This window comes from Electrona antarctica (genome assembly GCF_951216825.1).
Source record: "Electrona antarctica genome assembly, chromosome: 13".
NCBI lineage: Eukaryota > Metazoa > Chordata > Actinopteri > Myctophiformes > Myctophidae > Electrona > Electrona antarctica.
Window position 1 is genome coordinate 18958808 of NC_136794.1, and position 61692 is coordinate 19020499.

The window sequence follows — 61692 nt, forward strand, 5'->3', positions numbered from 1 at the left end:
ATGTCTGAAATAAATGTCAGAGCTGAAATTGACATGTAAATATGAAATACATGCTTAAACATGTAGCTAGGTGTAATGTTAGAGTCCACAGAAGTGAACCTTTCAAGCCTGTTTTCTCAACTCGCAATAAGCCATATCTCCAAAACTGGTGGGTCAAACTGAACAACCAATATGTCAATTTGAAGCTATGATCCCCTGCTTTCATATGACATGAAAAAAACTAAAATTCAAAAAAATCCAATGGCAGCCCCTCAGTCAAATTTTGTCACATCCTGCCTGTATTTATTATTTTAGTTCTCACCTCACACCGCTTTTGTCTCTGTGCTGTGCTGTTCTCCTTAAAGCTCCTGCAGTTGTTTGTCCTTATGTGAGTTCCTCCAGTCCTTACGAATAAGGTTGGGAACGGGTGTGTCGTAACTCTGGAACACAATGTCAGCAGCCAGCATGTTGAGTTGTTGACAACGTTGTGCCTACACCCTATGTGCTTGCCACCTGGGGTGTATGCCTACTTTAAACCTGCATGTTTTAGTGTTGAACAATGTTACTTAGATAATCAAAGCAGAAGTAAACTCACAAGACCATTACTCATGTAAATTCATATGGGTTGGCCCTCATAAACCATTGACAGCCAAATATGGGGGAAATGCAGTCATATGATGTCTATATGCCAGCAACTCACAACTTATGACAAAACCTAAATATAGGTTGAATCAACACAATATGTTTTTCTCTGGATATGTGGACTGGAGTGTCTGCCATGCCAAGCACTCTAGGCTCCTCAATGAGAATGACAGTTACAAAATCCTTAAAGATATAGATATATATTTTAGAATCTATAAGACCTCTGCCTTAAGCTAAAGTGCAGTAACTATAACTACGTTTTTGGACTTTGATTGATTGATTGAATTGGCAGAAATGTAAATAGTACAGGGTAGTCCAAAAGGATAACACCGACAAAAGTCCTTGCGGTCTTGTTTCCATCACACCGATTTATGTACTAGGCTATCCCAAAGGTCAAATTAGATTTCAATATTTTCGGGGATAAACTAACAATTAATAAACCAAATAGGCCTAATCAGCCACAAGGCAGGATCGGTAATATAATTGCTGTAAGAAATGAATTACAACAGGATAGGCAGCCTTAAAAAGTCAAGCACGAGGACATAAAAGTTCAAATAGCTAACACAGTTTTAAGAAGAGAAAAGCGTATTCGTCGCTTTGCTTACCTTTAAAACAGCCGTGATTTTATTTTGTGGCTTCGCAGCTAGTTCGCTCCCTTGAGAAGATGGCAAACTTGTAGGCTACCGGTATAGCTAAACCAGGGTGTTTTTGTTTTGCTGTAGCCTACAGAGTTCGCGAGTTTCCTCAGTTCCAAACTAAATGATGGTGCGCAGCTGTTCATGAATTCTCTAGCCGTGTTACGTGTTTACACTTTATAGTTTATGCGCAATCTTTCTTCTGGTCCATCCTAATCCTTCGTGAGTTGGGATGCAGTGGGCGCGCCTGCCGCCCATCTGCCGCCTGGTTGACGCGTCGCGTCTGGAACGTGTTAAGCCCCCCCCCCCCCCCCCCCCCCCCCCCGCCTCCTCCTCTGGAATGAAGCCAGCATTCATTCAGTGGGGAGCCTTGCCATCATAAGCAGCCTGAGCTCTAAACTAAACGTCCAAATATCCCTGAATATCAAAACCGATAAAGTGTAAACTAGGTTTACTGCTGAGATTTTGTCGACGTGGCCCCATTTCCTCACAAAAGCCCTTCCCACACGCAGTCGGTATAGCCTAAAGTACAAATCCTCTCGATTCCCATTATTGCTTCAGAAATTCGACTTGTGATGATGATGTAGCTCGGACTTGAGCTTGAATGTGAATTAGCCTATATACCGGTAGGTTTATTCGATTTTTTTATTATTATTTTGATTCAAGGTCAAATAAATACATGTTTGAAATACAAAAAAACAACAATAATAATAATAATAATAATACATGCGCGTGCGTGTGTGTGTGCGTGTGCGTGTGTGTGTGGGGCTCAGGAAATACAAATGTATGCAGATAAAAAGGACATGCACAACTTCTACAACTCCATAAAAAGCATCTATATGGCCCCAAAAATCACACCCCTGAAAACAGCAGATGGTCCAGATCCTGTTGAGAAGGGGCTGAACGGTTTGATGCCCTCCTGACCTCAACCAACATTCTTCTGCAGATCAGTTTGGAGCCTAAACGTCCCCCAATCCATGACTTCAGCCAGCCACCAAGTCCCCTGGCATTGACAACAACCCTGCCGAACTGAAGGAGGGAGGGTACCTCATGTACAAGGACTCCAACTCCATCAGTACATTCTGAGGGCCTGGGAAGAGGACGCCAAAATTGTTTCATGTATGAAAACAAGGGTAACAAGGGCTGGTAAGGTACTGGCCACGGTGATGCTATAGATCAGGGGTTCCCAAACTGTGGTGCGTGTGCGTGCACCCCTTGTGGTGTGCGAACACCCTCTAGGGCAGGGGTGCCCACACATTTATGACGTGAGATCTACTTTCAAAATGACCAGCTCAACAAGATCTACCCACTGAAAAAATAAGTGTACCATTGCTGAAAATAGTTTAAAATATAATGTACCTGGGGGGCTTTGGAATAGGGAGGGGGGAGAAATTATGACAGGCAGTTTCTGCTGTCAAAATATGTCCCCCCCGTATTTAACTTAAACGCCCAATGCATTCTCAATGGCAATAGCACAAACTTTGGCATGCTACTAGTCCTACATACTTACACCTAGAAACCCCATTCAAACCTATTTAGGTTCATCTTACAGTGGACATGTTTGCCTGAAAAGAAATCTTTGAAATGCGCTGGCGTTACATAGGCTACAGTAAGACATAAGACAAACACACTTGGAATGGGAAATAGAAGGAAAATGGAATTGGTAGGGTTTTTCTTTCTACTGACAGTGTGTACTGTAATATTTTGTATGTGGAAAGTGAGTAAACTACCTCGACGCACCCAAGGTCTCCTGTCTTGCTGTTTCCTTACTCCACAGTATATAACTTTGTAATGCTACTGACGTTTGTGCACAACAATCTTGAAACAAAGTAATACATTGTATTTGATGTATTGTCTCATATCTTCTGGTCATATAATGTGCCCATTGTCCAATACTGTATATATATTCTCTGTGTGCTTCAGAACTTGTCGAAGTACCTTTAGTGTCATCTTGTTCTGCCCTTAGTTAGATGAAGACTCTTAAGGGACCACGTGGTTGGTCAACCGAAATCACAATTGATGACACCAGGCAGTATCACACTGCCACTAGGTGAGGCACAGGCGGGCCCGAGTGCCCACCGCAAGCAGCAGATGGCCTCACGTGTCAGCCCCCTCCATGCACATCTCAGTCATTCACAGGCAGGGTTTTGAGGACAACTGGTTTGGGAATCGCTTACACAGAAAAAAAACCAAGGACTTTATATTTAAAGAAGGAGAGGTCACAGGCACAGCTTGAAAATCTGCTTTAAAAGGCTTTAAAACCAAACAGATAGCCTACTAAAACCACCAATAACCATCACACAGTAAAACCAACAATTGATCACAGCCCTATCGAGTACTAACAGTTCCATAGTTTACAAACAAAATAAAATGTTTTGGTTCATCCATGTGCACACTGTCTACTTACTCCCTCTTGCTTCATCAGATACTCTGATAGCCTTATCTAAACATCCCACATGTCCAGCAGCCCAAAATGACTATCTCATCCCTTCTGTGTATGTACAGTATATTCAGCCCTGAGGCGTTGCTCTCTCTCTCTCTGTGTGTGTGTGTGTGTGTGTGTGTGTGTGTGTGTGTGTGTGTGTGTGTGTGTGTGTGTGTGTGTGTGTGTGTGTGTGTGTGCGTGTGCGTGTGCGCGTGCGTGCGTGTGTGCGTGCATGTGTGCGTGCGTGTGCATGCATGTGCATGTGTGGACATTTCACTGCTTGTACTTGTATACGTTAGTGACGAAAAACACCTTGATTCTTGACACAGCCTACATCCCCCTGGTTAAATGATGAGTGAGAGTAGAGCACCTGTGGATTTCCCCAAGGTCCACGTTCACCGCATTAATTTGAAAGAACTTTTAATTGAATACAACATTGTTAAGAGTTGTGTATACGGTTGATAACTTCAGATCAAATAGTCCGGGAGCTAGGCCGGGAGCCAGCCCTCATACTAGTCCGGGAGCCAGCCCTCATACTATTTTTTGCTACCTTTTTTTCACTATTATTTCCTGTTAGCATGGGCCATCTCAAAATGATGGGACCACCCCCAACTCGGTTCTGTTTGGTTTCAGGGGCCCCAAAACCCCTTTTTTGGTATATGTCTGGCGAAATTGTGTAAAGGCAAATAATAATTCACTAAAAATACATAAATACACATGGAAGTGTGAAATTTGGCATGGAGTATCCTGACACATAGGGGTAAGTAGCAGAATAGGATTTTGGGGCTATCTACCATTGTATTCTTAAATATGACCTACATCATCTCCAGAAACACAAATATATATACTGTCCGCTTAACAAATAACAACAAAGATGGTTATTTTCCAGCACATGATGGTGAATATCATTGCCTCACTTGTATATAGAAAACTTCCCATATCCTTAAGCTTCAATTTAAGCCCAAGATGACCTTTCTATCTTGAAAATTGCTCTTTCTGTAGCCAAAATTCTGCACTATACCTCAAATCGAGTTTGAACTCACTCCACATCATGGAATATTTCCTACTTGAATGAGCTATGTTAAAAGTGTCCCATCTGTCATTTTTATGCAAATGAGTGCCGCAATTATATAAAAATCAGACCCATAGATAGATAGATAGATAGATAGATAGATAGATAGATAGATAGATACTCCGTACTTTGTTGTACTGTACTTTGTAGTACTGTACTGTACTGTACTTCACAGTACTGTACTGTACTGTACTTCGCAGTACTGTACTGTACTTTGTAGTACTGTACTTCGCAGTGCTGTACTGTACTTCGTAGTACTGTACTTCGCAGTACTGTACTGTACTTCGTAGTACTTTACTGTACTTCATAGAACTGTACTGTACTATGAAGTACAGTACAGTACTACGAATTATAGTACTGTACTGTACTGTACTGTACTGTACTGTACTGTACTGTACTGTACTGTACTGTACTGTACTTTACAGTACTATAATTCGTAGTACTGTACTGTACTTCATAGTACTGTACTGTACTGTAATTCGTAGTATTGTACTGTACTTCAGAGAACTGTACTGTACTGTACTGTACTGTACTGTACTGTACTGTACTGTACTGTACTGTACTGTACTGTACTGTACTGTAGTTGTTGAGCACCACTGGCATGTGGTGTGCACGGCAACACTTGAGCTTGTAGATCTGAGTAGAAATGCTGTATTGTACTCCTCCCTGGCGTGTGTGTGTGTGTGTGTGTGTGTGTGTGTGTGTGTGTGTGTGTGTGTGTGTGTGTGTGTGTGTGTGTGTGTGTGTGTGTGTGTGTGTGTGTGTGGCCACTTCATACATACACACATAGCTCTACATAGGAGAGGCGCTAGCACCACTCAAAAATCTATTTTCACTATACAGTAACTCAGCCAATATTGCATTTAAAAGATCAAAAAAGGTGTCACTCTAGACCTATGTTTTGATGGTCAAGGTTCTCTTCTATTCTTAAACATTAATGTTAACTTATACAAGCGAGCTGATGAAGCTATTGTGGAAAAACCAAACCCCTATGATGAAGGGCAGGGATGGTTGAAAACCAAAGGGGGGTTGAATCCAGTGTGGTCCCATGGCTGAGGGAAGTAGGGGTGCTGGAGGGGCTGGAGCACCTCCGCCCCCCAGGCACAGCCCCCGCCCCATCGGACAGGAGGGGAAGATAATAATAATAAAAAAAAAAATTGTATGTATATGTTCAAAACAGATTTCTGTTACTATGCCTAATAAATATGCTGTATGTATCACAGTATCTGCGCCTAATTCTGGTTAATTGCATGTGTCTGTTTGTTCCAGGGGTCATCAACATGTCCGTACAAGACTGGCAAGACTTGTCCATGTCTGTGACATTTTTTTATGTTGGTTATAATGTCTACAATATATCAAAATATTTAAATAATTAGTTTGAATTATTTTGGTGACTGGTGAAGTGTCAAGATGACATGCTCATTAATGTCAGGTGAGGATGCAAGACAAGACAGACAGCTAGAAGTAATGTTTGCTAATAGCTGCCTTTCATTGTTGCTCTTTCATTGTTCCACTGGCATAATTCCTTACATCACACCACCTACCGGTGTGCATGTTCTAAGACTTTCTCATCAACATTGAATACTTGTTCACCTTAATGGAAACCACTACTACTCTTGAAACTAACAAATATAGTGGGATAGAGTGAATTAACTATATGCAGTGATAGTGAATAAAGGGAACTTGGTGGCAAACCACAAATCATTTGACTAGAACTTTCCAGCAAACAGAGAACTGAGAACAAGAAATAAAGAACTGAAATCTCAGCCATATGTATTTGTGTACCATACATGGAACTGGATAGAGCTCTCTCATCATTATTCTACTGTAATTATTTGTCTCATCAGCAAGAACTGAACAGTGATGGTGAAGAAAGAGAACTTGGAAAGACGTTTGCGGACAAACCACAAATCATTTGACTAAAACTTTCCAGCAAACAGAGAACTGAGAACAAGAAATAAAGAACCGAAATCTCAGCCATATGTATTTGTGTTCATGGAAGAATGTCAACCATTTTGCCTTATCAAGTCAGGTGCAATCATCAGTATGTTAATCATAAATAATGTTTTTATTATTGTTGATTATTGTTTTTTTCATAATTAGAGCCTACACATTTGAATTAGTGGTCTATAATAAGATGAAAAGGCAAGGGCTAAATAGATGTCATGCCCACAAGGAGACTGTTGGGCCCTTCTGTTCTTCTTGAATTAGCCCCCCTTTAGAATGTGTAGCACACAGGCATAGTCACTATGGCACATTATGAGTCCATTCGTATACATTTAGGGCTAGCTATTTGGGTTTCTGGTAAAAATTATTGACCATTTATTTTGTGTCCGTGACAAAAATCAAGCGTAGCGTTACTTCATTGCGGCACGGAAGAAGAAGAAGCGAGTTCTATGAACACGATGACTGATTAATGTGCATTTTGTTAGTGTATATAGGGTCAGGGTGGTCACTGTTTGTACACTGTTGCTTGCCTGTGAGTGTGTACAGGGTGGAATACTGTAATGGATAGTGTGACTGTATGTATTTTGTACTGCATAGTGCAGGCCATTCTATAATGTGTATACTGCCGTATAGCTATTATTCATACTGAGGATGCTTTTTGTACGATGTTACGCTTAACGCTATATGCTATAAAGCAGTGGTTTTCAACCAGTGGTCCGGGAACCACCAGTGGTCCTAGAGGGGGTTCCAGGTGGTCCCCAGCTAAATGGAGAGTTGGTAACCAAATGGACCCTTATTAGATCTTTAACTCTTGAGAGTGTAAAATGAAACCAAATGGACCAAGAGTTAAATTATTGTTAAACATCTGCATTACTTAATTTACAAGAAATCTACACAATTAGAGTAATGAACATTAGTATACGGCAGTATACACATTATAGAATGGCCTGCACTATGCAGAACTAAATACAAACAGTCACACAATCCATTACAATATTCTGCCCTGTACACACTCGCAGGCAAATATGTAACCAACAGTAGCCTACACAGTAGAATAATTGTTATTTTGAACGACTGTTATCTCTCCTATAGTACCACTACCAACATCAATACATTATGGAATTGTGGACAAAATCCAATCAGACGACGACAAAACATTGTAAGTTTTGGGTCTGAGACTAAATTTCATCAAATGGTGGTCCGTGGCTCAAATGCCAAGCAAATAATGGACCCTGATATGAAAAGGGTTGAAAACCACTGCTATAATGCTCGCTTTAAAATGCAGCATCTGTCTAGATACCATATTTGTAAAGATATGTGGTCACTTCTTGACCCTCAAAACATACCGGTAGGTCTAGACACCTTATTTGTTCATTTAAGTGCAATATTGGCTGAGATATATAGTGAAAATAGATTTTTCGATAATGGCGGCACTAATTTGCATACAAATGGTAGCGAGGACAAAACTTTTTAACATAGTTTATTACGTACGATTAAGTACGAAACAGCAAGAAATATTCCATAATGTGGAGTCAGTTCAAACCCAGTCATTCATTAATTTCATTCTAAAAGTAGGCCTATAGCTGATACTGACTGAATATACAATTTTCACCGATTTGAGGTATAGTGCAGACTTTTGGCTACAGAAAGAGCAATTTTCAAGATAGAAAGGTAATCTTGGTCTTAGATTGAAGCTTAAGGATATGGGAAGTTTTCTATGTACAAGTGAGGCAGTGATATTCACCATCATGTGCTGGAAAATAACCATCTTTGTTGTTATTTGTTAAGCGGACAGTATATATTTTTGTGTTTCTGGAGATGATGTACTGTAGGTCATATACGAATATAATGGTATATAGCCCCAAAATCCTATTCTGCTACTTACCCCTATGTGTCAGGATACTCCATGCCAAATTTCACACTTCCTTGTGCATTTATGTAATTTTAGTGACACAATTTCGCCAGAGACATATACCAAAAAAGGGGTTTGGGGCCCCTGAAACCAAACGGAGCCGAGTTGGGGGTGGTCCCTTCATTTTGAGATGGCCCAAGGTATATGCTAACAGGAAATAATAGTGAAAAAAAGGTAGCAAAAATAGTATGAGGGCTGGGCCTAGCTCCCGGACTAAAACATTATCCTCCTCCCCCATCCTGTAATGAGGAGAGAGTTGCAGTAGTCAAGCTTTGAGATGACTGAGGCCTAGATAAGGAGCTGGACATACTCATCTGTGAGAAATGGTCTGATCCTTCAGACGTTGTAACGTTTAAACCTACAGGAACAAGTTATGGCTGTAATGTGTGCCTTGAAGGGCAGCTGACTGTCCAGGACAACACCCAGAGAGAGTTGTCAATGGAAATAGAGAGGTCCACTTTCACGACTACATAACAGACATAACGTACAGTTAGTAATGGAGGAGGAGACAAAAAGGGGGTGGTGGGTGGGAGTTTATGTGGGATTTGTCGTCTGTCAGGTACCTGGGGAAAAGAGAATCTTAATCTTATCTGTGTTGAGCTTGAGGTGGAGGGAAGACATTCAACTGTGAGATGTCAGCAAGTCAGGCATGCATGCAGCAACGTCCTCTTCAACCTGAGTCGCAGAAGGAGGGAAGGAGAAAAACAGTTTGTCATCAGAATAACAGTGATAGCATAGATAACAGAGCCAAGAGAAGAAAAGGAGGGGGCCAAGTACAGCCCCCTGGAAGACCCCAGTCAGGAGTGTACCAGGGATGAAAGCAAACATTCCCAAGAAACATCAGGTTTAACCAATCATGGAGGATTACCACTTTAGTGCCGCCCCCTGTGATGCTACGGTCAGAAAGGGTGTCCATGGTGGTTCACTGTATCAAATACTGCTATTACACAAATCAGTACTGCGCAGATTGGGAGGTAGACAGGACAGAATGGGGGGTGTGGGCTGTTTGAATCCTAACTGGTTGGGATCGAACAGGTTATTCTGTGAGAGATGGAGAGAAAGCTGGTTAGAAGGGGAGGGGGATGCAGGGGGGTGGGTGGGGGGGGGGGTTTGGGGGGGTCCTGCCTTGCGAATGGCCAGAGTCATGTCTTGCAAATGGCATCAAACATCTAGTCAGTCAGCTCAAAGTGATCACTCTGATGAAGATACAATGTAGAAAAGAAGAGAAGTCCGTACACAGCTGGAGCAGTGTTTAATTTATTTTAAAACAAAGGCATTGTACAGATACAGGACATTATGACCAACAACGGACAACATTTGCAAGTATACCCACTGTAGAAGTCCAGCCAGCTGAATCAACTAGACACTATTATGTGGTTGAGTGCATGGTCAGAATAAAATTTGGACTGTTATTCGTCTATACTGTAGTACTCAATTCAGGGCAGCATGTATGAGTCCTTGTAGGACACAGCGTTAAGCTGTCTATATTCCACATTCCAGATGAGGTAAGCATCCCTGGTATCAATCTCATGTTTGAGTCTGCAGACTCTGCACTCAGCTCTTCATTGCAGGAAGCAATTATGTCGAGTAACTGTTCCAGTATCCACTGCAGCTGTAGTCTGTGTATGGGGAGAGACCCATACTGCTCCACTGGAGGAGTTCCCACACAGCTTCTAGGGGGTTTCCTCTGATGGGCCGTGGGGTGGTGGTGGTGTTGGTACTGGAAACTGGATGTAAAGTTGAGCCCAGCAATATGGACCCTCGGCCCTCAATAAGTGGTTTAGCACTTTGGATGGCTGCCTGGTGAGGCTGGCTTTGTGGTCCCCACTTCAGCTGAGCTGATGTAGTGCTGGCTGGGCTGATGTAGCTGTCAAGCTGTGCCTTCTCCAGCAAGAAGCATGGACAGGCTGTACCCCAAGCTGAATGGCCATGCAGGTTAGCTCTGCCCCCTTGTGATGCTGAAGGAATAACCCGATAGTCGGTCTGCAGGGCATATCTATGCTCCTGTCCCCAGCAATCAAGTAGGTCCAAACTGATTATGTATTTGGAGACTGGAGGATTTTTTTTCCTTCTTCAACTTGGGAACTTCTGATAGTAAGCAGGTTTGTAGCTCTCGCAATAATTTGGCTCCAACAAAGTTCAATGTGAGCAATAGAAAAGGGCCCATGGTTTTCAAAATAAATGGCTAAATGATACAAAACACAACAACACCCATCACAATGAACACGTAGGCCTACCGGATATGGATTTCATAATGTAAAGAACACAATAAATAACAGATAACACAACAATAAATAATAAATGTGCGTGTGCCCTGCATGAGGCATGCTGGGAAGCCATGTTTCCACCACATTGATGCACTCCAGGTCAGGATGCTGATATAAATTTGTCAAACCCCCATATGGACATGTTTTATCAAATGAATAACTTATTGGCCAGGGCTTATACAACAACAACAATAATAATAATAATAATAATAATAATATATAAATACTTTTTTTCTTTATTTGTATTGTTGCCAAAGGCTAGTGCCACCGCGCGCAGTGTCACCCATCATATGGGCCCTAGATAGTGTCACACATCCATGGTGTCACCTGCATCGTGTACTTCCTGTGCATGCGCCTCTGCTGAACGCATCGCAGGGAGGGAGGACATCTTTGTGCGCGTCAAGGAGGAGTCTGCTCGTTTCCAGTAACTGGCCACCGCCTTCTATTCGTCCCCCACCCGCTGCTGCAGAATCCTGGGTGCCTGGATCCATGAAGATTTCCCCGTGCACGGCACTTCCTCCGCAATAATGGGCGGAGAGCTATTCACTGCGTTGATGTGTTGATATAGAAATATTTTAGATATCAAATATGAATCATGCATTTGATATTTCTGGCAAATTTGCTCGTGAGCATCCTTTCGCCTTGGCTTCTTCATCTATCAATAGCATCATCTGGTATGTATTACGCTTATCCTAGCCATGCAATTTCATTTGATTTGATGACTGACATATTTTAAACTTTATTTGTTTCACCGTATAACAGACGAGGGGACATACGAGGATAGCGTCGCATTATTTTCTGAAGGGGAACGGTTTCTCCAATATGCTGAGTCCTTAAAGTAATGGTGCATGGGGGCAGACTACAGTAACTCAGCATGTCTTTCGTTCAGCTTATAAGAAATTATTTGCATTTGCAATAGTTTTAATTACATTATTACTTAAGATGAACCTTGGGTCAATGGGATGCTCGTTAGTGATGGGCATTATATTAATCAGCTGATATTGCCTTAAGGTTGGATTGTAATACAGAAATGACCTAATGAACATGCTATGTATTATACTCCATAGTGCAGGTTTACTCCTTTGTCAATAAACATTCGATAACAATGTATCTTTGATACTGACATCACCTATCTCATGTTGCAATTGTTACATTGATACATACATTTGGAAACCCGTTTTGATGGGGCTGTTTATGTAACATTACATTTGGTATGCTTCACACATAGCAAGATCTTGATCTAAATCTAGCATTAATCAAAGCTTAGCAGTGCACTACCATATTATGATCAATATGACAGTACAGAGTACAACATGCTACATGCTACATACCAACAACTGAACCCTGCTGAATTTCAGTAGGGTTCATTCACGAGGATGCATTATGCATCCTCGTGAATTGGAAGGAAGCCAAAGCCCACCAATTCATTCTCATCATTGAAAAACTGACATTCTGCCAAGTGTACATACCGTACTATATACTTCCTATACACAAAATCATCAGTGTTCAATCATTTACCGGAGTAAAGATGTACTGTACCCTTACGCATCTTTACCCTTACAGGTCCATAGGGTCATTCATGTGTACACTTTCAGAGTTAAATGAACACTGACGATTTTACTGTGTAGGATCACTAGCACAGGATGTGCAATTGTGCATAGTAAGTATACAGTTGGCACAATGTCCATTTTATGTGGTGGTGGTGGTTCTCTTGCAGTATCTCCAGAAGTAGAGAACAAGGTTGAGAGGGACGCAGTGCCAGCACTGTCGGAGCAACAGGCAACTGCAGCACCTGCCACTGACAACACAACACACCATGCAGTAGAGCATGTGATCACCTACCCCTCTCGACTAATTTACTACCTTAACGAAGATTCAGAGAGCACCTACCATGACCTAGACACGCGGGCTCAGAACCAAGCCACACAGGGCCAGGTAAGGCATCATAAATGTGTGATGGATACCGTGGCGTGGCAGCTGAACAATGTCATATAGGACACAGGACAGGCACTGGAGCTTTGATGAGAAATGTATTTGTTGGCAATGTTGGCATATCAACAGGGGCATTTGTGTGCCCAGTGGCTTTGTAGGATAACGTGCATGCTGTGTATTCGAGGTGTCATACGTTTGGACCTGGCTCAAGGCCTACACCACACGTCAACACCACTTTATTACTTTTGTACAGTGTTGTTCTCAATTATACTACGCTGTTGATGTTCTGTGTGCTGAAATTAGGGTATTATTATAAAGCAACAAGTTTATGGCCTCCACATTTCCTAGAATTATATTGTGTTGAAGCTAAAACAGTCATTTAAACAGCAACTTCACTTTGTCTTTCCCACAGGCAGTCCACCTTGCCCAAGCAAGTTTTCAATTAGAGGCCTTTGGTTCCAGATTTGTCCTGGACCTCACGTTAAACAAGTAAGTGTTCCTCGACTCATCTGCATGATTTGTTTTTGGTCAGTTGGATAGATTTTATGATCTTTCAAATGCCAGCCACAGCATTAGCTAATAGCAATTCTGATGGTGCCTTGATATGATTGCATTGTACTGGTCCCTTCGGAAACAGTATGAGGAGCAATGTAAAATGTGTGGCTTACTTTCTAGTGAGATGTTTACCTCCCACAACTGTAACAATTGTCAAGGTCATGTAAACAGCTACAGACAGACAGATTCTGCACTGGATCTATCCCATTCCCAGCAAGCAGTAACTGTGTCATCTTTGAGTCAAAAGTGGCAGTACTTGTAGTCCTTCAGGGTGTTTTAGAATAGATTACTTTGTTGACTGAAAAGTACATCTCTTCGTATTGTATTGAATGGGAATATTGTGGCACCACTGTAAGATAATATTGTCAGTAACACATGGTGACAGAGCAGGTCCAAGGTTCTTAGAATCTTACTAGACATACAGAATAATCTTATTTTAATTTAAAGCCAGTGGACATAGACACGCAGTAGTACGTAAATAAAAATGTCAGGAAACCTAGCCCATATATTATCAGGATTTGGCAGACAAACTGATTGTTGTATCCCATACAGAGACATGTACATGTACCCTCTGCAAGTCATGTAGATTTGCTGGCCACACAGTCTCTAGCCTACATGTGTGAGGACTCATGTATGTAAAAGGGCAGCATAATGATGTATGAATGCAGCATGAAGCCTCCAAAATGCTGATTGTTTCTAAGGTCATGATGACGTGATGTGCCTATCAGAGAATTACCTACAGTAAATGCTTTGTCATGTTCTGTAGAGCGTGTGGGAAAGGCCTCAGATACCCTGTGGCAGTTCCTTTCCTTTCCTCGTCTTGGAAAACATTTGAGACTGGAAAATGACTTATAACAGCTGAGAGAACAATGCTTTTGGTGGCTGATGGCTGATGGTGATATACTAGGTTATATACTAGGAAATATTGCATTATTCTTTAGCATGATTGATGGTGTGTCATGGTTAATTCATTATTTGAAGGGACCATATTTTGGTATCTATTAAATGGCAAGTTATTAGTGCTTTGCCTTTGGTGAGAGCAGAGCAGAGAAACATACATTACACACACGCACGCACACGGAAACGTGCGTGCACACACACACACACACACACACACACACACACACACACACACACACACACACTGGTCTCCAATCTTTTTACACATCACACAAATAACAGTCTGCTCTACTTTTTATGATTTGAATTAAAAGGCCTTTCCTAAATAAAAAATGGAAATATACCGCAAATATCGAGGATCATTGTTTCTTTGTCGATCGTATTTGTGCATGCGCACGTGTGTGCATGTGTTTACATGGAGTGAGAGAATGTGTATTGTGTATTTGTATGCTAACTTAGCATAAGTGGCTACTCTCTCCATCTTGCTTTTTCTCTTTTTATCCTTCTACTCTCTCCTTTCTTGCTCTCTCACCCAGCCTCACTTCTCTAACATACAGTAGTACATAAATATTGCATAGTACATACAAATACAACATTAAGTAGAAGAACAGACCATTTATTGTATGAACATGAATGACATAAACATGAACTAAGTAATTTCATAATAGCATAAGAAGTGTGGAGAAGTTCTAAGATATGACCTTGATTCCATGCTGTTTGTGTGTTCTGTTACCTCACTAAGGTAAATCAGTGGGAACACTCCGGTGCACGCTTATTTTGGTTCCAGTGTATAGGTTTCTTTGAATTCTCCTTGGTGTTCATGCAGCTGCGACAGTGCTGATCTAAATATAGATCGGTCTGCAACCTGCCAATGGGCACTACTTTTGCTGTTCATTTTTCCTTTCCCTTGCTTTAATACCTGAGCTTAAATCAAGTGGACTTATAGGTATATCTATTGCAAGTAGGGATGTCCCGATCACGTTTTTTTGCTCCCGATCCAATTCCAATCATTTGATTTTGAGTGTTTGCCGATACCAATTTTTCCCGATCCGATATTTATATTTTGTAGAACACATTCATGCCATATAACAATAGTACAATATCCCAAATCAGAGACAATTTCCAGTCTAATATCATGATATGGATATAATATGGATACTAGTGATTGGCTCCCAATTCCGATCATTTGAAAATGACGTGATCGGCCCCGATTTCCGATCACCCGATCCGATCGGGACAACCATAATTGCAAGGGTTAATTTGCTACTCACATCTCTGACAAAACATACAGTACACAATCCATGTATTGAGACGAGCCGGTTTGAGTTCTCTTCATTTTTAGGCCATCACAGGTCACTGGGCCATAATGACTTCATATCAGTATCACAAACGTTGGCCTCGATTACGATTAATGAACGATCATAAAATAAAGTAGAAATAGTAGATCTACAAGCTCACAACGTGTCACAGCTTGTAGATCGGCAATTTACGTGCACATCACGTATAATATAAGGGCTTACGTGTTTAGTGAGACTAATTGATTAGAAGTTCTCCGTGTTGATTCATTGATATATAACACATAAAAAGCGTAGGTCTTGCCCTGCGTGATCCTGGGCTGGCTGAGTTCTCTATCCTGATTTGATAAAATTGGTATCCTGACATACAGTAAATGCATTTTCTATTTAATAAAGAGCTGGAGAGAGCTGGAGACTCCTACAACAAACGCTGTCTATAGCAATAAGTACTATCAGAATATAGAGCTATTTAACACTTATTTTAACCAAAGGAAGTCACTTGACCTAATCTTAGTCTTAGACAAAGATTAAGTCAGTTATTTGTTCTAAATGCCAGATTGATAGATTTTCTGTTAATTGCCTTAAATAATCTTCCTTGGTCTTATTGCATTACTTGGCTATCTCTAATGTTGTTGTCTTGTGTGTAGAGCATCCCTGTACATTAAGGGTCAGAGGGACAACATGCTTGACCGAACAAAAGGTCAGAGGTAATCACTTCCATGTGTTAAGAGTTATGGATGCTAATGGCAGCATCCCTTGTCCGTGGGGGATTTGTGCAGCTGCATTTGATCTGGCGCCAGATGACTTTCTCTGATTCCTCTTCCATCAGCACTGCATTGTAGCTCTCACTGTCTCCTTTGGACTTGCAGACCTCAGTGCTGGACTCCCGTCTCTTTGCCTCCACTGCACACAACCACATATCATACAACAACGCCCACACACACACACACACACACACACACACACACACACACACACACACACACACACACACACACACACACACACACACACACACACACACACAGACACACATGCCTCCCATTAAAGACACACACTCAGGTTCCATCGCTTTAGCCTCTTCATGCTGCACTGCCATTCCTCTCACTCACGCACGAACGCACACGCACGCACGCACGCACGCACGCACGCACGCACGCACGCACGCACGCACGCACGCACGCACGCACACACACACACACACAAGCACCCATAAGAACATCCATAAACTCACAGGCCTGTGGACCACTCTCCTCTCCCTGCCATCTCCCGGGCTAAAAATAGCTCTTCACTTATAGGAATCTCTCATAGACGCTAGAGCGTGCTTTGACTCTGTGCGCAGCACTTCCTGCTCACTTGCTGAGTATCACTCAAAAATGTCACACATTGCTGTTTATCACAAGACAGATACTGTCTTTTTTATTTTTTTTCCCACAAGATTTCTGCTGCAGAGGGGCTGCTCCATGTTCATGGGCATGAGGATGTTTTTGAATTACAAGGTTACTCGGGAAAGCGCCGCTATAGCAAAATTTGCAGTCTCTTGAAGTCAGTCGTCAGCTAACAGACTGTGTGTGTGTGCGTGTGTGCGTGCATGCGTGCGTGCGTGCACTGTGCGTGCACTGTGCGTGCACTGTGCGTGCGTGCGTGCGTGTGTATGTGTGTGTAATGGTGAGGCCTGCTGACTCAGATTATGGGGACTGCCTGGAGGACAGCTGTGTTCAAGGTGAAGCCGCGGCCTCACAATCATTTATCACATTAGGTGTCATTGACAACTGCCGGGCGGGGTTACTTTTGTCAATGCCTTATGTGTGATCCTTCTTTGTTCTTTGGTCAATGATTTCACTTTGGAACTATTTGTGGAGGTCCTGCAAAAAAGTCAATCATTTTAAATACCCGTCTCTTTTAAAATTGATTACTATTCTGAAAAACAGTTTGTTTTCCCACTACATGGATTTGATTTGATTTGATTGACAGGCTACAGTACAGTATGTGGCATCATGCAGAAACATTATTTTTGTGAATGTATGAATATTGTCTCTGCTAGGCCGAAGGCATGTCTGAGACTATATGTATTCGCCCCTGTCCGTCCGTGCGCTCTTCTGTGCGGCTTCGCCTGTCTGTCTGTCCGTCCGTCCGTCCGTCTATTGGACAGCTAATCTCCGGCACCGTTGCACTGATCGACTTGAAACTGTCCACACACACACACTCCCTGGAGGCCAGAGCAGAACCAGTTGCCCACATTTATCGACCTGCAAGTGCCACCATGAGGCCAATTTTTGCAAAACACATTTTTGGCTATTACTCCTACAGATTTTGTCCAGTCACGCAAATCCATTTTGTGATCAAGACAAACTCCAAATGAGCCCCTTGGAATCCAAAAGATTGGATTCCAAGGGGCTCATTTGAACAAAATGCCTCAAATCATGAGGCAGCATCTGATTGCAGTGTAACTTTGCATGCACATTCCCTCAAGACCAAGGATGAAATGCCACCAAATGCTCATTTCTTTGTGTCATGACTTCCATTTGCACATGTTGAATGAATGAATGCAAGTTATTATTTATTTTCGTGTCAGGATAATTGCTTGACCCTCACCCAACCCACATCAGACACATCAATTAATTAAAGAATTTAATTCTCCACCTACACCTCGACCATTTCCACACCAGGCACGGCACTCCCTCAGGTCCTCAACGATGCGCTTGCTGAGTTTTAAGTTGACTGGTCTAACTGCTCGAGATATGTGACCTACAGACACACACACGGACAGACATTGTGTGCATTATAGTTATAGTTTATAGTTAAAGTATAGACTTTTGTGTGTTCACCTATTTTCCAATTTGCGCATGGCACATGCTGTACATCAGAGAGTGAATACTATGTACAGTGATATATAGAATTCTCATAACTAATTTTAGTTTTAATCTAGCAATTAGGTGTGGAAATTGTTTTGTAGACTAGCTAGTACAGTATGTCATGTATAAAATATGTTTTTTATATATATAGTTTACAATCAAGCTGTCAAAAACTGTGTGTGCGTGCGTGCGTGCATGCGTGCGTGTGTGTCAGGGTTAGCGCCATAGTATATAAAGGATAGAGACCGAACTGGAGCGTTAGCCCCGCCCCCCTGCTATTCATTTCAGTGGAAGTTGCTCAGTGGTGTTTTGAAGCAACCGGAAGACTTCCGGAAGTATAATTATAACGCAATGGCGTTATAATTATTTTAGCCTAGCCTTTTCACGTGACGTCATGAACGTCCGTCCACTTCCATTACGTGCTGCAATTCCACATTTCGCCAGTAGGTAGTGGCATCTTCAACGTTGGATAGCCTTACTGGGGGCTTGGTTAGCGCCAGCGAGTGCAGCTCTCCTGCCTGAGTTGACTGAGACATTGGGACTAAATAGAATCCAGTTTGTTGACTCAAAGACCAACTCTGGGATTGTTTGGTTGCAGGCACAGACAGGAAATGTGCACTGGTCCCCTCCGGTGTTAATTTGACTCGGGGAGTGTACAAATGGACTCATAAGGGACCATTTGGTTCCATTTGTACACTCTTACAAAAAGAAGACCTTTCTTTTTGCCATCAACCATGTCAGATATGACTGAGTTGTACCTGTTGTGGAAGTCCCAGACATACCAAACTTTCCATTTGGTGAGCTGTTGGTCAGTGACAATCTAGCTCTGGTGGACATGAACTACAGGTACACCATCACCGCTGCGGAGCGCATGCCAGTATGCCTCCGGTCTGGTGAGCTGCAGACAGTTCCATTATTGTTGTATCTACCGTAAATCAATAAATAATGGCTAATGATGAAGCAAACTTTGCTCAAGTTGCAATGTTTCAACTTGAGTGAATAGGAGGAAGATGTAAAATACATTCATTAATTCGTTCATTAATTCGTTTGTTCAATCGCTCGTTCGTTCGTTCATTTGTTCGTTCGTTCATTCATTCATTCATTCATTCATTCAATCATTCGTTCGTTCATTCATTCATTAATGTGCGTCGCCCCATTCACCTCATTCGTGCCACATGGGCCGCTGCACCAATAATTATGTTTTGCCTCCAGTGTGAATGCACCTTTAGACCATTCAGGAGTCATGTGGCAATGAGCACCAAACAGTTTTTGTGACATTCCAAACTGTTACAAAGGTATTGGTATAATGGCCTACCGTATTTCTTTCAAAAAACGTAATATATCATGAACACAACATCCACTAAACCCCAAATTGGAAACACATGTTGAGGGGCCTCTATAGAGCACACCTCCAAAAGCACTTTCACTTCTACCCATGTTTGTGCCACAAATGCAAATAGTTGCATATAGTTGTTCTTAGAATGGCAGTTTCTTTCCGCACCTTCTTTGGGCCCTGATGGCTGCAACCCACAACTCACACTGTGCTGTGTGTCACATATGTGGTCCATGGAGCTCTAGTTTATACAGTTTTTTTGTGGCCGCAGGCACCATTCCATATCTCCCTTGAAAATGTGAGATCTCGGTTGAGTTTAATTGATGTGCGTGGTTTCTGGGAAGGCTTAACCAGCAACCATGATGAAGGACGTTTTTAATTAAATGTTAACCAAGCACTACTCAGCACCACTCGAAGCCACAATGTACACTGTGAAAGGATGTCTGAGTCACTGGGCTGTGTTGTATCCACAAGAGCAAGACCAGACATGTCGTAATGGATAGGCCACCATGATGCCACAAAAACGACCAACTAACCAACTTGAATCTCTTTCTATTCCAGTGACCTGTTGTCCTCAGATTACGTTGAGATCCACTATGAAGAGGGTAAACCAGTTCAAACAAAGGTAACGTGTTGCTTAATTGTCTCTAAAGCTTCATCATGCAACTGATTTGACACTAACAGTATTATGCTTGTCTTAAGAACCAGGTCTTATTACTTAACTTGTGATAAGAGTGGCCAAACAGCATTGACCACGCCTCCAGGTCTTAAGTTAACTAATAAGACCTGGTACTTAAGACACGCATAATACTGCCCTTATAAACAGTCATACAATGAATTTTAAACGAGCCTCTTTTTGTTTTTGGTTACCTCTAATTGGTTCCCCATGGAAGCTTTACAGCGTACAGAGGATGTGATGTTTGTTCACCTGTCCTAGAAGACGAACAGTTTGGACCAATGGGAATACAGAACAGTTTGGACCAGTGGGAATACAGACATCGAGGACAGGTTCATGGGGGAATGTTGATATTGGCATTGCACATTGTGTCCTCATGTGACCTTTCATTGTAATACCATTTTGGCAAAATAGCAATTGAGATAATCGGTTACATTAAAAATATGTTTTGTATAGGACAAAATGAAGAAGATAATAAGAAAGAAAGAAAGAAAGAAAGAAAGAAAGAGAAAGCTTGATGGATGGTAGGTAGGTAGGTAGGTAGGTAGGTAGGTAGGTAGGTAGGTAGGTAGGTAGGTAGGTAGGTGGGTGGGTGGGTGGGTGGGTGGATGAGTAGGGGGGTAGGTAGGTGGGCGGTTGAGTAGGTTGGTAGGTGGGTAGATAGGTAGGTAGGTAAATAGGGTGTTAGGAGGATGTAAGTAGGTAGGTAGGTACTGTAGGTAGGTCTGTAGGTCGGTGTATTTAAAAAGTAAAAAGGGGGAAACACAGAAACACGATAAAAGGACTGGGAGAACAGGGGAGTGAGATGCTAGAGATGGCAGAAAAGCGGTTGGGAGTGAATGCTGGCTCCTGCTGCTGTGCCTGCTGTTGCTGCTGATTCAGAGGGCTGGGCTGGGCATACTGGAGCTGAGTCAGCAGGGTTTCGCTCTCCTGCAGCCTCCTGCTGGAACCCAGGTCACGTGACAGCGGAGAGATAGCACTCTGCAGTAGCAATGCAGCGTGGGATGGCTGGAGTGAAACGGAGAGAGAGAGAGGGAGAATGTCCTCTGCTCACCCAGTACAGGGTCTGACAGCTGAGTCACAGATGGAGCCAGGATCAGCTGTGTGATGCCTTAACTCTTTCTAAGCCTAGGTCATCATTCCCTGCAGGAAAAAGAAACGAGAATGGGGTCCTTTTTGGTGTTAAGCTTAGAGGGATTTTCTAGGACTCTTCACAAAATGCAGAAAGGTGCACCTTTATGGCAGTTTTGAAGGAGGGAAAGGAGTCACACTTTTGAAGGGCTTTCCCAAAATTGTTGGAAGGGCATTCCCAAAACGGAGCAAACCACTTAACTATAATTTATTGCTGTATTTTTCCAAATTGAATGTACATATATTCACAGTACACAGTAAAATACTCAGTGTTCATTTATCTATGAGTGGGTAAAAATGGTTTGCTGTGATGATGTGAGTATTGTGCCTGTCTTGTAAGGAGATAGGCCTGAACACCAGCTTCAGGTAAAGAAGTTACTTTAATATCACACAAACGTTTCGATTTCACAGGATCGTATGGATACTGACCTGATGAAGATCCTGTGAGATCGAAACGTTGTCTGATAATAAATTAACTCCTTTACCTGAAGCTATCCTTCCATGTTGTGCCTTATTGGCCCAGCACCTAATGTTGATGTGCACAGGGGAGGATTATCCAACGGGCCTGTTGGGCCCAGGCCCAGGGGCCTCTGAGCTAGGAGGGCCCCTGAGCTTCAGCCTCCGCGTGACCGCGTTGCTGTCACACGGAGGCTCAAGCTTAGGGGCCCCCAAAAAGTGCAAAGTTAATAACAGTACTTACCTTTGAACTTTTTGCCTTTATCATATCAATGAAATAACCCCAAATGTCCTAAACCAGTAGTTTTCAACTGATTGTGAATGAGGGACCGCCACCCTGACTTAGAATCAACCTGGGGACCATGCACTGTTGTGTTGGGTGGTTGGGGATATGGGCTAAGATTAGTGCTTTTGTATCACTTGCTATGCATCCTGTATACAACATCCCACTGTGTCTCAACTCTCAACTAATGGCCCATTGACTAATAATTTCCTAATAATAATGACTGATCCAGACATTCCGGTGAACTTCCCCCTCTTGAGATTTTAACTCCCTTTTTCTGTTGAATTTCTTGACCTCCCACTTGTCAGTAAACGACTGCATGGGCGGTCATCAATGTCACCAGGTCATTCAGTTCACTGTTTCTGTGACTGCATGGACGGTCATCAATGTCACCGGGTCATTCAGTTCACTGTTTCTGTGACTGCATGGACGGTCATCAATGTCACCGGGTCATTCAGTTCACTGTTTCTCAACTAGTAGAAAGAAAATGTAAAAAATTATCTACAAATCCTACATTACTAAATGCATGGTCAGGAACCACATGCAATACCTCCACGGACGACCTGTTGAACACCCCTGTCCTAAACCATCATAATTATGATACATGTTACTGCAAGTGTTTAAACCCTCAGTTTATCCATAAGGCTTCCAGAGGGAGGTCTCCAAAAACAAGGGGGGGACCCTTTGCATGTTGGTGGCCCAGGGGCCCTTTATCTCTAGATCCGCCTATGTGCATGTAAATATGTATGCTCTGATATTGTGCTTGTCTTCCCATCAGGGTGGAGAACACTGTTACTACCATGGCCAGGTGAGGGGGAACGACGTGTCCAGCGTAGCCATGTCTACCTGCAACGGGCTGCAGTAAGTGAATTCTGGAGTTCTGCATAATCCTCGCCGTGCTCAGAATATCTGTGGGTACAATCATCTCTCAGTTCTTATTGACTCATTATTGACTCCCTCTTCTTCTCTCTCCCTCTCGCTCTCTGCCTGACAGTGGAATGTTTGATGATGGAGCCTATGTGTATGTAATTGAGCCCTTAAAACAGACTCACCCAATTGTAAGTTATTTCTTTCAATGACGACTAAAATGTGTTTTGCATTGTTTTGCAAAATGTCCACTCCACTACTCCTATGCTACTGCTACTGCCACACACACTCATGACATTTTCAGTGTAGATTTATAGTATTGTTATTTGGCTACCACTGTTAGACTACTAGAATTGTGGATGATGTCCTGTGTAGACTAGAGTTCAAGGTTATTCCTGTTTTTAAAGATATCCCATAATTCACATTTGAAGAATTATTTGCCTGAGTAATTTAGGCTCCGTACGATGGTGTTGCACAATAAAAATGGCAGATCTAAATGCTCACAACATGTCACATCTGGATTTATTGTGAGCGTGTAGATCTGCTATTTTCGGTTTTGTTGCAGTTTTACAAGGGGAAAACTACACAACTTGATGCTGAGTATAGGGCTCAGTGAGCAAGCACTGCCAGTTGTCTCTTTAAACTAAACATATTGATTATTGTTATTTTAAATCACAGTAGGCAATTCATTTTACTCAACGTTGAAGTAACATTTTCTCTGCTAATTGCGAGTAGACACAGTGCCTGTTATGTTCTGTTTGAGATTGAGAGAGTTAGACCCCCAACCCCATTCTCATTGACACATGGTGGTCTCGCCCCATACAGGATATCGCTGCAAGGCCACACACAGTCCACCGGACGCCCTCGCTTCAGTGGGACAATGATTTAGAGGAACAGAGTAAGAGAGAGTACCCTCTGATATGACCTTGTCTTTCGGTCTGCAATGCCCCTGGTCAATGGTCATCATCACCACACCCAGGTCCTGACATGTTGCAGCTTTTGTTTCCAGACCCTGAAGTTAACCTTCACAATAGGTATTTTCGCACATAAGTGGGGATTCATGGACCCCACAGCTAAAGCTTTACAGTCATACTGTACAGTACTATTTAAACCACAGGTTTGATGATAATTGAGGTCAAAGTGTCACAGTGATAGGGACATCCATCTGGTATAGTGATTATAGTAATGTCTTAGTGTCACCGGACAAGTGTCATCGTATGCTGTTATGTAAATATTTCATTATTTTTGTTACTTATATTTGATTTAAGTTTTCTTTTACACACAGGACTTCGAGACAAGATAACATAGATGCATAGTATTCCAAAAAGGAGTAGACTTTCCACTGCCAAGATCAAATTTAATGGTGCCTGCTGGCCGAGTGGTCAAGGCACATGCCACATATAGGCTCTGGCCTGACAGTGTGTTGTGTGTTCGAGTCCCGTTCATGACGACCTTTGCTGCATGTCTCTCCCCTTCTCTCTCTCCCTCTTCTTTCCTGTCTATCTTCACTTGAAACTATCAATAAAGGCAGAAAAGCCTAAAACAAATCTTTAAAAATAAATAAATAATAATAATTCACAAAAAGGGACAAATAAACAAAACAGTGACCCAAATATCACACACAAAACAAATGCAAACACTCACACTATGTCAGATACAACTCACACACATTTCAAGTCAGGATAGAGCTATAGTAAATAAATATTTCTGTTGAAGTGTTTTCCTCTGCTTGTCTACAGCGGAGGAGGAGCTGGTCTCAGAGCTGGATGACTTGTCTTGGCTCAGACGCAGGAAAAAGCGAGCTGTAAGTTTATGACCTAATCACCGTTTTTAAGCAAGGTAAAGTTAAATCTATCCTCACATGTTACTTAGCGCCTCAAGTAAGTCAATTACACAATTTAGGCAGAGAAAGTCATCTAGTGTGGTCATCTCTAAGTCAGAGCCACAAAATATACCCCTGTCACAAAAGAATGAAAACAACTTAAGAAGCTACTGCTGCACAACACTTGCCCACTCTCCACAACAGAGAACAGAAACCTCTAAAAGAAAGAACAGAAACCTCTAAAAGAAAGCCCATGTCATTGTTGAATCTTCCTGCCTTTGTTTTCCAGATGCCTCGTAACGTCTTTGAGGAAATGAAATATCTGGAGCTCATGATAGTCAGTGACCACAGTATGGTATGTTTCCTGGCCAGGAGCAGCAACAACAGGAAATATCTGAGGCCGTTATATATACATATCATCTCAGGCTGTGTATTATGTCACATCCTGGCGGTTAAATAACATTTCACAAAATCTATATATATATATATAATATATTATTTATATATATATATATTCTTGGTCACTTTTGCCCACAAGAGGGAGCAACATCATAGACTTTTGTGTATGCAGTGCACCATCAAAACATCTAAATGTATTTTCTCTCTGCAGCATAAAAGATACAAGACCAAGCAGCACACGAAGAATTTTGCAAAGTCTGTGGTTAACCTTGTGGATGCTGTGAGTATAGGATTCAGTTCACTTTTCAGATATGTCGTTCAAACCCCTTCCACGATTAATTAATTCACCCATTCTCTCTGTCTCTCTCTACTCTCTTTCTCTAATGAAATTCAAAAGATTCGCTTTTGCCGTATTAGGGATGTTTTCTATACTCACTATATATGAATGAAGCATAATGTATGTAACACCTCCTAATGTGACCCATTGCAGTACATTGCCCCAAACTGGAACCAATGGAGTCCATGCTGTTCTTTGTCTGTCTGAGAGTCATTACTGTGCTGGTGTTGATAACAGTTCCCTTGTTTCTCTCTGCTCCTAGTGTGCTATATCCCCTCCTCTGTCTTCCTAATGAGACAGTTCAGACTTTAGTTCACACCCAGTGTTACTCTCCGACTGTTGTTTTGCTCTCCGTGTGCGTCTCTCTCTCTCTCTCTCTCTCTCTCTCTCTCTCCGTGAGTCTTTTTTTGTTCCCCCCCCATTCATTACGTTCTTCAATGACAGATCTTCAAAGAGCATCTGCATACACGTGTGGTGCTTGTCGCCGTGGAGATCTGGACGGAGAAGGATCACATCCCCATCAGCGTGAAGCCACTGGAAATGCTTCGTGACTTCTCCAAGTACCGGCAGCAGAGCATCAAGCACCACGCGGACACCGTGCACCTCTTCTCGTAAGTGCACGGTCAGGGTTCCCCGGGGGGGCGGCGGCTTGGCAGTGGCCACACACAAGTGCAATGCACAGGTCTTCCGACCGGACACATCGCTTGGCTTTCAAGCTCATTATATTCACGCTACATTCATGCAATATTTATATTCATTAAATAAGTTAGTAGGCCTTCGCACTGTTCACAGCTGACCTAATTTACATTGCCACTGTGCATTAGCTCTGGCCAGAACTTGGACCGATGTCATCTTGTACATTTTGAGGTTATTACTAATTTCGTTGTATTACAATTTTTTTCCCTCTTTTGCAGCAATGTCACCTTCCACTACCGCAGGAGCAGTATCGCCTACTTTGGAGGCATGTGTTCGGAGAGCCGTGGAGTAGGGGTCAACGAGGTCAGATTGTGTGACTCATGTCCCGGTATCATACTGTTTGACTCAGTGGTGGAACAAGTACTCAATTGTTTTACTTAAGTAAAAGTATCAATACAGCAATGTACATCAAAATGTACTTAAAGTACCAAGAGTAGAAAGTACTCACTATGCAGAATGTCCCATTTCAGGTTTTCAAATATTTTGAAAATAACGACGCATTGTGTGCTTGAATTGTAGATTGGCTATTTTCAATGAATACAAGGCTGAAGTGTTTAATAATAATTAAAGTAACTAGTAACTCAAGTTTTCAAATGATTGTATAATAATAATTGTAGTGGAGGTAAAAGTACAATATTTGCCTCCAAGATGTAGTGGAGTAGAAGTAAAAGTATTACAAAAAGTACAGTACTTAATGTACTTAGTTACTACTGTCTGTTTGTTATTATCACAGTGTGTGTAGTTACCCGCAGGTGTGTGATCTGATCTCTGACCTCTGCTGCGTGTATCCGCCAACAGTACGGCAGCACCTGGGCCATGGCGTCCTCTCTCTCCCAGAGCCTGGCGCAGAACATGGGCATCCAGTGGGATCCGGCGTCCAAGAGAAGTATACACACACATTGTTGCCTTTTACTTACTGGCTATACGCTGTAAAACCCTTGAGTGTTGCAATCCATGACTTTCACGTTCTACCTTATGTGATTCATTTCAAACAAGACCAAATTCCGACCGCTCTTCCAATAAGGGATCCCGGCCCGCTTGATCAGGCATGATGTTGCGTTGGTTCAAGAAGTACCAGTTGTCACTTGTCAGCCAATTGGTGTCCTCACCGACACCAGGGTCTACATTTCTCAGTGGCAGAGTAGTGAAAGCACATTCAACCACAGCAGATGTGCTAGTTATATTATACTAACAATAATGGTAAATACATAATTTGTATTCATTCAAATAAGTCCCAGATTGCAGCTTTAACTTTGAGTGTGTACAAATGTGTACTCTCTCACAGTTACATTATTTAACACTGAAGATGTGTTTAGGGGAGGGATGATTGATATACTGGAACTTACGACACATAACCACTTGGCATTGTGTGGCTTTAATACAACCCAACCAAACGTATTCCTTCAAGCACTGCTTCATTTCCTTCTCTCCTCCTATCGCTCTCCCTCTTTCTCTCTGTCTCCCCCTGCCTCTCTCTGCTCTTCACTTGCAGAAGAGTGCGGTTGTGCAGACTCCTGGGTGGGCTGCATAATGGAGGATACTGGGTAAATTCCCAAACATCTCCTCTCCATTGCCCTCACACACTCACATACAGTACAAACCATTAGAATGACACTGTGCTGATGCCTTAATAGCATGGTCACAGACTACATTACATACAAAATATTATATTTTAACTTATGAATATCTCTCTCTCTAACATGCTTAGCTGAAGAATGTTCTCTTAATGTGCCCGTTTTTATACAATATCATGATATAAGCATTTCCTGTTGCTCTCCTGCAAACTGAAGGACGTGTGTAGATAGCAGATAATAACCTTCAAATAACCTTCCACTAATTCTGCCAATATTGCAGTGCCCCACGTGACATAATAACACTATTAACATTTCCTTAATTGAACAGCATTTTACAGCATTTACAGCCATATCTGACTCTTAAGTTTTCTCCTTGCATCAAAATATAATATGTATTATTAAATAATATTATCGAAGTGCATGCAAAGGTAGTTAGTACTAGACAATGATGAATAAATAACAGAATATCTTTCGTCATTATCTTACGATGACAAATGTCAAACAGCAGCATAATATTGGAAGCTCAGTGGCAGACTGGGCATCTCCAGGGACACAGCCAAAAGTTACGTGTGAATAGTTCTCTGACATCCTTCTCATGATGACTGTCTCCTATGGTAAATAGCTCAATGCACCAGGCAAGCACTGTCATTTTAGAGCCTGACCGATATATGGGTTTACTTTACCCGATATGTCGGCCAATATCTGACCTTTTTTGCCGACATCGATATCTGCAATTATTCAGCTGATGTATCCCGATTTTTAAACACTTTCAACCTGACTTGGTTAGTACCTGCTCATGTAATCACACTTTACATTATTGTTTGACAAGAAGTAATTAGACTTTTAGGGATTTTAGGAACAATTTGTTTTGGTATCCCATTATGAACACAGATACTGTAAAATTGAAAAACATATTTTTTTCTGATCTTTAAATATTCTCAAATAGAAACTTTAATCTAAGTTAGTAAAATAGATTTCAAGATTTTACACTTTTTATATAAATCAAAACATAGCTAATCTGTGTTCTAGCACACTCTACAAAAATCAAGATCGCCATCAGACCCAAAAATCAGTCGGGCTCTAATTGTCATTCTCACTCGAATACTGAAGCCTAATGATCAATAGGTGTTCACTGCTTCCCCAGGGTCCAGCATCCTCGGAAGTTTTCCAAGTGCAGCATCTCAGACTACAAGGAGTTCCTCTTGAAAGGCGGAGGGTCCTGTCTGTTTAATAGGCCAACCAAGGTTAGAATACATACACATAATACACATTAGAACACATAATTGCCAGGCCATGTGAATCCCACTCACTCTGGTTGCTTCTTTTGCCAGCTGTTTGAGCCAACGGAATGTGGGAATGGATTCGTAGAAGTGGGAGAGGAGTGCGACTGTGGAGCAAGAGCAGTGAGTTTCTCATCAAGAGATAGTTTCTGTTATTCCGGGAAAATAAACAGATTCATCGGGGTTAGTCTGATGGATTATGCCCCTTGCTTGTTTATTTTCAGGAGTGTTACAAGGAATGCTGTAAGAAGTGTTCCCTAGCCAATGGTGCACATTGCAGCGATGGCCCCTGCTGCAATAACACCTGTCTGGTAGGAATAATTTATTATGTATGTACTTGTGGCACAAAAAAACAAAAACAATCCCAAAATAATACCTCATTATAATGTAACCGTTTTCTTCTCGTCCTCTCGTCAGTTTTACCGGCGGGGTTACAGTTGCCGCTATGCTGTGAATGACTGTGACATCTCGGAGACTTGCACTGGGGACTCTGGACAGGTGTTTTGGTTTGGATTTGTTGTTGTTGTTGGTTTACACCAGTGGTTCCCAAATTGGGGTCTGGGGACCCCCAGGGGTCCTTGAGGGAGTTCCCCAGCTAAATGATAGTTTGTAACCAAATGAACCCTTATGGGTCTGTAACTCTCAGAGTTAAATTAACATTAACTTTACAATATAAATTGGGGTCCCAGAGATAGAAATTCCATTAAATGGGGGTCTGTAGACTATTATGAATGTCTAACTGGGGGTCCGTGAAATTAAACAGGCTGAGAATCAATGCTAGAGCCGTAAAAATATTCTCTTATGGGGGGTCCCTGGCATATCTTTTCAAATGGGGGTCTGCGGGCTAATTAGTTGGGGATCCTTGACATGTAAAGGTTTGGGAACCACTGGTTTACACTATTCACCAATATACAGTAACTGCATATTCAAACACACTGCCTTGTTATTTCTAAAACATGTTTCATCATTTGCAGTGCCCACCGAATCTCCATAAACAAGATGGCTACTACTGCCATCTAAACCAGGTATAGAGATTTATTACTCCAGCACAGCTGTTCCATACCAGCAGTCATGCAGTGTTGGGAACAGTGTAGGAGGAAGGATTGTTATTAATGTCTCTCTTTCTCTGCAGGGACGCTGCTACAGTGGAGAGTGCAAAACCAGAGAGAATCAGTGCAAATATATATGGGGGCCAAGTAAGTTTAAAATGCCACATGTTCAGGTACCACTGTGCTCTTAAACCGTATGCACTTAGTAAACCAGGGTGCCCCAAGGCTCTGTTACATTAACAGCTTTACTGCTGTGATTAAACATCATCTTCTAGATCTCCCTGCCGTGATGACTAACCTTTGAAAGGCCACTGCGCCGACTTGATAGTTACTCTTGAAAATCCACATTAAAACGGTGTAATCGCTTGTCGTAGTGTTAAAAAATATTCCAAAGTGCCGACCACAACAACAGCGGAGATGCGATGCGCAGCACCGCCGCCATTGTAATGCACTGGACTCAATTTCCCATAATCTCTTCATTGAAAATAGCCGATCTACAAGCTCCCAACACGTTACACTGCGTTGCATTGCGAGCTTGTAGCCTACATCAGCTATTCTCGCCGAATGTTCACCCCAGAATAGGGACTCAAGGGTTTAAGTGGTTATAGTAGAAACTAAAGACACAACATCATCACACTGCCAGAGAGAGAAACGAGACGATGTGAAGTCAGTTCAATACTACGGTATATACAGCAGCTTTTAGTCATAATGTGGTCTGTAATCCCCCACCCCCGTCTTCTATTTGCAGAGGCAGGAGGCTCCGAGAAGTTCTGCTATGAGAAGCTAAATACGGAGGGTACAGAGAAGGGTAACTGTGGAAAGGATGGAGAGAAGTGGATTCAGTGTAGCAAACAGTGAGCTAAACATTATGGCCGATTTCCATTGAGAAACATACTTCAGCACACACACACACACACACACACACACACACACACACACACACACACACACACACACACACACACACACACAAAATAACAAATAGTAATAGAAAATAATAGAAAAGTATGTGTGTGAACAGGCCATTATAAAGCAGTTTTTAGGATATTTTTGTCTACTGTTGTAGCAATGGAAACAATAAAGAGTGTTACTTTCTGTGCAAAATTGTCTCTGCATGCTTTTGCAGTGATGTGTTTTGTGGGTACCTACTGTGTTCCAACATTGGACGCGCCATCCCACGCATCGGGGTGTTGAAGGGAGAGGTCACACCCACCTCATTCAACCACCAAGGCAGGCTGGTAGACTGCAGGTAAACATTATTTTTGGCATATTCCATCTCCATGTCCAGGAAAATTCCAGAAAGAATACAGCTATTATCTCTCTGGCCTGTCTTTATTTCTTAATAACGTCCCCCTCCTGACACAGCGGTGGCCATGTTCTTTTGGATGATGAGACTGATTTAGGCTACATGGAGGATGGCACTCCCTGTGGGCCGTCTATGATGTGCCTTGAACACAAGTGTCTGCCCATTCAGTCTCTCAACATGAGCACTTGCCCCAGTGGACCCAATGGACAAGTGTGCTCTGCCCATGGGGTGAGTCCTGATGCACAATAGTTATACCACCAGGCTGTAGTTATTACCTATCTATCTAACTAATAATAAAAGTAAAAATTATTCACCTAAATGGTGTTAATAGTTGCTACTACTACTTTGGGAGCAATACATATGCAATGCATGTACAGTTGTACACACAACCACGCAACCCAAACTCACATACTTTGGGTATGTCATATCCCTGAACAGTTATGGACTAGTTATTATTAATTATCGCTTAGTACCTTAGTACCATGTAACCTGTACAGCACTTTGGTTGACCATTGGTCGTTGTAGTATGTGCTCTATAAATAAAGTTTGAGTTGAGTTGAGTTAGCTTAGCACCGGTAACAACTTTGGTACTACCAATGCAATTTTTGGGGGCCCAAAGTTGTTACCGTGGTGCTGATAATCATGATTGCACTTTAAGACTTCTGTGTGGCAAAATTTCATCTCAGGTTGATTTATTTATCAGTTATAGCATTTATCATATTTAGCTGCAATTGCCAAATTGGATTTCACTTTGCCTTCCTCCATCATTTGGTCTGTTGCTTTCTGTATGCAGGTGTGCAATAACGAGGCTACATGTACCTGTGACACCACGTGGGCAGGGACAGACTGTAGCATGCCTGACCCACCCAAGGAGCCAGAGGAACCCGAGGACGAAGGACCCAAGGGTCGGTTTTCTAAACCTCAGGCCTCTCAGCTTATTGTGAAAGGCCTGAATATCACACTGTTAAATGCATGTCTTTAGTAAACACCTTTTTAATATTATACTGCATTAATATTGCAATGTCTCACTCACGCTCTCTCTTTTGTCTGAGATTGTTAGATAAATTGTATGTCTGTGTAGTTGACAACGTCAGGATTGTACGGATATATGCCTCTAATGATTCTCCACATACAATGAAGCGAGAGGAAGGGTTATATGAATATCTAACGGCATTTCGCTATGGGAGGCGTCCAATCTTGGGAGCAGACAGAAGTATTCTCATACACTCACATTCGATTAATAAGAGAATGGGCGCCCAGGCGGTGGCGTAACTGTCTGGGCACCCGACTGGTAATCCAGTCGCAGTGTGCCGCGGGTTCGACTCCCGAGCCCGACACGGCCTTTACTGCATGTCTTCCCCCATCTCTCTCCCGTTTCCTGTCAGCCTACTGTCTGTCCCTTCAAAAACCAATAAAAGGCGTAAGCCGCAAAAAAAAATATCTTTAATAAGAGAATGGGCCTGACTGAATCTGACAGTGATCCTCATAGCTTCGGCCTGGGTGTCGTGTAGGTCAGAGATAACTCCTCTCCTGTACGACCAGCCTTGGCAGCTCCAACTGCGGAAGGACCTGCTCACGCAGGTGGGGTACGAGATATTCCAACCTTGCCCACAGAGGCTAGACCTGTGGGCCTGGCCCGTGAGAGGATGAATTTGTGTGCGGAGGGCCTGCCCTTGAACGTGATAGCACCGATTCAGGTGGCTAAGGCCCACTCCACCAGGAAACAGTATGACGTTGCCTGGAGGGTCTTTGAACGATGGTGCACTGAGAGGCCTGGCCAGGTGGTACCTTTTCAGGCCTCGGTGGTGACAGTTCTGATCTTTTTGCAAGACTTTCTAGTTAAAGGGAAATGCCAATCCTCGATAAAGGTCAATATCGGCCTGCCATGTTGGTATTGGTGATAAGAGGAAGAAATAGAGTCTGCAACACTGGTAAGGAAAACTCAGCTCCACTGGTTTATTAATTCAATGTTTTGATCACTGGGATCTCCTTCGTTTTGATCACTGGGATCTCCTTCGTTTTGATCACTGGGATCTCCTTCGTTTTGATCACTGGGATCTCCTTCCTGAAGAAGATCCCAGTGATCGAAACGTTGAATTAATAAACCAGTAGAGCTGAGTTTTCCATACCAGTGTTGCAGGCTCTATTTCTTCCTCCTGTACTGCCGTTCGTCCAGCACCTGGGCTAGAGTGGATGTGCATGTACTATCACCTCGGTATTGGTGATAAGGCCCTGAGTGAGCATCCTCTCATACGGAGGTTTATGAGAGGTGTGAAAAATGCCCTTGGTCCTTGGAAGTCCTTGGTTCCCCCATGGAACCTGTCTTTGGTCCTGGACGCCCTTTCAAGGGCAACCTTTGAACCGCTAGAGACGGTGGATTGGAAGTTCCTGACACTGAAAACTGTCCTGTTAGTGGCTCTCACGACAGCCAAAAGTGACATGCAGGCACTCTCGGTTAGTCTGGAGTGCACGGTCTTCAGTGGGGACAGGACTAGGATAATGGTGAGACTGAACCCAGCCTTTGTGCCCAAGAACTCTAACTCCGTATGTGTCCCTCAAACACAACATTATAAATCAGGATAAATTACAAAGGAACTTTATACAGAACAACCATCAGTAAATCAATTGAAGCAGGAGCAATCACGGTGAGAAATGTTCTGGAGCATTCCTTTGAACTGACCGAAGGATGGCAGGGAGCTCAATTTTAAAGAGTTATGGAGTTCATATATAGGACGGCTCTCCTCAGGAATGGTAGCCAACTATTTGTGGCATGGCGTGCGAGCACTAAGGGAAGACCTGTCACTAAGGTGCGGCTCTCCCAGTGGATTGTGGAAGCCATTCGACTGGCTTACACTAGCACAGGGGCTTTGCCACCTGTGGGTCTAAGAGCGCACTCCACGAGAGGTATATCGGCATCCTGGGCACTATACAAGGGTATTTTGATCCAGGATGTATGTGCAGCGGCAAGTTGGTCCTCCCCATCAACCTTTGTCAGATTTTACAATTTGGACGTGACAGAGCCAACCGTGGCTCACGCAGTCCTGCAAGTTGCTTCTGAACGTAGTAGATCCCTCGAGTAGGTCTGTCTAGTTCTGATAATCTTAGACCCCTTTTCCACCGATTGGTTCCCAATGGGAACCAGTTCTTTTTGGTTCTTAGTCCATGAACCAGAGCTCCAAAATTGCATATAAAACATTTTTAAATTTGTAATACAATAAATCATTGTCTTCGTGTAAGTAATCAACTGGGGAAGTTTCATGGTGACAATCTAATATAGGTATGGTTTTGCCCACTTAATTCATAATTAACGTTCCAATTTTGAAGCTCTGGCTCATGGACTAAGAACCACAAAGAACAGCACAACTTGGCTGTGTTGGTCGCGGAGTGGATGGCAGATGGTCAGATATACTGGTCACAAAAAACAACAAAACAATGCTCTGTATCTGATATAAATGTATTCCAAGGCAGCACGCGTTGCTCTTCCATAAGGCAAGATCCAGGGCATAACGGATTATGGATAATAGATCTCTTAAAGGCAATGGCACCTGGCACACTGATTGGTTTAAGTTGCGTAACGCCCAAACCACACCTATGCATAATGTAATGGGTAGCGGAGGTGTCTTAAGGATTTAGGTGGTGGCACAAGATAGCATTTTTTTCAGGGGAACGCCTCTTACACAATACTAAATCCCCAAATGAAGGAAATAGGGCTCCTGGCACGAGATGGAGCCCTTAGGCCCTAGAACACATGATGCGGCTAGGACCGTCAGCTGTTAGGCCTTGGAGCACATACAGCAGCCTAGGACTGTGGGCTCCTTAGCTAGGGACGGGACCAACGGGTCAGTGATCTGGTTGGTCCCACGTTACATAATGACAGGACCACTGGGTCGGTGATCTGGTGGTCCTAGTGATTGTCCATGTGGAGTGTGGCCGTTACGTCTGTGACATAGGCAGCCTTGATGGGACACAAGAGGGAGGGGTCTGTTCAGTGATAATATTGAAAGGAGTTAATGAGGTCTCCCATAGCGAAATGCCAAGCATTAGATTGTCATATAACTGTGGTTATATAGCGTAAGCAATCTCACATTCTGCAACACTTTTATGTTTTATTCTATTTATAAAATAGAATAACCCACACACCGTCATCTCATATTTCATTAACAGAAACACAGATATCGTATGCTGTATATGTTAATGCTGGGTGTATTACACGCTTCATATATTCATGTAATGAGCAGCTGGCACCTACACATCAGTAGATTTCCCATAGGGCAGTACAGGGTCGTTTGACCTTAGGGGACGGGAGGGAGGGAGGGTGTGAAGGAAGGTCACCCCCCGCCAAGGGAAACAGCGTCACTTTTACATCCATGAAGCAGAAGCCTGCAGTTTGTTTTTTTGACTGGGTGGTAATAATGCTCCTTCTTCCTCTGTGCAGTGAGCGTGGCCACTAACAGGCTGATAGGGGCAGTAGCAGGGACCATTCTGGCCCTGGGGGTGATTTTTGGAGGCACAGGGTGGGGAATAGAGTAAGCATATCTTTAACCCTTTCACGGCTCTTCCTCTCATAGTGGTGCCTCAGTGTGCGGGCGGTCTCGTGAGCCGGCCTGAGCCCGCGTGTTGTACGTCCCGGTGGCTTTGTGTTTTCTCGTGTGTCGGTCGTGACCCATATAAATGTCATGTGATTTGGATGTGTTCGGTGTTGTGTGATTGATTGGTGGATCCCCCCCCCCCCCCCTTCTCCTGCCGTGACCTGGTGTTCCCCATTACTATGAGCCTCTTTCCCTTCCCACCCTCCACCCCTCCTCTATTCCACCTCCTTCCTCTTCCTCTTAGATGTCTTGTGGTTGCTCCTGTAATCCTCTCCTTTCTGGGGCATGTGGGGCGGTAAAGATACAAGCCAAGTCCAGTGAAGAGCCCAGATAGTGAACCCGTCTTGTCAGTCAGTGGTACAAGCTGTGTGGTGACTGACTGGGACTCCCCACATGACCATTTCCATGGCTCTCCACACACAGGCTACATTGATCGTCTTGTCAATCTCTGCTTAACTCGAGCCGTATGGTTTAGTGTCCTCCCGTTGGCTCTAGTCTTCCTGAACAACCTAACGAGACAGACTGCCTCACACGGTCCTTTTAATCAATAACCCACTACCTTCAACTGACAGTCATCCCATAAAGGGACGCTCATTAGTAAGACATACAGATTTCGGGGCCTGAAAAAAGCATGCAATATATATATTTATATATAATATCTGTAGACTGAATCACACAACTGTAATACCTTTCTTATGACATGTTGTCTGTTCTATGTGAGATGGTCAATGTACTAGAGTAATAGAGTTACGTGTTACTTATACAGTACGTGTACTGTAGGAAGAACTTATGTCTTTTTCCCCCCATAACCCTTTACAGGTCCTAGTGCCACCAATCTAATTATAGGCTCCATCGCCGGAGCCATCCTTGTGGCTGCCATAGTGCTGGGGGGGACTGGATGGGGCTTTAAGTAAGCAACACGCTGCATGTCTCTCCTGCCGTAACTCTAGCATCCCTGCTGCTTCTAGACACTGGGGTTTGAGCTCCTGCTGCAGAATACAGACCCGGGATGCACACACACATGCAGTACACCAGTGATTCTCGACCGTTGCAATTATAAGGACCCCCAGTTTTGACATGCATGCATGTCAAATTTGATACGATTGTTTATCTCTGGGCCCCCCCAATCTACAACAGAAAATCCTCAGTGTTCATTTAACTCCAAGAGAGTATAAATGTACTACCTTTGGTCCATTGGTTCCTAACTTCCTAACTATCAACAATTTATCTGGGTACCCCCCTGGGAACCCCCTCAAGGACCACTGGGGGTCTCAACGGGGGCGTTGAGAACCAGTGTACTATACCATGGGTCAACCTTCTTATATTGTGTCTTAAAATGCATACGGAGAGCATGTGCCTGTCACAACTCATCCACCATGGACCCATGCATGATGTTATGGCTGGCCTTTTCTTTGTGTTGTATTATATATAAGTGTATATGTCTTTTACCATAGGATAGACAGAGTGGAGGGGGGGGGGGGGGGGGGGGGGGGCTGGTCTTTGAATCTGTAGCAGAATCTCAAACTGATTGGACGGGTGAAGCCTAAAGCTTGACATGCATGCTCAGGACAGGACCACAACAGAGGTCTTTCTACAACAGAGGAGAACAAAGAGCTAATGGTACAGGTAGATTTTTTTTTATTTTTATTCAAATGTGATGTTGTAGGTAGACCGTTTGTCTCTTCAATTAATTTAGGAAGGAATTGCACTGTATGAGACACGAAATGAATAAGTTCCAATCAACCACTGATTAGCCTGCTGTCTTGAGCAACAGGGGTGTTAATACAGCTTAAATCAAAATAGGCCTAAGGAGGAACTATAAGAAGTACAATACTGCAGCCACCAAAGCATGCCACTTAGCAAAGCATCATGACTGTCACCAAAGAAAAAGAAAAGAGAGATAAAGAAAATATTTCTGCATGTTTACTTGGTTGACATGGATGAGGTCAGTTCATTGCACAAAGGCTGAGCCCAACCCAGGATGATTTTGGTCCTGGGTGACCATGCTCTCAATCTCATCACTACCATCATTTTTTTCCTCAATCCGGTAAGGGTGAGTTAAGTGGAGTTGTGAGAGAGGGAGAGAGAAGCCAGGACCATTTTGTTGGCCGCAGCCTTTGTGCCATGGCTGGCCACACCCACCTGGATGGCCAGGCTCCGCCCATAGAGCAGATCAGGACTCTCGGACCCGCCCACACCAGCTGCCATTGCTGCCTGCTTCACAGACCTGGTACAGACACGGCGCATTGCACTGCATGAACCACGCACATCAATAGTGCCACCTTCAACTGGCCTATTGAAACAGGTGCATGACAGACTGATACTGTAGAAGCCCCACAACAAGCCACAGTACGGGGAGGTTATGCATCGCTCCTGTTGTTGTACAGTACGTGTTATTGTCTCGTTATAACCGTTGTCGTAGTAGTAGTAGTACTAGTTGTTGCTGCTGCTGCTGCTGCTGTGGTTCTTGTTTTATGTGGTTGTCTCCTCTTTCCTTCCTCCATAGAGTACATTGTATGTTGGCTCTTTTCTCCCAGATGGTTATGTTTTGAATGGAGCTAATGTGTTTTCCATCAAAAATGGTAATGAAAAGTGTCTACCACACTTCACCTAGTAATCAGATGTCGCACGTACTAGCTGGTAGGTGACTGTTCACATGTGGGCGGTGAGGGTATTTATATTCACGAACATTGAAGTCCAGAACAACAATTTGGTTGTTATCACTGTGATCACAATTCTTTGACTTAGTGATATACATCTTAGATGTGTCCTGCTTAGTGATATACATCTTGGATGTGTCCTGCTTTGTCATTGATACTGATTGAATGTGATGTTCAAGGAATTTGGTAAAGGTAATTAAAGATATATATCTCCTGGCCTTGGGAGTCAGTTAGAATAAAAAACCTGTCAAACAGGTAAAATATGGTAGGCTGTATATATCTAAATATCTGGATGTAAGTGTTTTGTGAATGCAGACACCGCCCCCTGTCTTGTATATTCAGACTAGGCTATGCCGGCCAATAAGGACCTGTCTTTCCTCATCTCACTGTCTTCAGCATATACTTCATTATAGGGTGTGGGAAAGTGCTTATAAATTGGATGGTAAGCACAATTTCCTTCTTAAGACTTTTAAGCACAATAATGATGAACCCTACTGCACATCAGCAGGTAGCACAAACATAGTGACTCAAGTACCGCTCTGAACCATCAGGGTTTCTGTTCCCTGATGATCATCCGTAAGTCGACTAAAGCCAGCTGAAGAGATGAGTGTGGTTGCTTGTCCAGCCTGCATTGATTGTGTTACCGATGTCACTGTTACAGACACTGACGCTTGTTTCTTCTTTCCCCATTGTGTGACTGATAAGAAATGTTAAGAAGCGGCGGTACGACCCCAACGCCTCAGCCATCTAACCGAGGACGGATGGCCATCGGAGAGGGACTCCTCCATGACTTCCTTATTTGGCTACTTGACAGCTGGACTGCACTTATCTGCTGCTGACCTTTGGCATTAGATTTACTTGAAAAAGACATAGTGGACAATTTTAACAAATTCCATCGTAGTGGCATAGAAACGCAGGCTCTTCGCCCCCCACCTCACCCACCTTAAGTACCCCCACCCTGATCTCTCAGCGTGACAGAGCTCCTCTTCTATCCTTTAGTGCCAGTGCACAGGCGTTCAGGCGGAATCCACACCACCACTCTCACACCTGGCATGATTATCCGCACAAAGCGTTCTGCTCGCTGGGCCTGGCATGAAGAGCCCTCTCTGCAGGACTCTGCATGGCTACGAAAAGCTACAAATATACAGCAAAAAAATAAACAAAAAAAATATACTAAAGACACTGAATCATCCAATGGAGGAGATAGCCTCTTTAAAAAACGAACCCCGGGGAAGCCTATAAAAGGCTCCTCTTCCTTACTTCACTTATAGGTGCTGTAGATGATAAGGTGAGGAGGATGTCTGCATGTAAGGACCCGTACGGGCCATGCAGACCGCCTAGACATCGAGTATACACAGACACACGTGGCAAAACTGTACATAAAAGGGCGGAGTTCAGATTCCGAATTACAACATATAATTTTACACTGACATAAATTGCTTTTCTTTTATCTTAGCATGTTGTATAGCGGGTGTTTTTGGCAATGTTACTGAAAAATGCAACAAAACTTGTAATTTGAGTCAAAATAACAAAGAAATTATGAATCTAAAAATCAAACTAATATTCAGTTCAGCGTTCATTCAAGTAGTCACACACGCTGCAATACTGTCCAGTTAGAGGTCAAGGGTCCGACACGGAGCAAACAGAGAAAGCAAAGGTTGCATTGAGGGGCAGGATGTCAGTTCTAGAGGTCCAGGCACAGTGATTATTACATAGACAGAAGTCAGGTATTTCAATGTTGCCAGGTCCTCATAAGTACTTCCAATAGTGACTCAAAAGCCAAAGAACCAATCCCCTGAACATAATGGATGTTGATGCACACAGAGCACTTTCCCCTCTGTCTGCATCCAACGGTACCTCTCCCAGTGCTGTAGGCACACAGTCTGCCCATGCAAGCTCTCACCTGTCCAATCAGGTCTCACTAACAGTCCTCATTAACACCCACTATACTGGCTTGGCCTTGTGCTCTCATGAACTACTACTGTAGAAATCAAGTTCCGCTCTACTGGTACGCTGCATGCATTCACTATAGTGGGCTTATAATTCTATACGGGAGTTCCAAAAATCCGCAAGAAAAATACGCTACAAAAGATAGGTGCATGTCAACAACAAAACATTTAACTTTTATTTACTATGCAAAGAAAGATATTGCACAAACGTATGGGTTAATGATATCAACATAAACATGGAAATACAAAAACCTCTGCTAATGAGCTAAACTTTTGTATTTGGCCACTCCCACACTTTCATTTAATAGCTTCGAAATACTCAAAATAGGAAAGGAAAATATAAAACAGAATTAAATTCGTATTTCCAACAAAGAACTGAGAGAGCATCCTTTTACATTTGTGGAATTGAAAATCATTTTTGTGTCTTTTTCATCCAATCGGACACTTTTAATCGGACATGCGCTGTTCAGTGCCTGACTGTACATATTGAGGCCTCGACAGGTTTAGCTTGATTCATACTTTGACGGTGTCGCTCGCCGAGAACAACCGACCTGCAAGCTCACAGCACAGCGCTTGTAGATCTGCTATTGTCGGCTGTTCTCGGCGCGCAATACCGTTGAGCAATGGAGTATAAATTAGGCTTTCCTTGTGCAGGACTCTCGTTTCCAGTTCAGCTGATGGTTGGTGTATTCCAGGTGCTGCCATAGCACTGGCATTGTGTAAACCATGTTAAGCCTAATTTATACTTTGCCATACGAGCGACACGGTCGTATGACAAAGTATGCATTTGGCTTTGTTCATCATCATGTGTCCCTCTCTCACTGCATTATGTACAGTTGGACCGACAAATAAACTACGGATGTATTTTATCTAAAGTTGTCTGACTTTTTCTGGCCTCTAACCGTTGGTGAAATGGTGTTGCAGTAGGAAAAGTATTGCAGACAGTTGTGGTTTGACGAGACAAGCTTGCTCCCTGGCTGTCTTCTGCCCTCCTCTCCCCATGGAACAAACTTGTCTCGTCAAACCACGTGACTCCCATTGAAAATGCATTGCGAGCCATGCGACACACAGAAGAGACAGGAGACACAGAGGTGACAGCTGTCTCTCAGGTGTGAACGGCGCCTGAGATATACAGTTATAAAGTTGTACACTTTGGATTTTTTTCAATTACAGGAAAGCATGTGACATTTCACTCGCTGGGGCATTAGTCATCATTCTGCTTAGTTTCTGATCTGCTGATATCGGGACTTCCAAAGATGGCTTTGGTGTCTCTCCTACTGGCTTCTTCTCGTATAGAATTTCAACATAGTGCTATATGTCATAGTAATTGTACGCATGTCACCAACTTTATCACCTCTGAATAAGAGTCTCATCCTCATACACAAACGGAATGTGGTAGATAAAACATTGCCTGGAAAACTACGGCATGGGAAGAAACTTGAACAGTAAAAAATGTTGTAGCAGCTGCAGCTAGAGGTTTGGGCAGGCCTCACCTACATCACACCGCCAATCCAACCAATAATGAAATCCATAATGGTCATGCAACCTGCATGACCATGACATGGATGACCCTTATATGATTTGTTTAGGTCTGATATGAAATGAAATGAAATCTATATTTACCCAGGGTATCTGGGCTAAGCTCAAGAACTTGTTTCCAGCCAGGCCCTGCTCATAGAACACATTTCATCGTAGTGGTTCAATGCCTTGTTCAAGGGCACTTCAGCGGTGGTAATTTTAACGTGTCGGACGGCTGATTCGAACTAGGAACCTTATATCAAGACCGCGCCGCTATCCGTTCGGCCACCGCTGCCATGTCATGATGATATGACTTGTTTGGGTCTGATGCTGTCACAGTCAGCGTCTGGCCTATCTCACAGAATTTCCCCGCCCCCCTAAATACGCCCCCTTTCGGGGTTAGTGGTGATAGCGTGACGTCACTCCATAGACGCTACATGTTAAAAGAGGTTATTTAAGAAGTCTACAACTTTTGTTTTCTCAAGGTAAGGTTTGTTCTATCTGCTCGACCTGATTTACCATCTTGTTTGCTTCATAATAATATTGGTCTGTCACATTTTTACATTAGAAAATGTACTTAGATTCTCCAGAGAAAAAAACGTGTAAATGCCCATGTTAAAGTCACCACTATTTACCGGAAGTGGGCGTGAAAAACGGGCTGTGAGATAGGCCTATGGCACGACTGAACAGTAAAAAGAAAAAATACAGAAATGTCTTCACTAAAGCAACGTTTTATTTGTATAACATGATCTAATGGACAATTTGTCAAGAACGTTCCGTCTACAATCACCCTAAAATTAGCAAATGCTGCTCTGCAATTGAAAGTCTATTTTGGACTGGGAAAGGAACTAAAACCTGCCTTTCTGTATCACCAGAAGAGTGACAAACTAGCAATTTATTGTATTGGTGGCCTCTCCCGAGGGAAGCAATTACTGTACATCTCATGCAAGCATTCATGTGGCATTCACTAAAATCTTGCTGATCAATTCCTAAGATGGACTCAAGGGTTAAACCGTCTCTCCTGCTGGCTTCCACTCTTAGAATATACAGCAGTAGCCTACAGTGTCATACCAGTGGTCGCCTATAATCAGATTCACAACACGGGCACCACTCTAGTTATTGATAATTTGAATTCAATGAGGAACATGTTAAATGCAGATCCAGACTTTACTGTTTTATATTGGAATGATCTCATGGAATTGGTTCTAATACTCATCATTAAATTGTAATGTTAGGCCTATATTAAAAATCACACCCGTGTGAAGTGAGGGGCGCTAATATTAAAGTCATGTTACTATGATATTGTGATGTGATGGTGATGTAAAACAAACGCTGTCAAAACAAACATTTAAAAAAATCTGAAAGATCTGTTGTAGTGAGAGCGTGGGGTTTAATGAGAAGATATTGTGTTTTTAAATACCAATAAATATAATAAAAATAATAAAAATGCCAATAGGTGGTGATGGGGAGGGGGGTATGAATTAATTGCCCGCCCCCTATGAATGAAATGCCATCCCCCTTTAGACAACACAGTAAGTAGACCAACAACATTGGCACAGGGGAGGGTGATCACTTGAGGCTAGCCTGTGAAACGAAATTTTCATTTCGTTTCACTTCATTATTCATTATTCTGAATCGCCAGAACATATTTTCTTAATGGGCGTGGCTAGCGATTCAGGGCTGGGCCAGGCTAGGCTGGAGCAGGCTAGCCAGCACATGAATGAAATGCCCGCCCCCTTTAGACAGCACAGTAGATCAACAACATTGGCACACTGGCATGTGAGACAGAGAAGTTTTTTTCTTTTAAAAGTAAATATTCCAAAAATGTTTAGTCCGTTATCTTCAAATTACATCCTGAACATAATTGTAGGCCTACATTCATTCAAACTCCTAACTCACATGGTCATGACTGGGGAGGGATTCTGGGAGACAGTGGGTTATATGGACAATCAAAATCAGACAACCCAACTGATGGTCGACAAACTCAACAAGACAAGAGCTCTTCCTAACCTGTTGCATAGAAGCTTTTCCAGTAAATACTCGTTTTTCTGGAAAATGTCAATGTGTGGAGCCTGGAATTTTTTTAGGCTGTTAAATTACTTAAAGGTGAAAATGAATGCAAATAGAAGCTGCAATTCAGTCTATAAGTAATTTGAAAGTGAATCTATTTAGGCTACAGTGGATTTAAGTGAATAGGCCTATTCTTTAGCCAGAACGAGGCCTACCATTTATAAGAATGTAGGCTATAGATGGACAGGCACAGGCAGGTTCTCCTATGATGCATCATGCATGCAATCATTTACTTTCGCTTTGTAGCTTCCTTGTGGCGGACGTCCGCAGCCGGTCCTATATTTTCCAAACAGTGAAACCACTAGGCTACATTCAACAATATTCGTGTTCTTTAGGAAACACAGCACAGGTGGTGACTTTTAGCTCGAGTTGAAAATTTAATGGATGACGCAGCATTCTTCTATAGGCTACACCATGTCCATGGTAAAGTAACCAATTTTCCAAATAGACATATTATGACTGACTATTTGCCAGGCTATTAGGCCTATAGCATTCACTGTTTCATTGACCATTTCCTAACATGTCAAACATTTTCGAACTTGAGGAGGGCTAGCTCTGGTCCATAGCTCTTATGCCTTTGCAGGCATTAGCTATGGACCAGAGCTATATGGCAGCCTTGGAACAATACGATTTTTATTGTGTTTTATTTTATTGTATTTTATTTAGCCTATTATTCTGACATTTTGCGTATATATCTCTATCTTTTGGCTTGGTTACTCAGTCTGTTAATCAGAGCAGTGCTCCCTCTCCCCCTCAAAGTTACACATAATGTCATAAATCGATTTAAAAAACCATGGTCTTGGTTCAAGCAAGACATAGCCTACATGTGTATTGCAGTAATTGGGTTGTGTACCTGGGTTCAGAACTTCAGGTTAGCCTCTTGAAATTATGTTTTAGTCTGTTCATTCAAATCAGTAGCAAACATGTCAAATAATAGGCCTACAATGCAGCAAGCCCATGTCTATAATGCTTTAAGCATAATTAAAATGCATTATAATCTACTTAACAAATGCATAATTATAGTTATTAAAGCTTTGGGATTTGTGGCTTTTTAATTCATGATAGGTTCTCACTGGGTTTCAGTGAAACACCTTACTCCACCCTACAATGCCAGTTAAAACGCTGCATCATGTGCTCGTTCCAGGAAATGGACTTCCAGAAGTTGTTATTACAAGTGGAGCAGGCCCTGGACAAGGATGAGACAAAAGCTTTAGTATTCCTATGCATAGATCTCCTGGACAGAGACCTACGCTCATTGGACTCTGCCAGTACCCTCTTCACCCTTCTGATGGATCAAGACCTCTTATGCCCTGAGCGACCATACCTACTTGCTGACCTTCTCAATTCCATCCAGCGCCACCGTTTGATCCGTGAACTTAATCTCAATAACCAGTTATCTACATCTAGAAGTCTCATTTCTCCTTACAGGTTACCATTGCGTGTCATGCACAGTTTTTACATTTACATTTCATTGGACATAAAAAAGTAGGCATATGGCATGAAAATGATTTACACGATGTCAAGAATAACACAAGAAATGCCTACAGGTATATGATATTGATAATACAAATCAAAGAGCTAACCAAAGAGCTAACCTCAAATATTGACTTAATGTACAACCCAATGCATTACAAATATAATAAGCATTACAAACAAAACAATATGAATAAAAGACTACAACATTATAGAGCTGTTCTTTCTAAGAAGTTTGAACCAGCCTATACATTTGCCTTAAAACAAATTAGTCTTTCGATAATTGTAAATGGATAGTGGTACTGTAGCTTCACTAACTTGTTCTATTCTAAGGCCTGATCATTTGAATTTGCTGTTTAAGTTTGTTAAGAAATTAAATAGGCAAAGGAATGAATGTTTTACAAAAATGATCTTAGTGGTATACTATGGGCACATTGGGCAGTCTATGATAGTATCCTGGGCTGGAATAAATGCTGATCTCACAGATTAAAGCCTAATTTATACAACTATGTTGCTTGCTGAAATGCACTATGTTCTTAAAAAATGAACAAACTATAATAACACAACACAAATACAATGAAGTAGAAATTAAAAATGATCAATCACTCTTTATTTATTTTATTTTAGGAAACTGCTATATGACCTGTCTGAGGATATTGCTGATGACGACTTGAGACAGATCAAATTTTTATTGAGTCAACGCCTCTCGCGTAAAAACCTGAGAGATGATGTGGTGAGTGTATCCTAAATGTAGTCCTTAACCACATAAACCAGAGTTTCCCAGGGTCTATACTAGGCCCCTTCTTTTCTCTCTCCAATAAAATGTCTTTTGCCAAAACAAACTCATAACGCTTATGATCTGCTATTTTGCTGAATATTTGAAATAATAATAATAGTATAATATTTCTATTATATTTCATTCAGAATTATATGTGCTATACGTATATGTTTTGGTTAAAAGAAAACGTTTATTGTTTAAAAACATCTTTGCTGTACAGTATTTAACAAGGGTCTCCCTGTTCTACACTCAATCAATTCACTAAAGCAATGATTGCTATGGGAATATATAGTTATCGAAGACTTACTTAAAAATAAAATGTAAGATTATTTCTATATTTTATATTGTGAATATAATTTGCTATTTTCAAAAATTATATAGTACCCTTCATGTAATGTCTGTTGCTTTTTACCAACTACATACATTATGATGGTGTACAGTATGCACCTAGTGCAGATATGCTGTGAAGATTATGAATATCTAAATGTATTATTTTCACAGACTATGCTGGAAGTATTATGGGAGATGGAGCATAAGGATCTGATCAGCGACACTGATCTAACAATCCTGGAGAAAATTCTTGAAAGTGTGTGCCCCCGGTTGATAAAAAGGATTAACCAATTTAAAGCTGAGAGTGGTAAATACATTTTCATTTCAGAACAGTATTCACAGTATACAGTAATATTCTAAAAGCTTACTTATGACTAGACAGACACATTGACGAATCAAAGTGCAGTTTAGCCATTCCTTCATTTACAGGACGTTACAAAGGTCCATTGGCCCAAGAGACATGTGCTGGTGAACTCCGATCAAGGTCAAGATCTGATTATTGTTCAAAAAAACAGGTACAATTGTTTATAGTAGTTTGCCTACCTTAGTGTCTGTGTCATCTTATACTATATTCATATCTCTCTATTGTCTATTGCCACTTTTTATATCAAGGTCTCCACCAGAGAGTATGTTTTGCACTCCGTTCGCATGTGTGTGTGTGTGTGTGTGTCCGTCCGTGTGTGTGTGTGTGTCCGTCCGTCCGTCTGTGTACAGCTAATCTCCGGCACCGTTAACCCGGTCGATGCCAAATTTTGCACACACACTCCCTGGATGCCGACGATAAACCTCTGCCCCAACTTTCCAGAACGGCCTGTTATAGCGCCACCAGGAGGCCGACTTTTGAAAAACAGATTCTGTCCAAAAGTCCTGCAAATCGTTACACACTATCTCTATAGTCATGTGTTCAAGCCGGATCTGTCCGATATTTCATATTCCATCCTAATTGGCTAACATTGGCTTTCAAAATTTGCAGGATTGGCCCGTTTTGAACAAAAATCCTCAAATCATGAACGCAGCGTGCAATTTACGTTCACAGACTTTCCTACTAGGCTGGTGGAGACCTGTGCCCCGAGGGGCACTTTATCTAGTTTATATATTGCTTGCCGTCTATTTTTTGTTTGACTTTTTACTTCATGTTATATCAGGATTCAGCTTTGCATCCTAAAAGGCCTGCGTCCTGTGAAATACCAGGTAAATGAATTACATTGTAATAAAAAGTGTATTCTGGAAGCAATAAAAAATTTGTATAATTTAATATGACAAAAAATAATACGTGCACTGAATTGAGGGTTTAATACGTTTTGAATGCATGCTCATCCTAATCACATTTTCTCTGTGTCTTTTGCTATTTTATCGAATGTAATGTGATGTTCCGTGACCTCATTATTCATTAAAACGTATTTATATTGAAATGTGTATGAATATCTTTCTTTCTACAAACCTATTTATTATGTGGCCTCTTTTTCCAGCTTTCTTTCAGCTTCAGCCATCTTCCTACTTTTCTGAAAGATCACAGCAATCAACTCAGGTCAGAATATGTTCTCAATAGCCATGTTATGTCATATTCACAAATATAATATATTTGTGAATATGGAAATGTGATAAGAAATAGATCTAAGCAATAACACTGTAATTTCTTAGTTCTGAGTTTTAACTCCATATTATATTCCTAACAGTTCTCTTCCACTAACACCTCTCTGGGTGAGTTGTACTCTTTGTTGGTCAGTTTCACAACCGTATGCCTCATTTGCGTACTGTCTAAAAATATAGTAATAGTATACTCCGTATGATTTGATTTTAAATTCTTCCATAGGTGCAAGGGTCTCACATAATCCTAGTGATATGGATCTCTCACATAGACTGGGCCTCCTAAATACAAACACAAGCAACTGCGCTACCTCTACTGCCACTACAAATACAAATGATGAGGTATATGACTCATGGCTGACTCTGTTGCCGTAAAAACTTGGAGTGCAGGTTATAAGAGTTTACATCAAGTACTCAGATTTGTTACTAAAGTAACAGTAGCGAAAACAAAATTCCTGTACTGAAAATTTTACTAAAAGTACTTGCTGTCTTGCCATCAATTCATGTGTGTTCTTCACCTTGTGTCTAGGGACTTGGAACTTATCCTATGACAGGAGCACAGAGAGGTATCTGCTTGGTGATAAACAATTATAACTTTCAGAACTCCATGAAGAAGCTCAACAATCGTGAAGGGACCGATATTGACGAAAGTAAGGTCCATTTCAATTATGTATTATGCTAATTAGGCTACAGATTGAATGGAAATAACTAACACTAATGTGTGCGTCTCATTATGTTCACATAGAATGCCTGGTGAGTGTGTTTGAGTGGCTGGGCTTTGAGATGCATATAGAGCGGGACTGCACCAGGGATCGAATACTATCGGTGGTAGAGGACCTCCGCAGGGCTGACCACAGTCAGATGGACTGTCTAGTGTGCTGTGTTCTGAGTCACGGCCTAGAGGGGACTGTCTACGGTGTGGATGGACATCTCGTCCAGCTCAGGGAGATCACCGAGGCCTTCGGTGGATCAAACTGCACCTCTCTGATTGAAAAACCCAAGCTGTTCTTCATCCAGGCCTGCCAGGGGGACTTCGAACAGCAGGCAGTTCACATTGAGACTGATGCTGCTAGTCCTGGATCAGTCTGTGCAGATGCTGTGGTGCCTTCTAGTCCTTCTGGTGCAGATTGCTTGATGGGAATGGCCACTGTTCCTCATTTTGTCTCTTTCAGGCACAAGAAGCAGGGCACATGGTTCATTCAGTCATTGTGCCAAAACCTGGTGAAGTTGGTGCCTAGGTTAGTAACCGTATGTCTTCTAGTTATTACTGTGACATGGAATCATATACTGTACTGAAATACTATACTGTATTGAAAAGTTTACTATTTCATTTGTATTCATTCTCTTTGATTTTTATTAGGTCATATGATCTCGTATCTATCCTGACAAAAGTCAATGACGATGTCAGCCAGAAGACCGATTCCACTGGTGTAAAAAAACAGATGCCACAACCATCTTTCTCACTCAGGAAGAGGGTGGTCTTTCCTATCCCCAACGCCCATCCACCTAACCTGTCTTAGAGACTTTTCAAGCACATATCTGGTCCATCTGCCCTTCAGTTGATCCCATCATTTATGTTCTTTGGACCATTTGTAATGGATACTGTAGCAGTGCATTTAATGTTTTTAATGAAATGTGCAATCCCAATCATGTTGTTCTATGCAAACATAAATAGCATTCTAATGATTTTAACAGTGTGTTATTGCTGTTTATATCAAATTACTTTTTAAGTTATTGTGGAAGCAAATCATGAAAATTTACTCATAATAAAAAGTATAATAATAAATAAATAAAGTATTAGCAAGGCACATGCTGAGCAAAGATGTTCTTGGATAACAATAGTTTATCTTAAAGTAGCTCTGGTCCATAGCCTAATGCTTCTATGATTCTGCCCTAATCATAGAAGCATTAGGCTATGGACCAGAGCTAATCTTAAAGATGTAGAATGTGATTTTTCTTTTAATGTTAAATAGCTCTATATTCTGATAATCATTGCAGTAGACTGTAAAGACACAGGAGTGTCCCTGTCTCTCCAACTTTATTATTTATTTGTTTGTTTTAGAGAGAGAACTCTTATATTAGGCTATGAGGCTTTTATTTTAACCATAGATTTAACCACAAAATCACTTAATCCTTTCATTTTCAACTTTAGGCCCAAAAGCCCAAGGAATAGAGTTTAACCTGTGATGTCATGCCGTACTTTTTATTTGTGTTTTTTCTATTAATTTGGTCATTAAGGTCCACAGAATGAGAGGCCTGCTCTGCCGGAAACATCACGAAAAGAAGTTATGGCCATTTTTGTATACCACAACAGAGACAACCTATATAAGGCAACATTTTCCTTATGATGTCAAACTAGGGGATTTTCATGATTCTGAATCCATTCCAAGCAAAGTTTTGCACAAAAATACTCCTTGGCCTAAATTCGGCCATAGCCACTTCACATTTGTGATGACGGGTGGCCGTTTTTTATCCCAAGGAGTGTTTTTTGTGCAAAACTAATGCTTGGAATGGATTCAGAATCATGAAAACCTCCCAACATGTCACAACATGCTACTTAAAGCATAATGAAATATGGAAAATGTTGCCATATAGGCCTATATGTTGTCTATGGTGTGGTATACAAAAATGGCCATAACCTTTTTTCGCGATGTTTCCGTAAGAGCAGGCATCTTTTTGTGTGGACCTTAACAAAATGAATAGAAAAAACACAAATAAAAAGTATGGCATGACATGACATGACACAGGTCCTCTCAAATTTTGGGTGACTGGCTCCCTAGTCCCTGGCTATAATATTCAAGTAGTCTGACTGGCACGCGTGTGAGTACATGTCAATGATGTCACTCATGTTCAAGTATTTTAGATTTTTCACAAAGGGTTTCAGAGAGGGAATGTTAATTCCATTGGCAGTCACTAGGTGTCAGTGTAGGCTGGTCCAAACATGTTACTTGACGGAAGAGCTCGACCCTGTGAACCGGATGTTGATAAGTTGTCAAATATCTTGGCAACTTCCAGCCGCTCCTCTTCTAGCGCTACCAGTATTAACCTAGAAGTGCACTTATCATTAACCCAACTATTCACGCATTCAGACGGGTAGAGATATATTATTGTGTTGTTAGTACCATTACATCTGCAGATTGACCGTCAGATGATGGAGAACATGTCTCAAGAAGGATATCAGTCCACGGCCATTAGAACCGCACTTAGCACGAGGTCAGTCATTGAACGTCTGTGGTCTGTCTAGTGAATGTTCCCACTGTAATAATTGCTATATTATTCGGTATACTTGTTTTTTATGACTTGTTCTACTAGAATAACACGACAACGGGTGGATATCCGCTAAGCAACCTAAGTGATGAGGTTAACTTTGTAGGCCAACATCTACCATGTTTGCAGGTGCATGCCATGAAAGAACATTTAAGCTCACCGCCTTAAACAGGGTCATCATTACTTTGAGTGTAAATTAAATTGAAGACCCATGGATAAATTATAAGCGTTGATTATCTTGATTCCTGGTCTGTGTACGTTAGAATGGTGGTAATCAAAAGGCTGGCCACTAGGGAAAGCTGGGCGCCTAAACAGAGTGGGCACCTGGAAAACGGTACAAAAGATCACAGATTGCCCTTAGAGTCCAGTCTGCCCACTCTTCCTGTAGCCTCGGTAGATAGTAGATACTTCATTGGTCAGGGCTTATAGTAATAGTATTCGTATTCTAATTTCATCCTAGTGGAAGCAATTGCTGTTCCTTATGGTTATTTAATATTATTTTCATGATCTTGATCTATACTCTACAACTATAAGTGTTGAAGAGCATACCGGTAACATCATACATCACTTCACCATTATTTACATTATATCTTGGTTTGAGTATGGATTTACACCACTAGCTATACAATGTTAATCTTCTATTTATCTATGTTTGGTCATAGCCTGAATACTCATCAAGCCCAGAAGCCAAACCCCGCTAAAACACCTATACAGATCCTGCATGAATATGGCACGAAAACTGGCAACCTTCCTGTGTATGTGATGGAGAAGGCTGAAGGGGAGGCTCACCAGCCCAGTTTCATCTTCAAAGTTACATTGGGAGATGTTTGCTGCTCAGGTATTTAGTGTCTTGCCTTCTGACATTGTACGGTTGGCTGGTGTTAATGTCTTCTGCTATTGATATTTAGTATATGCTGTTTTACTAGGGCGCATCTCATGCCAGGCATACAACTTGGCTAATTGGAACAACAAATAGTTCAAGAGGACGTGGACCTTTTGAAGATAATAGTCGTAGGCTATCTAGTGGAGCATAATAACATAAACCAACTTTGACAATAGAAAATGTCCCTGACATACATCATTTCCATTAGAAGTTGTCATTACAAGCAATAGATTTTATTTTTAAAAATTAAATAGTCACCCAATGTAGCCTAAATACTTCTGGTGTTATTAAACCTAATAATCTAAATTTGCAGTGGATGATTAGAATGTGGGTTTATGTTCCAGTGACAATTCTGGAGAATACTTGATTTGTTTTTAATCTGTATTGCAATTAGATGCATAATTGTCCCAAGAAATGTGTCTTGTGACCTTACAATTAAATAAGTAACATTTTGCCTGATTGATATAGCTTAAGTTCATATATTCATTGCTTTCCTGTTTACATCATTGGCAAGTACATTTTTGAGGCAACTTTAGCCTTAGCGTCCCTATTCTGGAGCCAAGTTAGCCAACATTCAGCAAAAATAGCAGTTCTAGTGTAATATATAATGCATATATATTTGTTGTGTCTCAGGTCAAGGACCCAGTAAAAAAGCTGCTAAACATCAGGCTGCGGAGGCTGCCCTAAACATTCTGCAGATAGATATTGGAACAGCGTAAGTCAACTTGAATCATATCTGATAAATCATTTTTAGTTGAACCTATGTGTGCAATTCACCCCTAAGGGTACATTAGCTCTCCACCGCACCAATGTCGGCAGCGGTAAGTGTTGGAAAGCGTCTGTTGCCGAAAATCTGCTGGTGAATGGGCGGTGTGGTGTGTACAGTGTCGAAGCTTGGTTTCCGACTGTCGAGTAGCAGCGGGCTGGTAGAGGGGTTGAAGGAGCTCTCTGGTTGGCTGCTAGGGGCCCATTCTAAAATGCGGTACCTTTTATTTTGTCTGAATACAGTGCATATCCTTGCATGGTATTATTGACTACAGCTGCATGTGTGCTCAAAATGCAGACACAGCGTGGGACTGCGCGCACGTGCGTGTGAGGCTTGTCTCATTCAAACACCAGCTCTTAGCTGTCATTTCTCCGAAACAAAACTAAGAGTTAGTTGAGGCAAAATGATATGGCCGTGTGCATTGTGCTGCCACTTGCTGCAGGCATGCAGTGTTTATTGTTTTAATTAACATTAAATATGAAAGATATGATACACCAAAATTGTCTAAATACATGATGACTTTGTGCCCATGGACCCATGCCCTAAGTACACCTGCATTGCAGTAGTTTCATTTTCAACATATACATGTTCATATGATGTTGAAAAATACATCAAGCTATAGGCTATCTTAGCACGATGGTAACCGTCTGTCTGTGTCTCGACTCTTGGGTGCATTTAGCAACTTTGTTTTTCTACACCTTCCAACCAACTGATCTCCCGACTTCATTCGACTGCCAGTCGGTAGTAATCTGTAGTAGTCTGATTGGTGGAGAGCTACCTAAGACCTAATGCTCAACAGTAAGTCATGATGTGCAGCTTTTGTATAAGTCATCACCCGACTACTGTACATGTAATTACCAGCAGGAACCTTCACATAAAGAATGAGAGTAATGGTGTCCCAGCAGAGCCCAGTGACCAGCCCAACTCGGTGGGGATACTGCAGGTGCTTGAATCCTTGCCTTGACTGTGCTATTTCTGTATGTGTGTTCTTGTATAAAATAAAAGAAGTAGGGGAATAATGTAATTCTGTATGTCTTGATGTCAAAATCCTACTTGGAGCATGTTTGTACTGTCAATGGACATTCATTCATAGAAATAATATAAATAACAAAATCCAAAGCAGTGATAGCGTTTGTGTGTGTGTGTCTGCATGTGCGGGTATGTCGATTTTAACGGTGCTATAATGCATGCGTAGTAATTTAAAAACAATGCATGGAAATGGCTGCTTATGACCCTGCTAAAGATCTTATCACCATTCATTGTAGGAGCTAGCATTGCAGAGGGCATGGCGACTTCCGGAGTACTCTGTTCTAATGGAAGCTGGCCCACCACATAAGAGGGAATTTACCGTTACATGTCGGATGGAATCCCTGTCAGAGACTGGTATGGATAATGATTATTGTTTTACTTTAGCAGATGTTTAGTTATTCACAATTAAACATTAATCAACCTGTTCAACTTATCTGTTCAACAGCTGTGGGAAATTCAAAAAAGGTCGCAAAAAGAGCAGCAGCAGACAAGATGGTGGCAAAGCTTCAAAGCTTGTCAGGATGTTCAGAAATCACATGGGTATGTCCAGTATTTTATGCATTTCAAGAGGGACCACTGACAACTGTAATGTTTTGTTTAAAGGCGAATTCCGGACAAGCGTTTTTTTTTACCTTTTTAGATGACACGTATCTATTGATCACTGGAAAAAGCAAAAATAAATAAAGGAATGAGAGATATATATATATATATAAAATAATCCATGCCGAGCATTCCATACGGATTCACCCTTTGTGCGGGTCAAACGCTACCTCTACCTCAATTGTGCGAAAATGTATATTCTTTTGTTTACATCTGGTGGTAGATGATGTGGAAAATAAGTCCATGCAATGTTGTCGCTCTGTTGCTTCCTCATCGATCAGATCCGGCGTTAGCTCCCGTCTACCTCTCTTAAAGGACCAGCACCCTATATAAAAATAATATTTTCCCGCCGGTAACGGTGGTTCATATACACATTATCAACAGAATTCAGTAAAAAATGGCTACTGCAGAATTCTCCTTTAATGTTTGTTGCATTTTAGACACCCAAGCCCAGTGTTCGATTTGAGAACTTGCGGAATTCCTCTGCTGAGAAGATATCATTACTGAGGAGAAACCCGCTGAGCATTCCCAACACAGACTACATTCAGATGATGTCGGAGCTATCGAAAGAGCAGAGCTTTGAAGTGGCATACTTCAACATAGGTAAGTTATGGGCACATTATTATATGCGAACATGCATTCAAAACAAATGTTGAAACAAATAAAATAAAAACGACAATAGAAAAATGATGAGCTTGTAGATCGGAATTTTCAGCATTTGTCGTACAGCGAAGTATATACAGGGCTTAAAGTTCTCCGTCCTGGGGATGGATTTCCATCCTGAGGATTTATAGGGACCACTTACAGTATGTGATCAGTGTAGATCCGCAAAAAAATATTAATGGGGGTCGACAGCACTTGCCTGCCGGGCAACCCGAAAGCAAACCTTGCCCTTCCCCTTACTTGACATGGGCAGTCTGGCAACAGTCGTGTCAATCCTTATTGGCAGAATCTGCTTTGTTTGTGGTTTATGTACCAAATGAGTGGCTCTGAGACCCGTTTCACCGTGAGGAGACTATTATGGATCATCACTTTTATAATGGACAGTAACGGAGCAAGATATCTCGCCAATCTTTGGGCTTAATACTTCATGGCACAACCCCAACGTTCTACCAAGTGTCATTGTGCTGTTGTATCTATTGCACTGTAAAATGTGTGACTGTGCTTTTACAGATGAGCTGACAGTGAATGGCCAGTACCAGTGCCTGGCAGAGCTGTCCACCTCTCCTGTTACTGTGTGCCATGGCACAGGAATATCCTGTAGCAATGCACACAACGATGCAGCACACAGTGCACTTCAGTATATCAAAATCATGGCTTCCATCAAATAAACCCACACGTCCTATAAGGAAGATCTGACATTACAAACCTACATTTTTCATTTGTCTCCCTATTATCATTTTATCATTATTTTGTTTGTACATTACGTTTATCAGACGGTAACATTGTCAGTGTTCATTTAACACTGAGTGACACTGTTAAATGAATATTGAGAATGTTACTGCGCGTAGGCAAATTATGGGGCCACAGCTATTGGGGGCACGTCGACCTGAGTTTTACAATATTTTAGCGTCTGCAAGGAGAGGAAACAAAACTTAAATTAACCACACCTCAAAAATAAGCATTAGTTCTCAGAATATATATTTTCTCCATCATACTTTTGTGTGCTATCATTAGTAAATGTAGTTGTCTACTGTGAGTCACGTAGAAAAGTTTTTAAAAAAAGGTTGCTGCAGTAAAGTAATATATAATTTACACTGTTCATTGCAGTGCCTAGGTGAAAAGGTTATGCATTATGTTTAGCCATCATAATATGTTGGTCAGCAATGCAATTCTTTAGTTTTTGTGCCTGTCTTCTCTGATAAGATATTGTAGGTCAATTATTTCTTTTAATTAAAATTTTAAGTCCGTTTCTGCTTCATTTAAATGCTAGAGAAACTAATTTGGCAGAATCACATTGACTATAACTTAATCAGGATGTAATTATGGTTTTTATTCTGTTGAGTCGGAGACACACATTGTTATATTCTGTAAAGTTTATTTAGTAGTCTGATTTATGTAAATTAATTAATATACCACATGATAGCACCACAACTTGTGTAACTAAACTTATTTAGAGGAAATGTGTCTGTAAGAATTAAAAGTATACATAAAATGTTGACATGTCTATGACACCATGGCACATTGTAATGTCACTTCTAAGTCTAATATCCTAGTTTTCAGTATATATTTGAGGCTTCATGTTTCTTGTGCAATGTGTTAAACTGTACATTAGAAAAATAATGTTGCCTGATATTTGAAAAGTTTTGCTTCTGAGCTTTCTGCCCTTTTTCATTCACAATGCATCTTGGAGTAATAGTAAAGTTTTTAGCTGCCACTACAAAGCAGCTACTTTATAAGCCTCTGTCTGTCCAACATTTTCAAGTGCAAACCAAGCTGGTCAAATAGGGCTGTTTATGGCAAAGTATGTGCTTGTTTTTCTTTTAAATTCCCATGCGTGTTGTCTGTAGTTTTACTGACTGGGCTGATTTCCGCTAATAACTCAATCTGTCAGTATAGCATCTGTGATGTGAAGTTTTTGAGTTTCAACTTGGGTATGGCAGCTTTAGGCTACTTGTTTTCTCTAAAACTAGATATTACTGGACCTGCACTCCTCTTTGACTGTCTCATCTCATTATTTGCTGTGTGCCTGTAGTGCTTAACGCGAACGGTATGTGTGATATATTTAATAAATGTACTGAACTGTCTGTGCTGTCTTTTAATTAGCCTCTGGCAGAGTAGTATAAAGAGTAAGGCTGTCTTATAGGAATATCTAAGAAGGTAGATTTATTAAAATCCTATAGTGTGAGCCCAACTCCATTTCTCAAACTACAGATGCTTATGATGTACATATACTCTTGAGCAGTGTTTTTCCTGTCCTGTTCGATGCAGCATGCCCTCTTCTCAAAACCGTACAAAGTCTTGAATTTTATTGGCAATCTGACTCTTAGAAGAACCTTAATTTCACATAGTAACACAGAAAGATATTTGGGCCATTTTTTTTTTTTAATTCAGAATTGAATTTAGGGAATCCCAATAACTTGAGACAAAGGTCAAACCATCTGTCTCTAATAACCAATTGGCATTTAATCAATTTTTGCCTCCTTGATTAATGGAAGTATCCATTTCTATCATAAACATGATTTATGGGTTATTCAAAACGTATGATCACTAGTGGACATTCGGTCATTTAAATGATCAAGAAGAATCTCATTTACCTCTGAACATGAGAAACCTTTTTACTGTAATGTTCTTGCTTGCTCCTTCATCACACACTTCTGTATCTGCTCTCTCCTGTATCTATTCCTAATAGACCTAACATTTCTATTTATTAAAGTATACTCACCTCTTGATGTGCATTCAATGCTGATGTGATGCTGTGTTGTGTCTGCAGTTGTGTTTAGAACTGAATGGGTAAGTGAGCGGGCCAAAACTTTGGGCTACTTAAATTAATTCCTCACTGGGCTCCTGAAAGAGGTGTTTCCAATGGTCAGTCCACATCATTTGTCCATTGTCAAGGGCTCACTGTCCAGTACAGGTTATTTCCCCTCCCACATGCTATAGTTACCCTTCTGAATCCCAGTCCAGACCCTCTTGATCTAATACAGTTGTCAAAAAAGTGAGAGCTGTTAACTGTTACTGCACCGCACCACTGCTACAGTGATCCTGTGTAGACTAGTCTACTAGACAACAATGTGGTGTTCTCATTTAACTCACTTAGACCCTCGATACTTTGCCAAAAATAGATCATATCTGTTTTGTTTTTTTACCATTTGGGGTAGCTCCAGATTAGGTAGCTCTGATTAGGCTTATCGATTCTACAATATTGTTTTAATATGATACATTACATATTGAACTGTGGATCATATAAAACAAATAAGACACACACACATTTGAAGCTATAGAGTAGTTAGCCTAATCAATCTGTTGAGTTTTTACAGTTTTATTAGAACAAGCACTATGTAGCAGCAGTGTACAGTGTTCATGGAAATATCCTATATGTACTTATTCAAATTGCACTTTTAGGTACCATTTGGAAATGGATTGTAAGAACACAACTGACACAGTGAGTAGTGATGTGTGTAAGTTTGGAAACACAAATAAGGTCCAATTGAGGAAAAACGAAAACCTTATGTAAGGCATTTGCAACATTCATTGGCAGGCTATGTCATTTAAACATGCAAGTATGAGAACTGATGAACTTTTTTAGGAGCATTATGAGGTGTCTGACCTATTGGAACATGAAAGCAACATGAAATATCATGTATTTTCTTTTTTCCTCTGGAACAAAGTTCAGAGTGAATCTACAACACCACAGACTTAACAAAGCAAGACCCTATCTTCCAGACAGAAATCTGAGTAAATTGATAAAGAAAAGCTCAAATAAATTACAAATTCCTGTACTCTATCCACTGAAGTAGGGGGGAAACCGGAATATGCTATTGTAATAGTGACTCATCTTGTAAAGTATTGTATTTACAGTGATCACCAATGATGGCATTAGTTACAGAGTCTAACAGAAGAATGAGGATCATCTTAGTACTCATATTACAGTCAGATTACACATAGTACAGTCAGAAAAAAAAAACCTTCCTTGTCTTACCCACATTTCCCTTACAAGCACTTAAGTGACCATGCATTTTATTATTGAATCCCTCATTTACTGTCTGAATCCTGTAATATGTATGTACCGTCTACTGTATGCAGTAGTATGTATTTTGTACACAGGCAGAATCTTTTGAGTTATGCTTAATTTACACTCCATAATTATGACGAAGTCTAAATCAGGCTTTAGTAGACTGTAATGGTTTACCTTCTTGGCATTGTGGGGGTTTCTTTGTACTGTATGTGAGGCATGAATAAATGCTTTAAGGCACGGCAAGTGGACTTGATGCTGACAAGTTGTAGCACTGTGATCCAAAGAAATAGACTTCACTGAATGACAAAAACAAGTCTATGGATGGAAAAGCATTTCTATCTTTTTGGTCTGTAATCTATGGTACTACTTTAACAGTGCACACAAGATGAATTTTGCTTCACATAGTTTTTGTTCAACATATTTTTCATTGTTCACGCATAAAACTATTTTCCATTTTTGCAAGTCATAATCCCACAGTCCTGGACAAAATTGGACACTAACTCCAATGCACTCCAGATGCACAAAGTACTGTATATTATGTTCATTATGAATTAATTAATTTGCTTGTTTTGGGGTGATTTCTATCACAGGACCCCACTGTGTCTTTCCTTATCTTGTGACACAAAGTGGTTGATTAAAGCTAATCAGCTTTGTAATTAATCCACTCATTTAAAAAAAAAAAAAAACCCATATCACAACAGTAAACTCTGGGAAATTATAAACACATTAAAATATAAAAATACCATATTTCTACACTTTTCTTTGCACACACAAAACAATCTTGCCTTTGGCTTGAATTTCTACATAATGATTTGGGGAAACATTAAAAGCATGTTTTTAAGTAGGCCTACAACAACTTGCCACAAATAGCTGAAACTCCTTGTGCCTTTTGAATCATGTGCTGTCTTCACCGCAAATAAAAAGCAATGTATTTGCTTGGATGCCGTTGTAAGCTTCTCCATAGTTGGCCAGACAGTTATATAAGATAGCAGACAGTTTACCCACACAGCAGTCATGTGGACTAAATAAAGGATATTTGATCTCCCACTACTGTACAAGGAAAATGGGTCTGCTTCACTCCTGTTTCACTGCAGCTAATGTTTCACAGAGTGGATCTTCCAGTGTCTGTATTTACAGCCAAGCTAGTTTACTGTGTCACGTGAGTTCTATAGGAGTACAGACTGGCTGGCCGACTATATATGGACTGAATTAATGTGACGTGGAGGAGCTGAACTGTGTTAAACAGGTGTCATGTGACTGTCAATACTTAAAATTAGACTTTGGGAGCTGGATAGGGCACAGGGCTAACGATGCTTCATGAGGCAGTCTGGGGAGAACAGTTGTTCCTATATTTACACCAGAGGGGGTGGAATTCCATGATGGGGAGACACTGGCTTTCAAGTGGTCTTGCGGGACACTTAACCACAATTAATGTCATTACTACTGCAATATAGTATATGTCTTGACACAATACGTGTGTAGGGGTAGCACAATACCAACCAAAGTGATGGTTTTGAGGCCAGCATCGGGGGATTGTATCAACACTGCTTATGTAATCATTATAACCATTACCATGTGGTACAAACCCTGGCCATACCAATGTTTGTTCTTTTATGTCCGTTCCTGAGATATTACTGATTATGTCATTTTGACTTTGATCCTGAAATCGTTTCAATAAAATCCAGCCATTTGAGTTATTTTGCTAACAGACAGACAGAGAGACAAATGAACAGCACTAATTCCCCCGTCATGCATTGTTGCGGGCAGGGTAATGGCCATAATGTCCTACAGTACAGTACTTCCTTCCAAAGTAAACTAATGGCTGGTCTTTGGAATTGAATCGTAAAATGAAATATTTATAGTTATCAGTAATACCAATCAAAATTAATT

At 41.5% G+C, this 61692-nt stretch overlaps 4 protein-coding genes across 11 annotated transcripts in view; 3 read left to right on the forward strand and 1 right to left on the reverse strand.

Annotated features, from left to right (window-relative positions):
- cmklr2 (chemerin chemokine-like receptor 2) overlaps positions 1-1476 on the reverse strand; it is a 5954-nt gene extending 4478 nt beyond the window's left edge. The window contains exons 1-2 of the mRNA XM_079518483.1: positions 1227-1476; positions 302-419 (exon numbers count right to left, since the gene is read on the reverse strand). The gene's annotated coding sequence lies outside the window, so the exon portion shown is untranslated. The remainder of the gene's footprint in view (positions 1-301; positions 420-1226) is intronic.
- Positions 1477-11360: 9884 nt separating this feature from the next.
- On the forward strand, positions 11361-41692 carry adam23b (ADAM metallopeptidase domain 23b). 3 transcript variants are annotated; one of them, XM_079518569.1, is made up of 26 exons: positions 11361-11553; positions 12597-12814; positions 13224-13300; positions 20311-20374; positions 23074-23156; positions 23290-23353; positions 23988-24060; positions 24902-24966; positions 25274-25339; positions 25595-25663; positions 26165-26331; positions 26635-26719; positions 27215-27302; positions 27909-27960; positions 29135-29234; positions 29322-29393; positions 29495-29581; positions 29688-29768; positions 30245-30295; positions 30403-30466; positions 31068-31173; positions 31446-31568; positions 31685-31853; positions 32419-32530; positions 37034-37124; positions 39580-41692. In XM_079518569.1, exons 1-26 carry the CDS (start codon positions 11475-11477, stop codon positions 39623-39625), a joined length of 2352 nt encoding a protein of 783 aa, XP_079374695.1. In that variant the 5' UTR covers positions 11361-11474; the 3' UTR covers positions 39626-41692. The 3 variants fall into 3 exon arrangements, with proteins under 3 accessions (XP_079374695.1, XP_079374696.1, XP_079374697.1); XM_079518570.1 differs by lacking the exon at positions 37034-37124; XM_079518571.1 differs by lacking the exons at positions 37034-37124; positions 39580-41692 and adding an exon at positions 36061-37002.
- A 1085-nt stretch (positions 41693-42777) lies between these two features.
- casp10 (caspase 10, apoptosis-related cysteine peptidase) lies at positions 42778-50271 on the forward strand. 5 transcript variants are annotated; one of them, XM_079518311.1, is made up of 12 exons: positions 42778-42826; positions 45556-45839; positions 46512-46617; positions 47164-47299; positions 47422-47507; positions 48138-48183; positions 48462-48520; positions 48669-48693; positions 48806-48921; positions 49109-49229; positions 49325-49817; positions 49940-50271. In XM_079518311.1, exons 2-12 carry the CDS (start codon positions 45559-45561, stop codon positions 50097-50099), a joined length of 1629 nt encoding a protein of 542 aa, XP_079374437.1. In that variant the 5' UTR covers positions 42778-42826; positions 45556-45558; the 3' UTR covers positions 50100-50271. The 5 variants fall into 5 exon arrangements, with proteins under 5 accessions (XP_079374437.1, XP_079374436.1, XP_079374438.1 ...); XM_079518310.1 differs by lacking the exon at positions 42778-42826 and adding an exon at positions 44084-44120; XM_079518312.1 differs by lacking the exon at positions 42778-42826 and adding an exon at positions 44131-44150.
- A 1271-nt stretch (positions 50272-51542) lies between these two features.
- prkra (protein kinase, interferon-inducible double stranded RNA dependent activator) lies at positions 51543-57871 on the forward strand. Of its 2 annotated transcripts, none has more exons than XM_079518008.1 (8): positions 51543-51792; positions 52509-52684; positions 53363-53444; positions 54357-54438; positions 54761-54878; positions 54970-55064; positions 55565-55727; positions 56298-57871. In XM_079518008.1, exons 1-8 carry the CDS (start codon positions 51728-51730, stop codon positions 56453-56455), a joined length of 939 nt encoding a protein of 312 aa, XP_079374134.1. In that variant the 5' UTR covers positions 51543-51727; the 3' UTR covers positions 56456-57871. The 2 variants fall into 2 exon arrangements, with proteins under 2 accessions (XP_079374134.1, XP_079374135.1); XM_079518009.1 differs by having other exon boundaries at positions 51544-51792; positions 54360-54438.
- The last annotated feature ends 3821 nt before the right edge of the window (positions 57872-61692 follow it).

Bases quoted from the DNA above. Each gene is read 5' to 3' on its own strand.
- adam23b (XM_079518569.1), top strand. From the start codon at position 11,475: ATGCATTTGATATTTCTGGCAAATTTGCTCGTGAGCATCCTTTCGCCT. The intron at 29,769-30,244 runs GTGTTTTGGTTT...CATCATTTGCAG, and splicing joins GCACTGGGGACTCTGGACAG to TGCCCACCGAATCTCCATAA. The intron at 30,467-31,067 runs GTAAGTTTAAAA...TTCTATTTGCAG, and splicing joins CAAATATATATGGGGGCCAA to AGGCAGGAGGCTCCGAGAAG.
- casp10 (XM_079518308.1), top strand. From the start codon at position 44,796: ATGACGCAGCATTCTTCTATAGGCTACACCATGTCCATG. The intron at 45,840-46,511 runs GTTACCATTGCG...ATTTTATTTTAG, and splicing joins AGTCTCATTTCTCCTTACAG to GAAACTGCTATATGACCTGT. The intron at 47,508-48,137 runs GTACAATTGTTT...ATGTTATATCAG, and splicing joins ATTATTGTTCAAAAAAACAG to GATTCAGCTTTGCATCCTAA.
- prkra (XM_079518008.1), top strand. From the start codon at position 51,728: ATGATGGAGAACATGTCTCAAGAAGGATATCAGTCCACGGCCATTAGA. The intron at 54,439-54,760 runs GTGCTTGAATCC...CATTCATTGTAG, and splicing joins ACTCGGTGGGGATACTGCAG to GAGCTAGCATTGCAGAGGGC. The intron at 55,065-55,564 runs GTATGTCCAGTA...GTTGCATTTTAG, and splicing joins GATGTTCAGAAATCACATGG to ACACCCAAGCCCAGTGTTCG.